The sequence below is a fragment of the Miscanthus floridulus genome, chromosome 11, assembly GCF_019320115.1.
Source record: "Miscanthus floridulus cultivar M001 chromosome 11, ASM1932011v1, whole genome shotgun sequence".
Taxonomy (NCBI): Eukaryota; Viridiplantae; Streptophyta; class Magnoliopsida; order Poales; family Poaceae; genus Miscanthus; species Miscanthus floridulus.
The window spans coordinates 84,046,585-84,116,718 of record NC_089590.1 but is presented as its reverse complement, the minus strand read 5'-3'; the positions used below and the strand labels follow the sequence as shown (position 1 = coordinate 84,116,718).

At 46.1% G+C, this 70,134-nt stretch overlaps 6 protein-coding genes, 1 long non-coding RNA gene and 1 pseudogene across 11 annotated transcripts in view; 3 read left to right on the top strand and 5 right to left on the bottom strand.

The window, feature by feature from the left end:
* Window positions 1-32,053: 32,053 nt before the first annotated feature.
* Window positions 32,054-38,906, top strand: LOC136491419 (zinc transporter 3-like). The gene is made up of 3 exons (XM_066487704.1): window positions 32,054-33,566; window positions 34,048-34,197; window positions 34,763-38,906. Exons 1-3 carry the CDS (start codon window positions 32,913-32,915, stop codon window positions 35,066-35,068), a joined length of 1,110 nt encoding a protein of 369 aa, XP_066343801.1. The 5' UTR covers window positions 32,054-32,912; the 3' UTR covers window positions 35,069-38,906.
* On the bottom strand, window positions 33,477-34,179 carry LOC136491420 (uncharacterized). The gene is made up of 3 exons (XR_010768030.1): window positions 34,041-34,179; window positions 33,905-33,955; window positions 33,477-33,612 (listed from the first exon to the last, which is right to left on the bottom strand). It is a non-coding gene; the product is annotated as an uncharacterized lncRNA (long non-coding RNA).
* Window positions 38,907-39,045: 139 nt separating the features above from the next.
* On the bottom strand, window positions 39,046-40,102 carry LOC136491418 (uncharacterized). The gene is made up of 3 exons (XM_066487701.1): window positions 39,869-40,102; window positions 39,557-39,673; window positions 39,046-39,440 (listed from the first exon to the last, which is right to left on the bottom strand). Exons 2-3 carry the CDS (start codon window positions 39,651-39,653, stop codon window positions 39,214-39,216), a joined length of 324 nt encoding a protein of 107 aa, XP_066343798.1. The 5' UTR covers window positions 39,654-39,673; window positions 39,869-40,102; the 3' UTR covers window positions 39,046-39,213.
* Window positions 40,103-40,172: 70 nt separating this feature from the next.
* LOC136491416 (pentatricopeptide repeat-containing protein At1g79490, mitochondrial-like) lies at window positions 40,173-42,704 on the top strand (annotated as a pseudogene).
* Window positions 42,705-42,844: 140 nt separating this feature from the next.
* On the bottom strand, window positions 42,845-47,514 carry LOC136491417 (probable cinnamyl alcohol dehydrogenase 5). The gene is made up of 5 exons (XM_066487700.1): window positions 47,293-47,514; window positions 44,769-44,882; window positions 43,980-44,493; window positions 43,446-43,599; window positions 42,845-43,225 (listed from the first exon to the last, which is right to left on the bottom strand). The coding sequence occupies exons 1-5, from the start codon at window positions 47,388-47,390 to the stop codon at window positions 42,993-42,995; spliced, it is 1,113 nt and encodes a 370-aa protein (XP_066343797.1). The 5' UTR covers window positions 47,391-47,514; the 3' UTR covers window positions 42,845-42,992.
* A 1,894-nt stretch (window positions 47,515-49,408) lies between these two features.
* On the top strand, window positions 49,409-54,273 carry LOC136493650 (coatomer subunit epsilon-1-like). The gene is made up of 7 exons (XM_066489753.1): window positions 49,409-49,675; window positions 49,764-49,847; window positions 50,994-51,145; window positions 51,951-52,086; window positions 52,184-52,339; window positions 52,468-52,547; window positions 53,855-54,273. The coding sequence occupies exons 1-7, from the start codon at window positions 49,514-49,516 to the stop codon at window positions 53,946-53,948; spliced, it is 864 nt and encodes a 287-aa protein (XP_066345850.1). The 5' UTR covers window positions 49,409-49,513; the 3' UTR covers window positions 53,949-54,273.
* A 905-nt stretch (window positions 54,274-55,178) lies between these two features.
* Window positions 55,179-56,143, bottom strand: LOC136493882 (36.4 kDa proline-rich protein-like). The gene has a single exon (XM_066490006.1). It carries the CDS (start codon window positions 56,046-56,048, stop codon window positions 55,605-55,607), a length of 444 nt encoding a protein of 147 aa, XP_066346103.1. The 5' UTR covers window positions 56,049-56,143; the 3' UTR covers window positions 55,179-55,604.
* Window positions 56,144-68,880: 12,737 nt separating this feature from the next.
* Window positions 68,881-70,134, bottom strand: part of LOC136493648 (ent-kaur-16-ene synthase, chloroplastic-like) — a 4,731-nt gene continuing 3,477 nt past the window's right edge. For all 5 annotated transcript variants that reach the window (XM_066489752.1, XM_066489748.1, XM_066489751.1 and 2 more), the window contains exons 12-15: window positions 70,101-70,134; window positions 69,877-70,018; window positions 69,557-69,802; window positions 68,881-69,424 (exon numbers count right to left, since the gene is read on the bottom strand). The exon at window positions 70,101-70,134 is cut by the window's right edge and continues 182 nt beyond it. In XM_066489752.1, the coding sequence (XP_066345849.1) occupies window positions 69,095-69,424; window positions 69,557-69,802; window positions 69,877-70,018; window positions 70,101-70,134 (752 nt within the window). In that variant the 3' untranslated portion in view covers window positions 68,881-69,094. The remainder of the gene's footprint in view (window positions 69,425-69,556; window positions 69,803-69,876; window positions 70,019-70,100) is intronic.

The window sequence follows — 70,134 nt, the reverse complement described above, 5'->3', positions numbered from 1 at the left end:
AGACAAGAAAAAGAAGCCGGTATGATCATGAGAAAAGGACTGAGCAAGAAGAGACAAAGGAAAACAAGGAATGAGGACAGAAGAAAAGCGAACATCCAAAGAAGGAACAGCAAAAAAACTTACCTGGAGCTTTTCTCCAAAAGAAGTCGCAAGGGACGATAAGCTTCCCCAGGTAGTAGTTAACTCCGATAGCTGATGAGTGGCATCAAACTGCTGCACCACATCATCAGCAAAAGGCGGACCACCGGAGGCAGGAGAAGGAGAAGGAGAAGCCGGCCGAGGCAAAGAAGGCGCAACCAGAGCAATCTCCCGGGAAGCCAAGGCCAATCCCTCAGAAGGACCTGCTGCAATGGCCACGGTCACCTCCGGGGCAACCAAGTCAGTAGTGGCATCGTCGCTAGAAAGCCTTGTCACCCCCACAACCGCTTCACTAATAGTGTGCTGCGAGTCCTGAGGCTCAGTACTCGGTGGCACAACAGAGGGCTAAGAAGAAGTCGATGGGGGGACAAGAGAAGACGAAGGCCTGAAAGTTGATAAAAGAACTCGCCAATGAGAACAAGAGAAAAGGAAAACATAAGCAAAGAGACAAAACCAGAATCCACTCACCTAGCTATCTTCTTCTTCGCAAAACAAAAAGAAGACCTCGCAGGGGAACCACGGTGACAAAAAGAAGAACTCGGTACCGGAGCTATGGAAGAACTCGGTACTAGAGCTACCAAAGAACTCAACACCAGAGCTACAGAAGAAACCGGTGCAGGAGCCTCAAAAGAACCCATACCCGACGTTCGATTACTACAAAAGATCAAGACTAAAGTCAAAACAAAGAGGAGGAATTCAACGGTAGGAAAATATGAAAACAACTCACCGCCGCATGATAAGGGGTGCATCATCATCCTCTTCTCCCTCGGTCTCGACCAAAGCCACCAAGGCACCAGCTGAAAAAAGAACAAAAGTACTCAGTTCAAGATAAAAAAACAAGAAAACAAAGGGACAGAGAGTATTAATATGCTCACCTAAGAGCATGCTAGCTACAACTAAAGTACCTGGACGAGTACTTGGCTTGCGAGACTTCTTGGAAGCAGGCAGACCAGAAGAAGAGCCATCCATTCGCCCCCTCTTCGAGACACTACGAGGACCTCGAGGGACTAGACGAGGAGCATATTCTTCATATATATCAACAAATCCAGAAAAAAAACTCTAGGAAACACTGTGGCGATTGGGAACTTACTGGTTACAGAAGCCCCAGCAAGGTTCTCCCCAGTACTCACCATGGATGGGAGGACATCAAGAGGGATCGGGTCAACAAAGTTGCGCCCAAATTCCTACAAAAAAGAATAAAACAACAAGACAAGGAAAAGTTAAGTAAAAATGGATACAGCAAAAATACAGAAAGTACCCGAACGAAGAGGAAACGACTTACAGCTAGAGGCGGGTTATTGGCAGAGAACTCAGAGACAGTAAGCGAGACAATGCTTGCTCCTTTCAGCATCTTCTAGAGACGCTCGAGTACCTCCTCATTGGTCAACTCAAGGGCTAGGACCATGCATGAAGGATCCTCAGCCCCAGAGTACTCGAAGCCAAGGTGCTCTCACTCCTTTAGAGGCTGAACTCGGTGATGAAGAAAGCTTGAGACAATACCGAAACTGATCAAGCCCTACTATTTCATAATACTAATCCTATCAAGAAATGGTTGGATTGCCTAAACCTCAGCAGTCATCACAGGGTTCTTATCCCATCGGTCATTAACCAAGGGACCAGATCCAGAGTGAACAATAAGAGAAGGAATCAGATTGGCGGCATAAAACCAATCAGCACGCCAATCCCTCATAGAATCGACTAGGTCATAGTCAAAGAACTTGCTCTTAAGACCCTGGCAAAATTGAATCCCACAGCCATGAAGAACACTGGTGTCTTCGCGGCGGTGTTGGGGCTTCAGGCGAAAGAAGTAGCGAAAGAGAGAAAGAGAAGGGGGAATTCCAAGGAAAGTTTCGCAAAGATGAACAAAGATAGAAATGTGAAGAACTACATTGGGAGCAAGATGATTCAGGCAAATCCCAAAATAGTTGAGAAATTGATGAAGAAAGGCGGAGGCAGGAAGGCAAAGTCCAGCATGAATGAAGGAGATGAAAAGAACGATCTCACCAGGACCTAGAGCAGGGACCCGATGCTCGCCTAGAACTCTCCATTCAGCAATGGCCTTGCTCTAGATCAAACCATCGCTGACAAGTTCCTGAAGCTGATCTTCGGCCGTCATCGGAGCCGGCCAAGCCTTCTAGGCAGCCCTCATAGCCACGAACTCTTGGTTCTCAATCACGGAGAGTGATGATTCCTCGTCCACAAAGGTTAACTGGGACTTGCTCGTGGCCTTCTTCTTACCCATGTACTAACGAAGGCAAAAAAAGCAACTAGGGGAAGAGAAAGCTTGGACGGCGGCGCTAAGATGGCAGCGGCAATGGCGACGGTAGATTTCTAAGAGCTAGGGTTTCAAGGCAAGAGAAGGGCAGTAAAGAAAAAGAAGATGAAGGGTCTTTAAATAGATTTTACAGCGATAAAAATAGCCCACCAGGCCCGTTAAAGCACCGTGTGAGAATGCAACGGTCCATTTACTAACACAGCTAAAATGACGGAGGGCACAAATCCACACAACAGTATAATTCAACGGGTAGATTTCAGACTTATCCATCCAGCACTACGACGGAGTTATTAGATTACTGCAAAAAACAACCCGTCAACCATGAAGAAAAGAAGGGCTACCTCACAAGGAACATAAGAACTCGGTTATTATGGAAAGAACTTGGTAATCTCATGAACAACAGGGATTACAACAGAAAAGTAAAGGACAACTCAGAAGACAAGATTCGTTCCATTACAAGCGACTTCAAAAATAGAAGATTACAAATCTTACAAGACCCAACGAACTCGATACCATGAAAAGCAAAGTAGCAAAGAGGAACATGGACACGGCTAGGCTCTAGAACAACTACGTGTCCCAAATTGCTACTCGGAAGGACAAACCACCATTGGCTACACTATTTTCTTCAAAGGACAGACGCAGTGCATCCAAGGTGGAAATCAGCAGGACAACATAGAGCAGAGAAGGCCGGTAGGCATCTATCTACCCAAGACCGATGTGATGCTGGATATGGTGTTGATCTACACCGGACAGTCTTAGGACAGGCGACGAGGATCAACCCAGAACTGCCAGATGAAGGAATGAAGCCCACACCACAAGACTTCCTCCAACTACCACCACGTACATCTAGGTACAATGCTGCTGTGGGATTAGCCTACCTCTAATCCCTATCACAAGACTTCCTCCAGCTATGACAAGACACACAGGAACTACAAAACATGCCCGGGGGCTGCTCTACTTCACAAACTACCATGTTCATGACCACGAAGGTTTCAATAGAATGTTCAATGGATGAAAACAAGTACTCCGGGAGGGTATTTATAGATCAAAGGAACGGTGCACATGGACTAGGAGTACCAACGAAATAAGCCTAACAAAGGACACAGTGAAAAGATAGGACTCAATAATGGAAGACTCAGGCGAGAGGGAAGACGAGCATATTCAGAAGAATATACCAACACAGTACAACCCGTGAACAAAAGGCATTTAAACTCAACACCACCATACAACTACATCTGACAACAGCAGACTATCAGAAAATACACCAAGACCTCGCATCTGAGTTCTTCCTGAACAAAACAACCCGAATATACGCTCGGGGGCTGCAAAAGGGAAGGTATACAGTTCTTTCAAATAACTCAGATTCAAGACCCTCCAACTTTTTGTTCCAAATAGCAAGAGGCTCGGGGGGCTACACTCAGTGAGTGCACTTTTTCAAAAAAGCGCACGTCACTCAAGAGACTTCTTCAAGATAGACGACTTCAAGGCCACAAGATAAAAAGAACCCGGACATAGCTATATCCGAGCTTTTTTCAACAAAAAGAACTCGGACATAGCTAAATCCGAGCTCTTTTCAACAAAAAAGATGGGTATATGCTCGGAAACCTTTCGACGAAGAGTTAGGGGGATTTCAAGAAAAGACCCTCAAAGCTCCTTGTGCCAAACAACAATAGGCTCGAGGGCTACATCCAAATGGGAGTATTTTTTTCTTCAAAAAAGTACACACCACGCAAAGATCTCACGAAGCGCTACACGGTTTCGCTCAAGAAAGCACTCGGACGACGCTTGTTCCTACTCAATGAGACTTGAAGGAACAAGACAAGGCTTCCAGAACTCAACCATGAAGTGCTCGGGGGCTTGTCGGTGCGGGACCCATGGGATACCCCACAAGGAAGAGAGAAGACCTAGTCTAATTAGGATTCTTCTCCTATAATCTTAGTAGCAGTATTACTCTGTAATCCTACTAGGAACTCTCATTGTAAACCAACTAGGACTCTGGCCTCCTGACTATATAAAGGTGGGCAGGGCTCCTTGGATCGGGGGTGAAGACAACAATTATATGACACAACACTTCACAATCAATCCAACGCAAAGGCTAACGCCGACTGGACGTAGGGCTATTACTCGATCGAAGATCAAGGGTCTGAACCAGGATAAATCGACTGTCTCTTGCGTTAACCGTCGAGTTCTGCATATGCTGAAGTCCAAACAAACTGCCCCGGGTACCCCCGTGGCAGGCTATCAGTGGTCAAACATCGACAATCCCCTAGTTTTGAGTGTTTCACATTCGTCCCATAGTCCAGTGTCATATTTTTTTGTCCTAGAACCTTCCGCACCATAGCCTTTGCATATTTCAGTTTCAAAGTCCGTCGTGTTGAGTTTGTGTCCTGGTCGAGGTCTTGTTGCTGGTTAGATCGTGTTAGAGTCCAGTTCGTATGTTTTCCCCCATCGTTTCCATCAAATTCTTGCTGTTGTGATCAATTTTGCGCGCATTGTTCCTGTTTTGTCCTCTAATTCAGAGTCTGTTCTTAAAACTGGTCTAGTTTTCGCATACGAACACCGATTTTGCCGGGGTTAGAAATTTTTATTTTGGTCAAAAACTGGTCACAAGATCCTCTTTTCGTGGTCACAAGCTTTTTGTCATTTTTGAGCACGTCTTCTGAAATTTTCACAGGCCACACCTTTCATTTGTTTAGGCTCATATTTTCTGTGGTTACTTATTTTGTGCTCCTAAGTGAATAAAAAATATAAAAAAATAAAAAGAAAAAAAATCAAAATTTCCCAAAAAAACAACAACAGCCCAAAAAATAGAAAAAAGAGAGGGGCAAAAGAGGAACAATATCTAGAGGAGCACATAGAGAAGGCCAAAGTGAGCTATGTTAGCGTGTGCTGTCTGGTTTCTTGTTTTTGTTGCTCTTGCTATCCGCCATACTGTTTTTCACACCCCTGTCACCTTGCTATCCACCATACTTGTTTGTTACACACCTGGTACTTGAAACATTTTGGACCACCAACGAGAACAAGTACTTTAGACTATAATTCAACATTACTTTCTGTTACTGACTTGTGTGCCAGATATACATATTATTCTTTGTGTACCTTCCAAGCTCCACAAACTCTTTAGATTAGTATAGAAAAAAGGCCTTGCAATCTCGGTACCACTGCCTCATAGGTATCACAAACTAGCCGCCGGTTGTACCGTCCACTACTTGCATTGGTAAGAACTTTTTAAGAGCTTGGTAGGACACTTCCACTTGCTGTGAAAAGTGACACCACTACAACCATGTAGTCATTTGGTAGGGATAACTTTCACCGTTTGTTCCTATTTTTGTGTTTACAATGGCAGGAGGTGATCAGACTAGAGATAACAATCCTAAGGGTTTCAATGAGTGTGTTAGCCAAGAGCAACTACAAGCTGTTGTAGATGATGCCTAAAAAAGGATGAATGAGGCCGTCAGGAAGGCTGTCACTGACGCACTCATTGAACTCAATATTGGCAATAGCATGGAGAGATTGGACAAACGAATTTCCATGCTAACCGATAAGGTTACTGAGCTAGAAACCTTGGTGGTGGTCAACAACAATGATGTCTCCGGCAGCAACACCGATGGTCTCTTGCCAGAAGACACGGTGCATGATGCCACTGGGAACATAGATCGAGCAACCTTTCGACAAGCAAGATCACGACAACATCTTCGCCACAACACGACAGGTATGGGTGGTGTCCACCACCATCATGGTAATAATCACCGTGTGCCCGATGATCCTTATGCTAAGATTAAGTTCACAATACCATCTTTTTTGGGTCATTATGATGCTGAGGGATATCTTGATTGAGAGATGATAGTAGAACAAAAGTTTAGCGCTCACCTTATGCCTGAGCATCATAGAGTTTGACAAGCTACTAGTGAGTTTAAGGATTTTGCCATTATTTGGTGGAATGGGCTAGCTGCACAGGATGCTTTACCTAGTTTGTGGGAAGAACTTAAGATAGCTACGCATGATCGTTTTGTTCCTCCTTATCATAGATACTTGCGTAAGAAATTAATGCGTTTAGAACCAATTCTTGAATATGCCATCACACTCGAATATGACTGAAGTTAATAATCAAATATCATTTTTTGCATCCAGAACCAATTCTACAGCCTATGTAATGTACAATACATTATAGTAGTACATGTCATTTGGATAGGATAAATCTTTCTAGTTGTATCGGTAGTAGCTTCACCATCAAATGGGCATTTGATACAAGGATTCAGAGATCAAAACAACTTGAGGAATACATGCCAGGACAAAAAAATGTAGTTTACGAATATCATCTGGCATGTAAGCTTCCCTCCACTTGAGCCTTTCCTCCAACATTTTTCTTAACTTGGCAACAATTACGGGCCTCTATCTTTTACGGGAGCGAGGTTTGTTTCCTTCCTTTTGAATCGCAAGGGACGGATTTCTTCCTTTTTGAAATCACATAGCGAGGTTTGTTTCCTTCTTTTGAATCGCAAGGGATGAGCGTAGGAGCGAGGGGTGCAGGATCGTAGCAGGCAGAACAATGGACCCAAGTTAGAATGTCGCATGTGGCTGCTAGGCACCTATTACCAAAAAATAGTGAGATCGTTCTGACTCCTTGAAAAATCTCTTGTGGCTGCTAGGCACCTATTGCCATATGCTGTACAGGAAATGTGGCATGAGACAAAGAAGAGAAAAAATGTAGCATTAGTGCATTGTTCGTCAACTCTGAAGTATATATATGTAACTACAACAAAAATGTGGTAGTATCTGAATTATTCATGAGTCGTCACCCAAGAGCCAGCAGAGATAACCGGAAGGTACAGATTAATCGGAACCAACAAGATATCTTTAAGAAATTTTGCAAGCTAAAATGCAAACAAGCACAAATGGACCCACTTTCAATTTATTTGTGCACAATACAGGCAGAAAGTTCAATAAGTGTGAAGTATACCTTGAGTCTTACTTGTACTGACAGTAGGCACTATTTATTGAACCACAAACACATGTCATCAGATAACGGAATATTATCGGGCATATTTGAAACAATAAGTTTACTACTAAGATATCAGATTATGGGTGTGCCAGATCATGAACAATAAGGCATGCTGGATGCTGAATGGTAGGGAACAAAACCTAGATTGCTGCTAGGACGGTCTGTAGCAGTGTGACAGCCACACGATGGACAATCAAAGCTACAGTAGTTATTACCAACAGAGAAGTCAAAGAGTAGGTCCTTGGTATTGAGAAATCAACTGGTGCATGATCTTCTGGATGTCCAGTGCACTCATCTATTTAGCCATAACACACTTTAGGAAGAGGTGAATAGTTTCTTCTTCCCTGTAGCATTTGAAAAGTCAAGTAACGATCTTTGTGAAGACCGACACAGGCTTAAAGAAATATAATAACCCAAGAATTTACCTACCATCTATCTAATAGAAGCATAGGAGGACTTGAGTTGACCCAAGAGAATACAACATCAGCTGCTATTTGGTTCTAGAAATTAAATGGCAAATGAAGTAGACAGTGCAATATCTTGGTAGAATTAAAAATTGACACGACATATCCAACTTGGCATTGCCTAATTTGAGTATGAACACTCATGTGGACCACAATGCATGAAACCAAAAATACAGTATGTATGTATCTATCTGGGATCAGGAACGGACGATAAAATCCAAAAATACTATGTAGTGTCAACAAACTGACTCCAACTTTAACCAAAGGAGAGTCCGTTTCACTTGCTACAAAAGGAGATAGGCAAACTGTTGAATCGACAACTCAAGCAAAGTTTCTAATTCTTCCTCAATAGCTCAAGCAAATATATACTTATTATAAGAATCTAATTATATAGAGATTAATATATGTAACCTCGGTGAAAACAAAAATACAACTTTTGTCTGCTAATTTTAAAACTAGTCAAACTTCCATTCTATGATGACCAAATTATTATCCCTACAGATAATCAGTAAAAACTTACCATAAAAGAACTTGTATAACTATCACAAGAACCATCCCTATGAAACATGATGGGCATGCCCCATTGTACCATCAGCAAGGAGCAAAAATCAACACTCGTTGCGCTGCACCTGCACTGGTCGCTGCCCTCCATAGGCGTGCTCATTGCCACATTGCAGGTTAATACTAAACTGAGTACATTTGATTTTGTTTCGGATGAGAGGGTCGTCAGTTATCAGAATATTGTCGAACAAAGTTCCTAATAGAGAATGAAAATTAGTGAGGCATCAAACAACATAACTAAGAAAGTCATTATGTTCATGGAGTAAATCAATAATGCCGATGTGCTTCAAACTGTCAAAAGCGCAGATGTAAGGACCGTCCTTGAATTCTGCACACATCAATAAACAATGCATATGAACTTTTAAAATAAGCATAAAAGTTGAAATGGATAACAGGGTTAGCCTCAGGTGAAATTGAAAGTAAATATACAAGGGTTGTTAATCAAAGGGGCCTTCCACTTGCCCTTGTAGTCAGGGTTATTGATTTTCTGAACAACACAATGATCAACTCATGTCACTGCAGCTTGTCTAGCATAATTTAGCCACTTCATCATGTTCATACCTTTTTGCTTCCATTGTCCTTTCTACTCTGGGTTAGGAATGGTTGGGTCTATCCATTCACCATCTTCCTCATCATCCCAATCCTCTGGCTGCAACAGTTATTGAAGAATGTGAAATCAAGAATCTGCTAATGATCTGATCACAGGAGATGTGTATTCTATGGAATAAGTGCCATAAAAAATATGGAATAAGCAAAATATGCACCAACAGTGAAAAAGATCATTCTTAAAAGGTTGTTCATAGTACTACAATATAGGCTCATATTGTCATATAAGTAAATGATAGTTTTACTTAAAGCTTTGTGAGTTACATAATATAGTGGAGACAATACGACCCAAACTTCTATGCCCAAAACTAAAACAACAATATACTGATATGAATCATCTAAAGTTGAAGAATTAAAAACAACAATATACTGATATGAAGCATTAGAAAACAATATACTGGGTCGGTGATGGAACTTGGAGCATAGAGATGAAGGCACGTAGGGGGCTCAGCTAAAGGCGCATCATGCCATACAACCAGCTATCAATCCAGAGCTCCTAATCTTGGATGCTGAAGATCATCTACATGGCCGAGGGGCCCTCAGAGAAAGACACATCATGCTATCTCTGTTCAAATAAAATGCATTTGAAATTTCTTTCATGAGATGTAGTTCATTCATCGGCATCCTCTAGCCTAGTGCAAAGGCGCCAGAAAAAAGTGATGCTTGATTAGACTTTCCATCAATTTTGGCACTTCCGAACATGGTCCGAATTTAGTAGCATCTCAATCTTGCAAAACCATGAAATTCAAATTACAAGTTGAAAGGAGAATGCTAGTAAAAAAATAAATTAATTAAATAACTAGGCAATTAAATCAATGGGTCATCACAGTGTGATTTTGAATTGTTTGATTTCACCGGAAAAGGAGGACAACCCTTGCACCTCCCACTCCATTGTCAGAACTGAGATGTTCGATTTAATTGAAGAACTAATCAAACAATGGAACAAGATTCATGAATAAAGCATAACAATAATATATGTAAAAGAATTAACTTATTTTCTTTTCATGAAATAAGAAACCATTTGTAATTAGGAGACTACGACAATTAATATTTAAGTGGAATGTAAAAAAACATAGAGAACAAAATCAGTTTCTGAATCACTCATGCTAACCAACTACTGAAAGAGTGAAAGTAGCTTAATGCGACTTCTCTGCTTACCTAGGTGAAACAACCAAAGCTGTTAGTAGGTCGTGGATTGATTTCAATGAGCATGTGTTTGCTACATCCAACCACTAACTCTGCATCCATGGGGCCAAATGGTAGATAACAACATGGGGGTGACAATAGTACCATATCAGGCAAGAGGAAGGTCTTACCAAGCAAGGTGACGGATCTGGACTCGTCGAGCGCACGTGCGATGGAGCGGCCTGCATTCATCTTGGCTACATGACGAAGGGGCTTGCGTCTGGCCTGGCGGCATCACAGCAGTGGTGCAGGAAGTCGGCGTACGGCATAGCATCGACGCTAGACGCCCAAACCTACGCCAGTGCCGCCTCCATCTACGTGCCAAGCGGCACCTTGCGCGTTGCCTCAACCTCAGGCCAGCCGCGGGCAGAGGCGCGTCTACCTCCTGCTTGGCCGGTGCCACAGGCGACACGAGATCAGGGGGCCGACCGCTGGCATAAGGAAGGTACTAGACCACATGTCAGCCTAGGTTGCCCTAGAGCACAGAGACGAGAGAAGGTTGATCCACCACCGCCGCTCCTTAAGAGCTTGCCCTAGAGCACAGAGATGAGAGAAGGTTGTCTCGCGAGCCCTAAGGTCCCTGAGTACATTGACCTCTGGGCACTGGCGTGGATCAGAGATGGAGTGGGGGTGGAGGTGACAATGGGGCGGCATACGAGTGAGGCTTGAGGGTGATGGTGATGCTCGGACACAGAGACGGGGGCTTCTTTTTGTGGAGTGCTGATTGCGGGGGCAGGGAGAGGATGCGGGGTGCAAAGGGGAAGCGGGGGAGCAAGCGAAAGGCTGGGTGGAACCATGGTATCGCACGCATGAGGATGGACTCACGTTGAATGTCGCACTGAAAAGTGTCCACGCTTTGTTCTTTTTAGTTGTAAGTATGTATAGGATGAGCTCAGTGGTCATGTTGCTACGTCATGGGTGCTACTTGCCCTCCTCACTGGGCTATGTGCAGTGCACAACCACTAGTTGCTAGATATTGTAGTGGATTTGGATAATCAAAGTATAACTTGACTCTATTTGCTTTGGATACATTTGGATGTGATTTATTTGGATTTGGATGCCCATCATCATTGTCATCATTTGATCCAATAAAATCCAAAATCCATTGGAGATTAACTCAAAAAGTCCAATATCTATTAGTTTTGTTTGGACTTAAGAGGTAGACCGGCCTTTAATGTCTAGTTTTGATTTTATGACATGGCGCCATGTATACATCTAGTCACAACAATATACATAAAGTCATCTCTCAGATACTTTAGTCGATTTCACTGATATTTAAAGATGTGCATATGAGATTTTAAATTCTAAGATCCAGCTTTTGACATGGGCTACATATATATGTATATATATATATATATATATATATATATATATATATATATATATATATATATATATATATATATATATATATATATATATATATATATATACTAGAAGCATACCTCGTTCGTTGCCATGGGATTTTCTTAAAAATAAATCTATTATATACATAGCATACTATATGGTATTTTGTATATTGTATATATACAATTTGACTTGCATGTTATTTTATTGTATCAGATCTGCTAAAAATCAGCAAGCTAATAGAAGAAAAACGAATAGATTATTTGATTCATTATAGATGAATAGGTGATGAAACAAAATGTTGATGACTTGTATGTTAATAGATTAAAGATTAAAAGTATTGCACATGATAGCGATGACGTGTACATTTTCTATAATTAATAAGGAATGACATGGACTTAGTGAGGAATGGTGTGGACACCTTGCATGAAGAGATAGAACTTCTAGTGGGATCACTTAGTTGGGAATGATGTGGACACCTTGCATGAAGAAAAAAAATCAAAGATTAAAAGTATTGCACATGATAGTTGTCGGTGCGAAATGTGGCCACAAGTAAATATTTGTAGTTTTGCTGTGTATTGTGATCAGATGTGGCCTAGCACTCAATAATACAGGATTTATACTGGTTTAGGCAACATGCCCTATGTCTAGTTGAGGTCGGTCGGTGACTTTAGTCCTGAGCCTAGGTGCTTGAAGTTTGTTGTGGGGTTACAAACGAGTAAGGAATGAGAAGGGGGTGTTAGAGGCCCGGTTGGACTCTGAGCCGAGTGGAAAAGAGTGACGGATGCTCAAACATGCACTAAGTATCAGAGCGTATGCTCTGTATGTTTGAGCTTATCAGCTGTTGAGAGCATGTAGATTATGTAGCTATCGATCTCTAGAGCCATTGTGATGTTGTCCTTGAGTCCTTGAGTCTTCGAGTCTTTGGGGCTTTGGGGGGTTCGAAGTTTCTGTCCTTCTAGTAGGAGAGAGCACATCCTCTTTTATAGTTGAAGGGGATGGCCTTACAAGTCAGAGAGAAAGAGAGAGCTCATACGGGCGCTGCCTAGTCTTGTTGCCCATGTCATCGGGTACGGGATGGCCGTCGGCGCCCATAATACTGTTTATGTTCAGACGCATCTGGCAGGCTCTACCATGTTCATCTGGTACGGCAAACGACGGTGCCCATAATACTATTTAGGCTTTGACGCATCTGGTAGGTTCTACCATGTTCGCCTGATATGCCCCGATGGCACCGTCCTATAGGTTCGTAGGGCATGGCATGGTACGGTCCTCGGTATTGCGGTTGACTTGAGCGCCTTACCTTATCTGCTCTGCCTACTCCCCAGGCCCATATCGAGCAGGTGTCCCCATTCGGTCACTCCCAGTTGTCCCTAACCGTGTCAGTTAGGAAAGAGTAGCGAGCAGAGGTCCTGCCGTATTCTTGGCCGAAGAAAGGGGGCCGGAGTCGGACTGTAGTCCACCATGGCCAGGCCTTCCGGTGGCACCTCTGATTAGATCTCCTAGTCGGAGGTGCCGGTCGGGGACTAGATCATGGTCTTGACCTATCATTGTGTATCTAGGCTAGCCCAGGCATGTGCTATTACTGCACCGACTGTTGGGCCGAGTTTTGCAGGAAAGTGGATCCATTGGGGACCCTGGGTTTATGAACCCGATAGGAGCCCTTGAGCCCCTTTAGTGCTTCTGTGAAGCCATGAAGGGGCTGTTGAGTTGCCACTTTTGAGGGCGCATGGGAGTATGATGCTAGAAGATCTCTCGTAAGGAGAGAGCGTCGTACTTCTCAAACGGGCCCCTGTCCTAGATTCTAGATCAGAGAACAGAGAAAGGGAGGAGAGCATTGTAGCAAGAGAATAAGGATCTTGCTCCCTTGTTTCGCTTCATGCCCCAAGGTATGGAGCAGTCCTGGGGATGTTCACACACACTTTGTGTGTTACTGTAAAAGCCTAGGGCTCATGTCTTTGGCTTAATGATTGTATTTTCTTTGTAATTTCTATGCCCATTGCACCATGGAGGTGGGCTGAGTGAATATGGGCGCCCAGCCTCCATGGGCAAGACTGGCGAAGGCCATGGAGGTGCGCCGGAGGGATATTGGCGCCCAGCCCCTGAGAAGGAGACTAGCTGGTAATCTATTTTTCACCGGGTGCGCACGAGCACACCCGGTGGGTGTAGCCCCCGAGCCTATGGCCGATTGGGGAGTCGGTTGGAGGCTGAGCATCTTGGTACTATTTTTTAGGGCTATAGACTCTTGTGTCTCTTTCGGTTGGGGTGTTCACCTATGTCCATTCCGACCGCAACCTTTGCGGTCGGTCGCATTCCTGAGTCGGGACTTGGTGGCTCAAGCCCCCGAGCCACTAGGGGTCGGTCGGGGTCGATCGGATGATTTCCTACATCACCCCATCCTTGGTTTCTACAACCAGAGGGGTTGAGCTCACACCACTTGCCTCGATGGCTCGAGTGACGAGCTTCGGCGAGCTTGCTAATGGGTATGTCCGAGTGGAATCCGGATCCATCGTTCGTGACGAGGTCAGTATAGCCCTCCTATGGCAGTCCACTTCTCCTTAACCCGCCTCCCAACAGATGCCCAAGTCGTTTTGGAGAGCGACTCAGGTGGCCCGATGGCCTCCCCTCGATGGAGATTCTATAGGAACGACTTAAGGTTAGGATTGAATAAGAAGGTTGAGATGACCCTGTCTACTCTTGAGTAGGTTGGGCGAGGGCCACTAGGCTTCATCTTTGTTTTCTCCCCTAGCTCTGTTTGATGTGAGGTGGTCTTGAGCCCTTCGTGGGCTAGCCTTTAAACCCTAGTCAGTCGCCGCTCATATCGAATGAGATGACTCCCGCTTCGTGATGCGACGTGAAGCGTTGTGATGCATCAATTACATATGCAATGTTTGGATGTACGGGATGAATATATGACTGAATGTATGAATGCATGCATGAGAATGGATGAATGTACGCTCATGCTCTAGAAAAGTAAAACGGGGGTCGATAAAGTTACCTCGATGGCTAGAGTGACGGGTTTAGGGAGCTTCTATCGGATATGTTCGAGTGGAATCTAGGTCCGTTGTTCCTCACAGAGTTAGCATAACCCACATGGGGCATCCCACTGCTCCTTACTTGCCTCCTAGCAATCGCATGAGCTGTCTGATCGACCTAGGTGACCCACTGGCCTCTCCTTGATGGAGATTCCATCGGTGGGCCCCTATAAACCCTACTTGGGAAGGCAAAGGGTCGTTTGTATGTGGTTGCGCCACATTTCCCATGCCCGGGTTGCGATAGTGGTGGGCCCTGCCTAGGCCATGTCCCGTTAGCCAAGCAACATTCCATCGGGCAGGCCACATCCCACCAGCCAGGGTCATGTCCCGCTACACGCCTTTTTGCATTAAATAGGGGGAAGGGGGGGGGTTTCCTCCTGTTCTTTCGCCTTTCATCAACCGTTGCCATTTCTTCTTCCTCCTTTTCACCAAGCCTATTCGTGTGCCACGATGATTTCTAGGAGAGAGAAGAGCAAAGCGAGGGAGAGGAAAAACTCATAGATTCATTCGTAAATCCGAGGTGCGATGTCGGACTAGAGGCCTTCCAACGTGGATGAGGCCGTGCTGGCCGACTTCACCGTGAAGGGGCTGCTTCTATCGAAGGAGGTGGTGCATTGGAGGGCTCCCGCGCTGGGGGAGGTTATTCCATGGCCCTGGGCCGACAAGGTCGTCTCCTTCCTCGCCTTCCACGAGCGTAGGCTTGGGTACCCCACGCATAGGTTTTTGCGCAGTCTCTTCAACTAGTGGGGCCTAGAGTTGTAGCACCTCAACCCAACTGGGGTGCTGCACATCACTGACTTTGTCACCGTCTATGAGGCCTTCCTCGGGATGGAGCCGCATGTTGATCTATTCCGGTGAGTCTTCATCGGGCGAGCCCTGTCTGAGGGGAAACCAACCAAAACTGCACTAGTTGGGGGGTTTGCCCTATAGAAGAGGCCTAAGTCATCGGTCCCCTACCCCACGTACTCCCCAGTGACTCCAACCGGGGGTGGCATGGCAAGTGGTTCTATATCAGGAACCCAGTGGAGGCGTCGTTCCCGACGTTTATCGGAGGGAGGCCGGAGAAGAGGGAAAGTTGGATGTGGGGTCCTTCCTATCAATAGAAAAAGTTGGCGATCATTGAGCCGGAGCTTTAGAAGCTCGTACGAAACGGACTCGATGGGTTGCGGGTCTTCCACACCTTCTTCCGCTGTCGGATTGCCCCACTGGGGGGAAGGATGTGGGAATACTCTGGCTCGATGGATCCTGACTGTGCATCACCGGAGGAGTTATCGAAAGATGAAATCTAGGGTTACCTTGGTCGGGCACTGTAGTTGAGGGATGAAGACTCCCTCGAAGGGATGCCTGGACCCCTTCATGCCGTGAAGCTATCCAATTTGGTATGTTTTTTCCTGTGACCTTTTACTTCTTGTTTTGATGTTTTGATTGATTTTGAGTTGCCCATTTTGAAGGGACTCGTGGGCTATAAATCCCGTCCGCATCTTCCAAGAGGGCCGGAAGGCGCGGTTTAGCAAGCTTGCGCTTGCCAAAAAGAAGAAGAAAGCTAAGAAGGTTAGGAGGAGGTTTGATAAGGAGAAGGAGATCAACCGGGGGTCCAGGGTGGTGAGAGCTAGAGCGACGTGGAGGCAGAGCTCAAGTCAGAGGAGCCCATGGAGATGGGTGATGACGTGAGTGCCTCGGAGGACGAGGGAGACAGGGGCACTGTCATGACCTTGGTGGAGCACCGTGAGCCCACGACTACGCTCATCAGAGGCAGGCATGGTACGGAGACACACGACGATGTTCCTAAGTTGAGGAAGCGTGCCATGAGTGAAGACGCCACCCACGAATGAGAGGTGAAGCGGGCACGGTCGCCATGCCCTTTAGAGGCATCATTGGCTTCTCAGACCCCTGCTACGAGTGTGATGGAACACGCCAGTTGGTCGGGGGAGCGTGATCGTCTGCCCGTTCCCTCGGAGTTGCTGCGCATGCATGGCCCTCAATGGGGAGATGCCCCACCGATTGCTCTAGTGGTCTCGCCGCGAGCTGGTGGCCATGACCATTCGCGAGACGAACGGGGACCGACCATGTCATCCCTACTCTTGGTCGGTCTGAGGGGACACGAACTGTGACACCTGAGCGATCTTCATCCTATCGGGTTGTCGTCAGCCGATCGGGGTTTCAAGGTTATGCCGCTTTCATGTGGGTATGTATTCATGCTTCCCTTTGCCCTCATAGTTGAGTTTTTAGGTGTGACTAACCTACGCTTGTCTCCTTTTTGCAGCGGCTAGGAGCCGGCAGGACTAGGGATCTTTCCACCTCCCATGTGAGAAGAGTAGAGAACCCAACCTGTGGTGGGTTGTGACGAGCAAAGGGGGAAGCAGGCTAGTGGCGGTGCAACCTTCCTTAATGGGGGTTGCGTCTTCCCGACCGGTGGTGAGCATGACGGCGGCCATGATGGCGGAGATCCCCATGGTGACAGCGGAGGCTGGGTCAGAGGTGACTCTTGTAGTCCCTCCCCGCCAGTCGCAAAGGCTGAGAGGAGGGAAACTGGGCTCCCTGTCTTGCCCGATGGAGGAGCCATAGCTAGGCCAGAGGTAGAGCAGCCGCTAATGAGTCATAGAGTCCTGGCGGTGGACATCCCCTTTAATGGTGAGGAAGACACTAGGGTGGAGCCGCCAGCCATCCCACCATCCTAGGAGTTGGTGATGATCCGGTCATCGCTTGATACTATGATGGCTGGATCTTGCATCATGTCAGGGGTGACCTACGAGCTGGTGTGGCCTTGCCCCGATGAGCTGGGAAAGGCCTAGTTTGTCCTTCACGATGAGGAGGTAAAGTTTTGGCACCTACTTAGGGAGAGAGGAGTGTCGATGGAGTCCAATCTTGCCCTTACGAAGGTGAGGCTCAAAAAGGCCTTAGAGAGGGTTGAGCGTGTCCATCAAGCCATGACTATGGACCTACCATGCATTACAGAGGTAAGTTTTGTGCATTCCTGGTGTTGTTTTTGATTCCTTGGCATTTAAACGGTTGTCTCAGCACGCCCGCTTCTAGTCTCGAAGGACTTGGAGATGATGTCAATCCACAAGTCTCGGTTTCTCTGAGAGGAGCACGATCGGATGGAGCAAGTTGTGGTGTCATCGTGGTGGGTCAACAAGCTCAGGCACCAACTAGAGTCTGCCTGCTGTGAGTCCTAAGACTAGGCGGCCGAGGCAATAGGAGCACGTGCGGTGGAGATGCGTGCGGTCAAGTAGGCGACTGCTGCCGAGCAGAAACTCAATGTGGCAAAGGCCCACTTGGTGGAGACTGAGGCAGCACTCAGGAAGTCCCTAGAGGCTCTAGAAGTAGAGCGGAAGGCCCGGTTGGACACCGAATGAGAGGTCATCGCGCTCTAAAGGCATATGCTTGGGGCAGAGGAATCGAACACTCAGCTGCTCGAGAGGGTGACCCGGCAAGAGGAAGGGCTCTCCATTCTTAAAAGCACCCACCTTGGTACATACCTATTCTGCCCTCAGTCAATGCCTTAAATTTTTCTTTTCCTTGCTCTTGAATTTGTCGTCTATTTCTAGAACTGGGTGGAAAGATCGGCTCTCTGGTGCAAGAGCTAGAGACGGTCAAAGTAGTGGTTAGTTGGGGTGTGGAGGCGCTAGCCTAGTCCCTTGAGGAGCGATGCGCTCTCAAGGGAGAGCTTGACTAGATTCGCAACATTGCACAGGTGGTGGTCTTTGAGGTGTTCGAGTCGGGACCGAGCACCAGTACGCCTACCGTCCAGCTGGTGGAGGTCTCAAATTAAGTTTGGGCACTCATCTCTGATGGCATATTCTACGGGATGTCGGGGGTGCTAACCTCAGTGGTGACCCACTACCCTGATCTGGACTTTGCGGCCATCTATAGAGGATATGCCGATGGGTGGAGCGCAGATGAGATCCATGCACTAGGGGAAAGTCTGGTGCCGCACGCATAGATGGTCGCTGAACAGGTCACCGCACAGTGGGTGATGGAGGCTCACCGTTCGACCATGGCCACAGATGTGCACTGGGAAGACATCATCCAGCGAGCGTTGTCCTATCCCCTATTGAGCCAAACGTCATCCCGACCACAGCTGAGTTGAGCATCATCGTCCTGACCACAACCGAGTTGCCTTCGTCCTCGCCAATCGCACCATCAACCAACGCTGCCGGGGACCACAATAGAGTTTAGAGTAGAAATAGTCAGTTTATGTAAAAGATGAATTCATAGGGGAGCCCCCATGGGAACAATTTTACTTTCGTGAATATTTTTAGTTCATTTTTGTGACAAAATCACTTGTGAGGGGAAGCTTGTCCCGTCCGCCCTTGTTTTTATCCTTGCGTAATTTTGTATTTTGTCATTTCTTTTTCACACCCACCCATTGACCCATAGGCTACAATCTTAAGAACCTAGGCATGGCCCGCGAGGCTCAGCTGCTCATAACCATAGGTCGTGGCGGGGTGTGATCGGTCGGGAGGTTAAAGCGCAAGTTACGTAGGGTAATCAAAGGAATGGAATGCCCTTTCATTAGAGCGATGCCCTTTTGTTTGGGTGAAAAGTGTTTACTATATGATAGTAAAAAGAAGAATAAGGGTGGTATCACACCCCGGTGGAGCCCCTAAGCGACCTAGACTGAGTGTGCTCGGGCTAGGGTGCTGCAGGAGCAAGCATTGAATGGAAATGTTGCCATTGTCGTCCTTCAGCCAATAGGTGCCCGGTCGGATCACCTCGGCCACCGCATACGGTCCTTCCCATGGTGGTGAGAGCTTATGTTTGTCCTTGGTTGACTGGGTCCTCTAGAGTACCAGCGACCTTGGGGCCATGTGATGTCCACAGATTCTAGCATGGATTTAGAGGAGAAGTTGTTTCCCCTAGTCGGTCGGGTTGGGTGCCATCACAGCGATGTTACCGGGCGACGTTGCCATGGAGGCGCCAAGGTCGAAACCCTCGAGCGCTCAGTCAGGGTTAGGGCACGTTGGGAGGTCAGAGCCCCCGAGTGCTAGATTGGTGTTGGAGCACGTCTGGGTCTGATCCTCTCAGATGCGGGCAGACGGCTCGTGGAGGTCGTTTACAAAGACCCCATCGGCGGGTGGTTCCTGTCTAGCCACCAATTTTGTGAGGAAGTCAGTGGCGGCATTGTCCTTTCGAGGGACATGATGCAGTTCAATCCCTCAGAACTTGGCCTCAAGCTTGTGCACTTCCTGGTAGTACGCTGCCATGAGAGGGCTCTTGCAGGAGGAGTCCTTCAAGACTTGGTCAATGACCAACTCTGAGTCACCACGGACATACAGCCGCATGACGCTGAGCTCGATGGTGATGCACAATCCGTTGATGAGGGCCTTGTACTCCATGGCATTGTTCAAGGCTGAAAAATGGAGATGGATCACATAGCGAAGTCTGTTCCCATCCAGGGAGATCAGAACCACTCTAGCCCCTAAGCTGGGCGCCATGACCGACCCATCGAAGTACATCGTCCAGTACTTGTGGGTGACATCCGGGGTCAGGAGCTGGACTTCCATCCATTTGGCGATGAAGTCGGCAAGAGCCTGAGACTTAATAGCGGTGTGGGGGACGTACCTAATGTCGTGGCCCATGAGCTCGAGAGCCTACTTGGAGATTCGGTCGATGGCATCGCGGTTATGGACGACCTCCCTGAGTGGGTACGAGGTGACAACCATAACCTCATGGTCGGTGAAGTAGTGCAGGAGCTTTCGGGTCGCCATCAACATGGCGTATAGAAGCTTCTAAACCTAGGGGTAGCGAATTTTAGCGTTAGTGAGTACCTCACCGACGAAGTACACCGGTCGGTGGAACTTTAGGGGGTGTCCCAGCTCCTCCCTCTCGACAACGAGAGCGGCGCTCACAACATGGTTGCTTACCATGATGTAGAGGATGAGGGATTCTCCCTGTTTGGGAGCGACGAGGATTAGGGCCGACGTCAGTGACATTTTGAGGCTTTCCAAATCCTGTTGTGCCTCCTTTGTCCAGACGAATGCGTCTGTCTTCTTGAGAAGTTTGTAGAGAGGCATCCCCCATTCGCCTAGTCGGGAGATGAACCAGCTCAAGGTGGCCAAACATGCGGTGAACCTCTTTACACCCTTGACATTGTGTATAGGGCCCATGTTGAAGATGGCCATGATTTTTTTGGGTTGGCTTTGATGCCGCGCTCGGACACGATGTATCCGAGCAACTTCCCCTTTGGGACCCCAAAAATACATTTTTTGGGATTTAATTTGACGCTGAATCTTCAGAGGTTCACGAATGTTGTGGCCAAGTTTGCGATCAGGTCGCTAGCTTGAGCCATTTTCACCACTATGTCATCTACATAGACGACGATTGTTGGTTTTGGCCGCTCGACTTGGTCAGGTTAGTCGGGCAGGTCAATTTGGTCAACAAAGCATCGCTGCATGCACTGTTGATACATGGCGCCAGCGTTCTTCATACTGAAAGGCATGGTTACATAACAGTATGAACCATATGGGGTGATGAATGAAGTTGTGACTTGGTCGGACTCTTTCATCGCGATCTGGTGGTAGCCTGAGTAGGCATCCAAGGAGAGGATTTCGCACCCTGAGGTGGAGTCGACTATCTGATCTATGCATGGTAAAGGGAAGTGATCCTTTGGGCATGCCTTGTTGAGGCCAGTATAGACAACACACATTCTCCACTTCCCATTCTTCTTTTTCACAAGAATAGGATTAGCTAGCTAGTCAGAGTGGTACACCTCTTTGACAAATCTGGCTGCTAGAAGTTTGGCGATCTCCTCACCTATGGCCTTGTGCCTCTTGTCGTCAAAGTGACATAGGCATTGCTTGGTGGGATTTGAGCCTAGAACAATGTGTAGTGCGTGCTCAGTGACCTTCCTCGGTATGCTCGGCATGTCAGAAGGCTCCCACATGAAGACATCATGATTTACGCGTAGGAAGTCAGCGAGCTCGCTTTCCTATTTGACCAGGAGCTAAGTCCTGACCCAAACTGTCTTGGTCAGGTTAGTGGGGTCGATCCCCATCACCTTGGTTTCCTCAGTCGGATGGAAGGCACTCGAGGAGGTCAGCCCGTTGTAGTCGAGGACTGCTGGAGTTGCTGAATTCCCGAGCTCCGGGAGCTCAGCAGAGTTGATGACGATAGTGGCGAGCTTGTAATGCTCACGGTTGCACATGTAGGCTTGCGAGAAGGTGCTACCTATGGTGATGATGCCGTTCGGCCTTGGCATCTTCAGCTTGAGGTAGGTGTAGTTGGGAATTGCCATGAACTTGGTGTAGCATGGCTGCCCTAAGATGGCATGGTAGGACCCCAGAAAGTCCACTACCTCGAGGGTTAGAACCTCCAAGCGAAAGTTGGCATGGTTGCCAAACGTGACGGGTAGGTCGATCTGCCCGAGTGGATATGCCTGCATCCCTGGGATCACGCCGTGGAAGAGAGAGCTCACTGGGTGGAGCTCCAATCGGGGGATGCGCATGGCATCGAGGGTGTCGACGTAGAGAATGTTGAGGCCGCTGCCTTTGTCCATCAGCACCTTGGTGAGGTGCTTCTTGCAGATGATGGGGTCGACGACGAGTGGGTAGCGACCCGATCGAGCAACGTGGGAAGGATGGTCTCTTTGACCAAAAGTGATTGGGGAGTCCGACCAGCTAAGGAAAGAGTGGATGGCCAACTCAGCGGCGCATGTCTCTCTATAGCGTACCTTGTGCTGGCGCTTGGAGTGGATAGCGTTGGATCCCCCAAAGATCATGATGCATTCCTTAGGGTCAGGGAAGTCGTCTTCGTCCTTGCCCACCGCACCTCCTTTCTTGGCCTCCACCTCCTTGCCTTTCCCTTTCTTTGGCTTGGCAGCTTGCCGCAGGAAGCGCTTGAGGAGCTCGTAGTCCTTGTAGAGATGTTTGACAGGATAGGCATGGTTGGTGCATGGACTCTCTATGAGCTTGTTGAAGTGGTTGGGCTAGCCCTACTGGGGCTGCTTGCTCGCTTGGTCGGCCACAGCGACCAAAGCTGGGTTGGCCGATCGGTGCCGATCCTTCTTGTTCTTCTTGCCCTTTTGTGTGGAGGGGCACTCACTTTGGTCCTCGCGCTTGGCCTTGCCCCTATCCCGACCGCCGCTGAAGACCACCCCTACCGCCTCCTCGCTAGAGGCATGGTTCGTGGCGATGTCGAGCAGGTCACGGGTGGTACGGGGCTTCACACAGCCGAGATTATGGATCAAGAACTTGCAGGTTGTCCCAAAGAGGAACGCGCTAATGACATCTGAGTGGATGACATCAGGAAGGGAGTTGCACTGCTTTGAGAACCTACGGATGTAATCCCATAGGGACTCGTTGGGGTCCTACTGGCAGCTCTTGAGGTCTTAGGAATTCCTAGGACGGACATACGTCCCCTGGAAATTTCTGACGACGACTCTCTTGAGATCTACCTATTTGTGGATGCTGTAGGGCGGAGGAAATTCGAGCCATGTTCAAACATGCTCCCCCACACAGATGGGGAGGTACTGGATGATGAAGTAGTCATCATCCACTCCCCTAGATCGGTAGGTGAGCCAGAAGTCTTCGAGCCATATACCGGGGTTCGTCTCCCCAGTGTACTTGGCGATGTTGGTGGGTGGTCGGAAGCGCTGTGGGAACGACGCTTTCTAGATGCGAGGTCCAAAGGGCAGTGGCCTTGGGCCGTTCGGGCTAGGGCTCCGGTCATTTGGTCGGCCACCATACCTAGGGTGCGTGTCCTTGCACTCCTTGATGGTCATGCCGGGGCCCGTGCCACCTGCTCTCACCGCCATTCGATGGGTGTTATCATCGTGCCGGGTGTGGCGTCGATTATTGATGATGTTGCGAGCATCATGGTTCGGCCCGAGCCATTCACGCACCTGTGGTTGGTGTGGTGCGAGCACTGGGTCGGGCTGGGGTGCAGCCATGGCTTCCTGCTCCACACCCAGCAACTACTGTGGTGAGTGGATGGAGCGATTCGACTAGTGCAGCCCTAGTCCCTCAGTTGGGCAAGAGGTCATGAGCCGGTGTCATGACGTGGAGCTCTCCACCTGCTGAATGGCAGAGGTCTCCACCAGCGCTCGAAGGTTCTGGTGGATTGCCTGTTCCTAGGGGTCGGCAGGCTCGGCGAGGCCACACAGAAGCATTATTGCAGCAGCGATGTTCTGGCCAGCCCGAGCAAACTGAGGGGGGGTCATCCCCTCCTTCCAGTATGTTATGCTAGACCTGACGAGCATGACCCCAAGCGCCGCTCGCTGGGTTACATGCATGTGGCGCAGCGTGATGGGCCAGGCGCTCTGGCACAGGCGGCGGTTGGCTCTGCCCCCTTTGCCATAACTCCTCGCTGTGGTGCTGCGCACACGCTAGGGCCTGCGCACCGAGGTCCGGATGGGTGTGAGTCTATAGAGACTCCCCTACCTCCAGTGGCTATCCTGGGGCATCCGCCATAGCGCACTCCTTGGACAAAGGGTGGCCAGGTGCCATGACATCATCGATGCTAGAGCCATCGCTTTCGACCTTATCATCGATGAGGTCATGAAAGGAGGTGGGAGCATAGCCCACCATCCCCACGAACTCAGACTTGAGAGGGGGCGGCATCAGCATCCTTCAGAGTCCCCGCGCGCACGCGTCCATGGGGGACGTTAAGCCGTAGGGGAACCGGTCGCACGGCGGTCGTGGTGGGGACAACGGGGTCCCTCCGGATAGTTGGCGGAAGGTGTTAAATAGTGAGTAAAGAACAAAATGTACAACACTCACCATGGGGTTTGAGCCCAGCATGGGCTCGAGGAGAAGCATGGGTTCTTGACGTTGAGGTCGTTGAGTGGCCCAGGGCCGGTGGAGGGCGCTCCTCCTCCAGTGGGCGCCGGGACAAGCGCTTCCTCACGGAGGCGGAGTACACCGAGCTGGTCGGCGACAAAGTCTAGACTTCCAAAGAGGAAGGTCTAGAGTGGCACGAAGAAGGGAGGAGCCCACATCCCAGCAAGTGGGAGTGTGGGAAACTCTAGCGAGCCAAAGCGAATCGTATCGCTCGAGCCCACCATGCCGAAGATGGTGGAAAGGTGGGCCATCAGATGTCCAAAAGCGTGAACGCACAGCGTCCTCCCCACGAATGGCGCCAACTGTCGGTGCAAAATGTGGCCAACAAGTAAATATTTATAGTTTTACCATACGTTGTGATCGGATGTGGCCTAGCACTCAATGACATATGATTTATACTGGTTCAGGCAACAGGCCCTACGTCTAGTTGAGGTCGATCGGTGACTTTATTCCTGAGCCCAGGTGCTTGAAGTTTGCTATGCGGTTACAAACGAGTAAGGAATGAGAAGGGGGTGTTAGAGGCCCGGTCGGACTCTGAGCCAAGTGGAAAAGAGTAACGGATGCTCAAACGTGCGCTAAGTATCAGAGCGTATGCTCTGTATGTCCGAGCTTATTAGTTGTTGAGAGCGTTAGACTATGTAGCTGTCAAGCTCTAGAGCCATTGTGCTATTGTCCTCGAGTCCTTGAGTCTTCGAGTCTTTAGGGCTTTGGGGGTTCGAAGCTTCTATCCTTCTGGTAGGAGAGAGCGCATTCCCTTTTATAGTTGAAGGGGGTGGCCTTACAAGTCAGAGAGAAAGAGAGAGTTCATACGGGCGCTGCCTAGTCTTGTTGCCCACGTCATCGGGTACAGGATGGTCGTCGGCGTCTATAATATTGTTTATGTTCAGACGCATCTGGTAGGCTCTACCATGTTCGTCTGGTACTACAAACGACGATGCCCACAATACTGTTTATGCTCTGATGCGTCTGGCAAGCTCTAACGTGTTCGCCTGACATGCCCCGATGGCACCATCCTGTAGGTGCGTAGGGCATGGCAGGGTACGGTCCTCGGTATTGTGGTTGACTTGAGCACCTTACCTTATCTGCTTCGCCTGCTCCCTGGGCCCATATCGAACGGGCGTCCCTGGTTGGTCACTCCCAGTCGTCCCCGACCGTGTCAGTCGGGAAAGAGCAGCGAGCAGAGGTCCTATCGTATTCTCGGTCGGAGAAAGAGGATTGAAGTCGGACTGCAGTCCCACCACGGCCAGGCCTTCCGGTCGCACCTCCGATCAGATCTCCTGGCCGAAGGTGCCGGTCGGGGACCGGATCGTGGTCTTAACCTGTCATTGTGTATCTGGGCCAGCCCAGGCATGTGTTGTCGCTGTGTCACCTATTGGGCCGAGTTTTGCAGGGAAGCGGGTCCATTGGGGACCCCGAGTTTATGAACCCGACAATAGTGATGACGTGGACATTTTTTAATCAATAAGGGATGACATGGACTTAGTGGAGAATGATGTGGACATCTTGCATGAAGAGATAGAATATCTAGTGAGATCACTTAGTGGGGAATGATGTGGATACCTTGCATGAAGAGAGAAATCATCTAGTGGGGTAGAAGACTTGGACTTTTTTTGTAATTAATAAGGGATGGCATGGACTTAGTGTGGAATGATGTGGATACCTTACATGAAGAGATAGAACATCTAGTGGGATCACTTAGTGGGGAATGATGTTGACACCTTGTAGGAAGAGGAAAACCATCTAGTGGCGTTTAGCTTTATAAGAGTAATAAGGGATGACATGGACTTAGTGGGGAATGATGTGAACACCTTGTATGAAGAGATAAAACATCTAGTGGGATCATTTAGTGAGAAATGATGTGGATATCTTGCTTGAAGAGGGAAATCATCTAGTGAGGTTTAGCTTTATAAGAGTACTAGGAAAATACCCCGCATGTTGATGTAGGGATTCCAGATAATTTAAAAAGAAATTAGACTATTTATAGTTATATGAATGAAATTATCTTAAATTAATTTTGGTGAATGGTTTGACACATCTATGTGGACAGCTAAATGCATGTTAGTGGATGAAAAGATAATTATCATAATTATATGTGCTAGTTGGCTATAATTGTAAGTTTTAGTGAATTGTTGATGTTGATAATTTATATGTCAAGAGAAATTTCTAGTGGGGTTTAGTTTTATAAGAGTATAGGATATGATATGATATGATATATGGATATCTAGTCACAGAGATTCGATTTACGGTGTACGCGAGCTTTTTCTATGATTCCATTTTTTACATAGGATCAAGACATGATTATGATAATTTTGTTATTATTGGACCATGCTGGATAGATTTGGACTTAACACCAATTGGATTAAACATGAGTCATTAAGTATTAGAGTAGGGCTGGACTTGGAATTTAGTTAGATTTGTTCATATGGATTTGGATCCCAGTCCATTACCATGTCTCGTTGCAGATATGCTTTGACTTGTAGCACGGGCCGGCACAAGTGCAGAAATGCAGATGCAGCACTCGAAGCACGCTCTCCATAGTACATTAGACACTAGACACACTCACACACACAACTCGCACAGGTCCCAGAGATTGGTTGATCTACTGCCACCTTGTAAAAGTCACCAGGGCCCTTTCAGTTAACTAAGCTGCAGAAGTATATATAGCGACACAATGATCCGCTCCAGAAACTAGCAAAGCGCACGGCAAATAAGAAAGCAGATTAAACTAACGGTAAGGTTGGTTTGATTGATGTTGATGCTGCCGCTGCTTTATGCTGTCCATGTACAAGAAATCAAGAATCACGTTGTCCTAAATATCTAGTAGTAAGTATGTGTGCTTTATCGTTCTGCTCTTGCTTGTCACGTCGCCTCTTCAGCTTTACTTCTTTACGCCAAACTGCGATCGCAAAGTTAGGAATCGTGATAGCTGATGATGACCTGCATTGCCATTGCATTGCATGCCCAGGTGAGCGGCGTGACTGAATGCCCATCCTCTGAGCCTGAGGTCTGTCTGTCTCCCATCACATATGCATGCGTGCGTGTCAGCGTCGTGTGTGTATTGGTATTGCCGATTTAGTGCAGTAAATTATTTGATCAAACGATTAAGTTTGCTCCAAAGACTTTGGCACACGTCTGTCTGATATTGATACTCACTTTAAGAATTACTCTATATTAATACTCCCTCCATCTGAAATATAAGGGATAAAAGTTTGTTCTAAGTCAAACTCAATTTTATAAGAAGGGTACTAATATCTACCATGTCAAAAAGTTATATTATATTGCCCACAAAAAGTCTAAAAATATAGAAAAATTAACGGAAATGTTTGGCCACGGGCCTCAGTCCCATCCGGATGCCACGCCTCACTCTGCTCGTTGTTGCATCCTTCTCCCACCGCGCGCCCCACCCTGCGCTGCTCGCTCGCTTGCTCCTTGCTCCCACCCTCAGTGCGCCCCACCTGCGCCGCTCGCTCCTCGCTCCTCTCTCACATCCGTCGCGCGCCCCACCTGCACCTCGCTCCTCGCTTCGGCCGTGCGTCGTGCCGCCCACTCCCTCCCGTAGCGCGACGCCCGCTCGGCTGAGCCAAGGCCGGTGCTGCTGGTACGGGTGGTGGTGGTGCTTGTGCGCCGTCGATGGTGATGGTGCTTGTGGTGCTCGCGCGCCACCGCTCGCCGCCGGATCCCACCCGAACGACCATAATCGACCCGTCCCCGGCCTTTCCCTCCCTTATGTTGCAAATGCATGTTTCCGAGGTATGTTGCAATAGTTACATATGGATGTTGCAAAAATAGACCAGGATGTTGCACACATTGCATATTTTGCAAGTGTTTTAAGAAGTATGTTGCAAGCGTTTGTTCAAAATGTTTCATATGTTTCTGGCATATGCTGCAGCAAGTGTTTTATTTGGATGTTGCATATATTTCACACACATGTTGCAAGTGTTTTATCTGAATGTTACATATGTTTCACACACATGTTATAAGTGTTTTATCTTCATGTTGCATATATTTCACACATATGTTGCAACAATATGTTTCAAATATTTCATCTGTGTCAGATGGATGTTGTATCCAAGTGTTTCATGTTGCAAGTGTTTCACTGGGGCACAATGAGTGATGGGCGCATGACCCGGGCGCCAGGGGATGGGGCGCGACGAGCTAGGGGCCGGCGGACGGGGCCACAACGAACTGGGGGCTGTCTCCCGGATCCAGGAGCGGGGCGCAGCGACGGGGCAGGAAGGGGGCATTGCCGAAGTGCCGTATGAGATGGCAAGGGCGAAGTAGAGGGCGGGCTGCACAGCCGTCCAGGCGCGATGCGGGCACAATGTCGAGGTGGGGTGCGCGTGCGAGTCGAAGAGAGGCGAATGGAGCCAGGCTGTGCGGGCATCCAGATGTTCATGCGCTAGCCACGTCCAAAAATTAAATCTAAATCCATGGTTCAGGAAGTATCATTTTTCATGTAATTTACCAACATATGTACTCAAATGAAATTCAATGTTTCTTAACAAAATGGCACGTGCTCAAAATTAAGTTTAAATTTAATGTTAAAATTTTAAAAATCATTGAAAAGAGCTCATTATTTATACGACAACTGAAATCGTCATTGGCTTTGGTCTTTATCAGCCTGTTCGGGAGGCCGTAAACGATCTTGGATTATTTACTGCTGGCTGGTTTGGTGTGAGAGAAAAACACTGTTTCCGGCTGGAAATTTACGATCGTTTACGAGCAAGCGAACAGGCTGTATATGGCAAGGTCACCGTGTAGACGTTTTGCATGCTTTTAAATTTAATTTTGAACTAAAACTTAATTTTGGGCATAAATTTGGATTTCACTTGAGCACACATGTTGAGAAATTACATGAAAAAAAGATATTACTTTCCGAGCCATGCATTTAGATGTTTTTTTCTCGGATTTTTGGATACTATTTGGAGGCTAAACAATTTACTGAAAATTTAAATAAAGCATTACAGGAAGATTTTTAATTTTATAAAACTACAAAAATCTAAGATGCCAAATTAAAGCAAAATGCCTAGTTCTTGACTATTTTCATGTACTTGAAAAGTTACAAAATTTTTGGAGGTCTTTAGGTCCTTCATTTTGGGTTGACAAGAAAAAAAACTATGAAATAAAAAATCACTTAACCGTAGCAGCGGTAAATATCCGAGAACCGATTGTCCTATCAGCTTTCCATTTGCCGACACACTTACAGATAAGTTTTTTTGACACGGACTTACAGATAAGTTAACCAGCCGTCTGGTGGTAGCCGATAAGTGTATGGGAAATAATTAGGCTACGTGGACTACACTAGGCTGGCTTCCGGAGCCGATTACTGTACTATCGGCATTCAGCTAGCTTGACAGGTTTCTATTCTTACAAATCTTCTATCACAGCATTTATTTCTGAAATTCTCTATCAAATCAGTATTGTTGTTAAAAAGTTCTCCCCTAGTGCCATAGTGCTTCCTGCGGTGGTTACATAATCTATCTCGTCTCCCTTGTTCCTTGCATCTGTAAATGAAGAAACGTAACTCCAGCAGTTAGCCAGTTGCACGCAAAAAGGGGAGCAAGCAAGCGAGCACGCATTGCCAGAAAGTTGACTAGCTTGTGGCCACCCAAAATGCATCGCTTGTTTTACCGTCTTTTCTCCTCTCAGCAGGCACGAACACAGAACACGTACAAAAACGCAGCGCACGAAGTGATCAGGCCACGCACTGACTCTGCAAGCAAGCATCAAGCATGGCACCATCACCTACTGTTCGCCATTCCAGTGCACGTCCAGATTCCAGAACAGCAGCAGCAGCAGCAAACACAGTGCCGACGAGCTCAGCACGCGAGATCAACGGCCGGCCTCCCGGCATCAAGTCAAGCGCGGCATCATCGTGCAACACGCATCTCACCGGGCATTATTTGCTCCCCCACGAACCGAGGCTTTTTTTCCCCCGGTGGTGCGGCTGCTGTTTCCACAGGAGTCACGCTGTCCCGTCCAATATCTATCCCGCTGTCGTCCTTGCTTCTCTGCGCGTGGAAGTGGCAGTGGCATCGCCTTCGTCTCCGGCCGGCCCCTCTTTTCCCCGCTAGTGCACCGGCCATGACTAGCAAACTGCTCAGTAGACCATGTGGTTGGATCGACCGATGATGGCCGATGAGTGAGGGGCATTTCCATGTTCATTATGCAAACCGTGCTGTGTCAGCTGTCAAGCGTGTGTAATCTGCTGCCTCTTTTCATCTTTAGGCCAACTTCCGTTGCTTGCTATTGGCTCATCTGTTCGGCAGCCACTTCACTGATCTGTCATTCTCCGGACATTATTGGAACGTGTTAATTAGCAAATCGTGCAGGACGGGTAACTTGGACGCTGCTCAGTAGACCAGACCATTGGGGCATGCACTGCTCAGTAGACCATTTGGACACTGCTCAGTAGACCATGTGAACTTGCACGACCTGATGACCGGTGACCATTGTCGTGTCTATGAAAAGCAACCATGTAGTGTGAACTGTCAGGCTGCCCATCATTTGGCCGACTGCCACTGCAATGCTCACAGGTAGGCATGACACAGAGGCTGATATGTTTGGGTCATTGGGTGAGCCACTTCACCGAAATATCCTTCTCTAGGGATTGGAATGGTTCAATCCTAGGATGATACGGAGAAGGAATAATCCGGCATAGATCCTTATCAACAGTCGAAGCCACGGGCCCGGAAGAGTTTTTGGAAGGTCCACACACCACAGCCCCACACGGACGGCCAACTTTCCCAGTCTTCTCCATTGCATGAATACATCAATCGTTGTGCCTCCAATGACGCGGCAAGTTCGTGCCATGGAAAGGTGAAGTGAAGGGACCAATTGGGATAGCCATTCTGATAAAGATGCAGACGACATCCATTCCAACATTGAACCCATTGAGCAGCTGAGTAGAGAGGGGTCTTCAACAATGGCAGCACCTTTGCATCCTGTACAAAACCAGTAATCCATGGAGCATCCCAACCCATTGCAAAATCATGGAGATCTTTATCTATATTGGGGCCAGAATTATGCAATGTCATTCAGCTTTCTTTTAAGCTGAGCTTTCACCATCAGCTGCCCACTCCAGACAAAGGGGCCTGCCTCTTTATTTGATGCATACTATTTGTTGTATGCACAAATATTCCTCGACACTGATACTGGACAAGGAGACCTCTGCAGTGCCAAGGTTAGTGGAACTACGAACTATCCAAAGGTGTAATCATGCAATACAAGCCACTGGGTAGTTAAAGTGACCAAGCGCCGTACATTGCGTAAATTTGGGCCAGTCGTACAGAGAACATGCACAACGGAGTCGCCCCCGAATGGACGGTCCTCTATATCCTTGAGAGTCCAACTGATAGATGAGCTTATTATTTGGAGGTGATGGATATAGGGCAATCACCTCTGCATTGTGTGATCTTCTAGTTCAGTTCCAATCTGATGATCTGGTGTAATCACTTTTGTAGGTTTGTTATTTCTAACAAAAGCAACCTCTTTATCTTCCCCACATGTTAGGATTGAATAGATAGCCCCCAAACAACACATTAAGATGCATTTCTTGGTCGAGAGAGAGGCTCCAGGTTCTTAGCAAAAGGAGAGCTGCAGCTTCCAGGAAAACAGTGCGATACCTGCCGAAGTCATGAAAATCACTCGGTCAGTTTGGTTCAGGAGCACTCTCATAAAGCAGCAAGGTGGAGCAACGTCTTCCAGGTGCAATAAAAGATACGTGAACTAACAACCACCAAAAAGGAGCAATATCCTCAAAGAAAAGGTCAATTTTAATCTCAGGGATGAATCTACCAGTCAGTTCATGAACAGGTTTTAGTCTCATCTCTCATCGCAGATGATTAGGCATGAGTGGAACATCATATTCAGCCACCACCAAAAAGAACTCACCAGCAAAGTGCAGGCCCAAAAGAATTTAATCTAATTAAATAACTAATGACAACATAGTGTCAACATTACAAGATGCTTTGACCTTACAAGAAAGCATCATTCACCCATTCACGTCACCAGCCGCCAGTACATTCCACACCCTTGCTTCCGATATTTTCCTTGCTTGAATAGGTGAATGGCATCCGGTGCCCTATGCTTTTGTCATCAACGATCCAGCAGTTATGAACAGTGACAAGCAGGAGATATGGTAGCTGACTCATGATGATCAAGATTCAGATAACTGAGCTTCAGGCTGGGGATCTGGGCTGGATCTCTTCCTTTTCATGTTCGATGATTCAACGGTCATTAAGCATAATCATAAAGTGGCAACTAACAGCAGCACTATGTTGTGGGAGTTCAGTCCTTGATGCTGATGACTGGTATAAGCTCCAGATAGCAACACTTTGTACTGCAGTTTTTGACACAAGAATGTGGAAACTGAAAGTAACAGACCCCACCCGGCCCACGAGATGCCAATCTGGCAACCATCCCAATCAACACATTCCTCCTATATAAAGCACAAACCATATGCCTCTCCTCGCAGCTCATACTAGAACATACAGCATATCACAAGACACAACATAACCAATGGCCATGGGGGCTGTGAAGCATACCTTGAAAGTGTTTCCATGGCTCCTACTCTTCGCACAATTGGCTGTGGCCACCACCTCCAAGTGCACAAATACCACAAATGGGACTGAGACTGACAGCCTGGGTGCAATGAAGCTGAAGCTGATTGCCATTGCATCCATCCTCACAGCTGGAGCAGCTGGAGTGCTGGTACCAGTACTTGGCCGCTCCATGGCCGCGCTACATCCTGATGGTGACATCTTTTTCGCTGTCAAGGCATTTGCAGCTGGTGTCATCCTGGCCACAGGCATGGTCCACATTCTGCCAGCAGCATTTGATGGGCTGACATCCCCATGCCTCTACAAAGGTGGCAGTGGTGGGAACATTTTCCCCTTTGCAGGCCTCATTGCAATGTCTGCTGCAATGGCCACAATGGTGATAGACTCACTAGCTGCCGGATACTACCGCCGGTCTCACTTCAAGAAGGCACGGCCAATCGACAACCTAGAGATCCATGAACAACCGGGAGATGAGGAGAGGACTGGGCATGCACAACATGTGCATGTGCACACCCATGCAACACATGGGCATTCGCACGGAGAGGCGGATGTCATCAGTTCACCAGAGGAGGCTTCAATAGCTGACACAATCCGGCACAGGGTGGTATCTCAGGCAAGTGCAGTCCCTTGATGTCCATAAACCTCCCTTGCAAATAGTACTGATAAAAGTTGAAGTCAGTGCAGCAAAGAAAATCATAAAAAAAGCATGGCATTACTTTAAATAGAATCAAGAATACATCATTTTTCCATGAGTAGTGCATAACAATCAAGATATCACAGCAGTTTGCTGAATTAGCTTCAAATGTCTCATTATGATCAATCATATATTTACATTGTAAGATACATATAATTGTCATTCATAGTCCCAGAGAACAAAAGGCATAATAATATCTTTACAGTTCCCAAAACACATTAATGAAGAAATATAGATTGGGACAAGGAGATAAATACCTAAACAGTGGGTGTTAACTTGTGCTTCAGAGCATAACGTTCCTCTCCAGCCTGAGAGAGAGTGAGCGCACTGTTCATCAGCTAGGTAGAATTTTCAGGACAAAAATATATTGAAATAACAAAGTAAATCTCTCACCATGCAGGTCCTTGAGCTCGGAATCTTGGTGCATTCAGTGATAATTGGGGTGTCCTTAGGTGCATCTGTGAGGCCATCCACCATCAGGCCTCTTGTTGGTGCCCTTAGCTTTCATCAATTCTTTGAAGGCATTGGCTTGGGTGGTTGCATTGTGCAGGTATATACTTGGACCATAACCTACAATACCTGAATATATCTCGCTGAAAAAAACTAACCATTCTCTATGCTTTGACCCTTTGACTAAAATAACGGGAAGCTACAGCTTTTATGAAAAAGGCACTTTTATATAACTCAGCGTGTCAGAAAATTTATACTAAGTGCCCCTTTGGCAGAATGGGGGGATAAACAAGAGGAAGGAAAAAAAAGGAGATGTACAAAGTTAAAATGGAACATTCTTCAACAGCAACATGGCATATTATACAAGTACAAACTATTGCAAATCAATTTTTATAGTAATAACAGAAGGCACATAATATAACACTGATCAACAATCAATTGTTGAACAGACATGTTTCGAAAGCTAAATCAAATAAATCTCAAACTTTTTCGAGAGAGAAAAACAACTTTTACCAATTACTCCATGCAAATAGACCCTAGCAATGATATGTTAACATTTATTCAATAAATAAAATAAATGAACACAAAGAAGAAAGAATTAACCTCATATTGCGCTTCACAACAAAAAAAAACTAACATTCTCTGGCTCCCATTTCTCGCTGCAGGCAAATTTCAAGTTGAGGGCTACCATCATGATGGCAATTTTTTTCTCCCTGACTGCACCCATTGGCATTGCATTAGGGATTGCAATTTCATCTAGCTACAATGGCCATAGCACTACAGCCTTCATTGTTGAAGGAGTGTTCAACTCAGCCTCAGCAGGAATTTTGATCTACATGTCATTAGTCGATCTTCTGGCCACAGATTTCAATAAACCCAAACTACAGACGAATACAAAGCTTCAGCTGATGACATACCTTGCACTTTTCTTAGGTGCAGGGATGATGTCCATGCTTGCTATATGGGCATAGATCTTCAAACCACCAGAGGATGGCTAGAGTTGAAGACATAATTTTATTTGTCCAAGAGTTCTCCATTTTCTCAAATAAGACACCCTTGTTGAAGGGTTCATCATATTAATCCACGAGTTCTCCATTTTCCATACATATAGCCTCAGATGGTCCTTTGTATGTACTTCATAATGTGAGATTGCATGATCCATTATTCGTTAGCATAATCCTATATCCTAAAGTTATGTTAGTCATTAGCTGTAGGTCCAGTCCAGAGCTGTCAGTCGTAAAGAGAGACTTGAGCCCATTTTATCATACAATCAACCAATCTGTATCTTTTAGCTTATCGCAATAACCAGAAGAAACATGTGAAATTCATAGTTAAACATATGACCTGAGAGGTACAAACTACAAAGGTCATGGATATATGCAGGAAAATCAACAGTAGTACACTCTTCTGAGAAAAACATGTTTTAACAAATACTGATCGAAGTGATATTAGAAGGAATCCACCTTGGTCCTATGTTGAGAGAAATCTTCATAGAAGATTGACATCCTTTAGAAAGAATGCCAAATTAACAAAAAAAAGGCTATAAGAGTTTAGAAGCCCTTTGTAAATTCTTAGGGATGTATACATTACTTTGTGATTAGCCTCTTGTACAGGAGGTTCTTTGCTTATGCGCATTTAGGCTATTGAACAGAATCGTGCAGCATTTTTCAACAAAATCCCATTGATCCTATAATAAAGTTTACATGTTGGATAAAGGTTGCTATAGGTCAAAAGATATAAAAAAGGTGCAGCAATTAACGACCATACCAACTTTCACGTGTACTTCAAGGTAATTATTTTTTCCTCCTTATGGAATAATAACATTATAACAATCATCAATAACAAGTTGGACCAGAGCTAATAAAGGTTACCAGTGTGCATAGAAAAATATCCACATTGAAGCAGATATTACAAGTATCACCAAGTAACTATGTTGATAGATTTTGTCTCACAAAAAACCAAAATGACACCACATATCAGCTGTGTTCAAGGCACATGCGACATGGTTAAATAGAATCAAACCAAATAACCAAAAAGGACCTAAATACAACCAACAATAGTTTCAATGAGCATTCTAACTCAAATAACATTGAACAACAACAACATAGCCTTTCAGTCCCAAGCAAGTTGGGGTAGGCTAGAGTTGAAACCCACCAAGAGCCCCAAGTCACGGTTCAGGCACTTCAATAGCTGATTTCCAAGCACTCATATTCAAACATAGTTCTCTAGGTATATCCCAAGCTTTCAAATCTCTTTTTATTGCCTCCTCCCATATCAATTTCGGTCTTTCTCTACCTCTCCTCATATTATTAGCTTGGCTTAGGACTCCACAATACACTGGTGCATCTGGAAGTCTCCTTTGGACATGGCCAAACCACCTCAACCAATGTTGGACATACTTTTCTTCAATTGGTGCTACCCCTCGGCGATCACGTATATCATCGTTCCGAACTCGGTCCATTCTTGTGTGACTACAAATCCATCGCAACATACGCATTTCTGCAACACTCAGTTGTTGAACATGTCGAATCTTTGTAGGCCAACATTCTGCTCCATACAACATAGCCGGTCTAATCGCCGTTATATAAAACTTGCCTTTTAACTTTTGTGGTACCCTCTTATCATAGAAAATGCTAGAAACTTGTCACCACTTGATCCACCCTGCTTTGATTCTATGGCTAACGTCCACATCAATATCTCCATCCCTCTGTAGTATCGATCCCAGATACCGAAAGGTATCCTTCTTAGGCACTACTTGACATTCCAAACTCACATCTCCCTCCTCCTGTGCAGTTCCGCCAAAGTCGCATCTCATGTATTCAGTTTTAGTTCTGCTCAATCTAAAACATTTACACTCAAGGGTCTGCCGCCATAACTCTTGTTTCCTATTTACTCCCGTCTGGCTTTCGTCCACTAACACTACATCATTAGCGAACAACATACACTAAGGGATATCCCCTTGTATGTTTCTGGTAACCTCATCCATTACCAAGGCAAAGAGATATGGGTTTAAGGCTGACCCTTGATGAAGTCCAATTTTAATCGGGAAGTAATTTGTATTACCATCGTTTGTTCGAACACTAGTCACAACATTGTTGTACATGTCCTTGATGAGGGTCACGTACTTTTATGGGACTTTATGTTTGTCCAAAGCCCACCATATAACATTCTTGGTATCTTGTCATAAACCTTCTCCAAGTCAATGAAAATCATGTGGAGGTCCTTTTTTCTGCTCTCTAAACCGCTCCATAACTTGTCTTATTAAGAAGATTGCTTCTGTGGTTGACCTTCTGGGCATGAAACCAAATTGGTTTGTTGATATCTACGTCGTTCCTCGCAGGAGCTGCTCGATGACTCTCTCCCATAGCTTCATAGTGTGGCTCATCAACTTAATTCCCCGATAATTAGTATAATTTTGGATATCTCCCTTGTTCTTGTATATTGGTACCAATATGCTTCTTCTCCATTCCTTAGGCATCTTGTTCGTTCGAAAGATATTGTTGAACATCTTGGTTAGCTATACTATAGCTATATCTCCGAGATATCTCCACACCTTGATTAGGATACCATCAGGGCCTATCGCTTTGCCCCTTTTCATCCTTTTCAAGACTTCTCTGACCTTCGATTCTTGAATCCTCCGCACAAAGCGCCTATTAATGTCATCAAATGAGTCGTCCAGCTGAACGGTGGTGTTCTCGTTCTCACCATTGAATAATTTATCAAAATACTCTTGCCATCTGTCTGATCTCATCCTCCACTAAGAGTTGCTCCTTCTCATCTTTTATGCACTTGACTTGGTTGAAGTCCCTTGTCTTCCCATCGCGATCCCTAGCCATTCTATAAATGTCCTTCTCTCCTTCCTTTATATTCAAACGTTGGTAAAGGTCCTCATAGGCCCGCCCCTTTGCCTCACTCACTGCTCGTTTTGCAGTCTTCTTTGCCACCTTGTATTTCTCTATGTTGTCTGCGCACCTGTCATGATACAAGCGCTTATAACACTCCTTCTTTTCCTTAATAGCCTTTTGCACATCTTCATTCCACCACCAAGTGTCTTTCGAGTCACATCCGCTCCCTTTGATCACTCCAAGCACCTCTGAAGCAACCTTCCGAACGCATGTTGCCATCTTCTCCCACATGTTGTTTGCATCACCTTCATCCTTCCAAGGGCCCTCTTCAATGACCTTATCCTTAAAGACCTTTGATGTCTCCCCTTCTAATTTCCACCACTTCGTTCTAGCAACCCTAGCTTGTTTGTTCTCACGAGCTTGCACCAAAAAGCAGAAGTCAGCCACCACCAGCTTGTGTTGAGTGACCACACATTCTCCAGGTATCACCTTACAGTCCACGCATGTTCGTTTATCCCTCCTTCTTGTAAGGACAAAGTCGATTTGACTAGAGTACTGGCCGCTACTAAAGGTCACTAAATGGGACTGTCTCTTATGAAAGAAAGTGTTAGCTATTATCAGATCAAAAGCTATAGCGAAGTCTAAGACTTCCTCTCCCCCCTAGTTCCTCCTACCATATCTGAAACCCCCATAAACCGCCTCAAAACCTGCACTTGATGTACCTACATGGCCATTAAGATCACCTCCTATAAAGAGCTTCTCGCTACTAGGGACAGCTCTAACCAAGTGATCTAAGTCTTTCTAGAAAAGCCGCTTAGCACTCTCATCATGGCCTACTTGGGGGGCATACGCACTAATTACGTTTAAGATCATATCACTAATGACAAGTTTAACTAAGATGATCATATCCCCTTGTCTTCTCACCTCCACCACACCATTCTTGAGGCTCTTATCAATCAAAACTCCTACTCCATTTTTATTTGAAGTTGTCCCTGTGTACCAGAGCTTGAAGCCGGTATTGTCCACCTCCTCCATCTTTTGCCTCCTCCATTTAGTCTCTTCGACGCATAAAATAACATTGAACACAGTTTCCAAATTGAATAGGTACAAGAGGTTCAACTTCATATTGCTCCATAACCATAACTGATAAGATTTACAGCAAAATCATGAGCTTTAAAAGGTTGCGGTGTAGTGTGATGGCGTAGCACAACTATTCCTCCTAAATAGCATGCACTTAACATACACAAGACCAAAGCCAACATGCTACAAGCTTAATCGACCTTTCCCTTCCCCTTGGAATCATCACTCACTTGAGAGGATGTTTGCTGGTTGATACTAGCTTTGGCGTTCGCCAGGAAGGTGGGATCTGGCTGTGGCTCTTGGTGTGGAGTCTCCTTCATCGCCATGAATATGTAAAAGCCGATCACCAGATTAACTGATATGACGGCCAGGAACCCGCTGGCGAGTGTCTGTGCCGAGGATGACATCTGACTCACACCTGAAATTAAGAAAAAACTGCCATTACCAAATAAAATTTATGTGCTGCATGTCTGCATCTGAACATAGTAGATGGAGTACACCATGCAGCAATGAAAACAGGAACAGAAGCCGAACCTGGAAACAACTCGTAGTAGAACCCACACATGATCGCAACCGGGGCCATCCACATCACCATGGATGTAACCGCAAACTTTGTGATCACTCCTGACATTGCTTCTCCGGATGGGGACGCTGAAATCAACGTACAGATATCCGCACTTCAGCTAGAGCCCAAAAAATAGAGACTAAACTGCTTTTAGCGCACGCGCGCACACATAAAGCAAGCAACTCCACACTGGATTGGAGCGTACATCAGAGACAGAAAGATTTGGACTAGATCATTGGCAGCAAGAAGGGATCCGCGAAACAGGCTAGAGGATTTCTTACCAACAAAGGACGAAGTCAGTTCGATTTCCGATTGGGTCTCCGCTCGACGCCGCCCCAGCAGAGGTGAGGGCAGCAACGGCTCCAATCCAGGAAGAACTCCTTCCGAGCGGCTAGTAGAGTGTGCTCGGTGGCCGGAGGAGATTCGACGCCGAGAGATGGTGGAAGAAGCGACGAGAGGAGAGGGCTGCGGTCCGGAGGCTGCGGAGCCGTCGATTGGATCGAACCTGCCTGTCACGAGGGGGAAGGAGAAGGAGAAGGAGACGGAGACGGAGACTGGACCACAAACACAGCAGGCCGATTTGGAATGGGCCAAAAGTTCCTTTGGGCTAGCCCGCTCATTCGTGGGATGGACGGTCCGTTGCAATCTGGGCCGTCGGATCGGTTTGCCGTTGGCGACTTTGTCCACCGGCGGCGACCAAACCACCGAGCCAAACAGCAGAAGAGATGCTGCTCCGCGTCGGCCTCGCGCGCAGCGCCCGCCTTCGCGGCGGCGGTGGCAGCGTCTCCTTCTCCTTACCCCTAGCGCGGCGTCTCTCGTTCGAGCCGCCGCCCCCGCCCGATACTGAGTGGACGGACACGGTGGAGTACCTGGACGAGTCGGGCGCGCTGCTCTCCTCGGCGCGCGGGGCGCGGCCGGCCGTGCCGGGCGCCGACCCCACCATCCTCTCCGGCGCCTCCGCGCACCCGCTCCCGCGGCCCGCGGCGGCGGCCCGCCTCGCGGCGCTCGCGCTCCGCCACCGCTCGGGCGCGCCCCTCTCCGCCGCGCTCTCCGCGCTGCCCTCCGCGCCCGACCCAGCGTTGCTCCTCCTCGCAGCCTCCTCGCTCCCGGCCTCCGACCCCGTCCCGCTCATCTCCCTAGTCGCATGGGCGCGCCTCCAGCCGTGGTTCGTCCCCTCCGACGACCTCTCCTCGCTCCTCGCCGCGCGTCTCCCGCCGGCCACTCACTCCTCCGAACTCCTCGCGCTCTTCGACGACACCCTCGGGCTCCCCGACCTCGCTGCCTTCCCCAAGACTCTCAACGCCGTCGTCTCCGCGCTCGCCACCCACGGCCTCCTCGAGCCGGCCTTCTACTGCTTCAAGCGCCTCCGCGATGCCAGCTTCGGGGGCCTCGAGACGCCCGCATACAACGCCCTCCTCTCTCTGTTGCTCACCAGGGGCCTCGCCTTCAAGGCCTTCGAGGTGCTCGACCAAATGGCGACCTCGGGCTGCGCCCTCGACGAGGGCACGTACGAGCTCGCGGTGCCTGCACTGGCGCGGGCCGGGAGGATCGACGCCGCCCGCAAGATGTTCGATGAAATGAAGCAAAGGGAGGGAATTGGGCGGGCGCCGGTGGGCGTGTATTCGGTGATGGTGGACGTGCTGGCCAAGGCAGGGAGGCTTGATGCGGCCATGGGGATGTACAGAGAGATGGTGGCGGTCGGGCATCGGGTGAGCACAGCAGTGAGCACCGCCATGGTGGAGGCGCTGGTGAGATCTGGGAAGCTGGATGCTGGGATGGAGCTTTGGGAGGAGATGAGGAGGGGAGGGCTCCGACCAAGCTTTGGCTTGTACACTATGGTGGTCGAGGCCAATGCACGGTCTGGAAGGTTGGACATGGCTGCCAAGTTGTTTAGTGACATGGAGAAGTCTGGTTTCTTCCCTACGCCGGCCACATATGCTTGTCTAGTGGAAATGCATGCCTCGGCAGGGCAGGTGGATGCAGCAATGCGGTTGTATCACTCCATGGTGAATTCAGGGACAAGGCCAGGGCTTAGCACGTTTACGGCGTTGCTCACGATGTTCGCGAATAAGAGTCTGCTGGATTTGGCTGCAAAGGTGCTGTTGGAGATGAAGGCATCAGGTTTCCCAATAGAGGTGACCGCAAGTGACCTGCTGATGATCTACATCAAGGATGGGTCGACTGACCTTGCACTCCGGTGGCTACAGTTCATGGGTTCGGCTGGCATAAGGACCAACAACTTCATCATAAGGCAGCTGTTCGAGTCTTGCATGAAGACGGGGCTGTATGACTCAGCGCGGCCGTTGCTTGAGGCATATGTCGCTGGGGCAGCGAAGGTGGACTTGATTCTCTACACATCCATCCTTGCTCACTTGGTGCGGTGCCAGGACGAGAGCAGCGAGCGTGCAATCATGGACATCCTGAGTGCCAGCAAGCACAAGGCGCATGACTTCATGTGTGGGCTGTTCACTGGTCCAGAGCAGCGGAAGCAGCCTGTGCTCTCGTTCGTGCGCGAGTTCTTCCAGGGCATCGACTACGACAATGAGGAGAGCGCAGCCAGGTACTTCGTGAACGTCCTGCTCAACTACCTGGTGCTCATGGGGCAGATGAACCGTGGCCGCTGTGTGTGGAAGGTCGCCTATGAGAATAAGCTGTTCGCCAAGGCGATCGTCTTTGACCAGCACATCGCCTGGTCCCTGGATGTCCGGAGCTTATCTGTGGGCGCAGCTCTCGTGGCGACTGTGCACACACTGCATCGGTTCAGGAAGCGGATGCTCTACTATGGGGTTGTGCCACGGCGCATCAAGCTGGTGACAGGGCCGACACTGAAGATGGTGGTGGCACAGGTGCTGGCGTCACTGGAGTCGCCGTTTGAGGTGAGCAAAGTCGTCTTGCGGGCACCTGGCGACTCTGTACTGGAGTGGTTCAAGAAGCCAATCGTTCAGCAGTTCCTCCTGAACGAGATACCATCCAAGGCCGACGTCCTGATGCACAGGCTCAACGTGATGTTTCCAAGTTCGGCGCCGGAGATCCGGTCCCTGTCCATTCCAAGATCCCTTGGCATGTCTAGGTGATGACACGACATGCCTTGTTGCTTGAACACTGCAAGCTGAAATGTATTTGTATACTAAAGCTTCGTGAATGTGGAATTCGAAGTTTCTAAATGTGGGAAAAGAGAGAATGCAAATTGAGTATAAGGTTCTGTTCTGCTGCTTAAGAGCGTCATCGTATATGTATAAGTGGCATGGACATGATGCTTAAGACAAATAGTATTACTTGCGTTTAAATTGCTATATAGAACTTCCTTTTTATTCAAAATATACTTCACTTAGGCACCATATATCGACACACAACAATATGTTTAGGTGACCATTTGTTGATCCGAGCAGGAATCAGGTGTCGTAACTACAGAGCTGGGACCGGTGAGCTCGCTAGTGACGCCGCGCTGAGGGTGTTGCCGACGTCGATGACGAAGCGGTACCTGACCTCGCCCTTGGCGAGGCGCTCCATGGCCTCATTCACTTCTTCAGTGCCGATCAGCTCGATGTCCGCTGTCAGCCCGTGTTTGGCTGCGAAGTCCATCATCTCCTGCGTGTCCCTGATGCTCCCCATGCAGCTCCCGGCCAGAGTCTTGCCGCCTGTGTGCACAGATTGTCGCAACATTTCTCATCATCATCCACCATGGAAGATCATCAGAGTACCATTGTGCAAGATGTATGGGTATTGTCATCTCTTTTTTTTCTTGAAAATGGGTATTGTCATATTATCATCAACGTATGGAAGATGACGAAATGGTGTCAATTGTTGAAGTGACCTCTGCAACGGTATCGGAATTTAGAAACAGTCAAACAGACTTACCAGCAACCAAAGAGAAGGCAGAGATCTGCAGAGGCTTCTCAGGCAGGCCAAGCAAGATCATCTTGCCGTGGGGCTTGAGGAGAGCAAGGTAAGAGTACATGGACATGCTTGCAGAGGCCGTGTTTAGAATGCCATGCATTGTGCCCTTCACAGCCTGTCAAAATGCAGATCAAGATACGTAAGTGAATACTTGGTTAAAGAAGATGACATGATGGTATAAAATGGCGTGTTCTCAAGTTAGGTTCCATAGTTTCATAAAAAAAAAGTTAGGTTCCATAAAGCTTTGGACGTTTTTGTAATGAAGCAGCAGAACTTCACCAAGGATTCTACCATTGATAGAGATCTGAAGTTGCACCCTAACTACAAAACAGTGAAACAGATAGATTGGTCCTGCAATGATAAATAGTTCATTACTCATAATGCAATGCGAAGTGGTCCTTATCAACTAGTACATGAGTATTTTTGTTCATCCAAGTTATCCCTTAATTGGACTACTTGAAGTCCCATGAAGCCAAGCCAACCAACATTTATTACCTTCATCTGATTAGCATCACTGCTAACAACAAAGGCGTCTGCACCAAGCGTCTCCATAGCCTCCTCCCTCTTCTCCGGGGACGTGCTGATCACGGTCACCCTCATCCCGAATGCCTTTGCAAACTTCACAGCGACATGCCCAAGCCCCCCAAGTCCAACCACGCCAATGTGCTTGCCTGGCTCGTTTAGCCCATGGTACTTCATGGGGTTGTACACGGTTATCCCAGCACAGAGAAGTGGCGCACCTTTGTCAAGGGGCATGCCATCAGGGAATTGGATGACAAAGCGCTCATTCACAACGACCATGTCAGAGTAGCCACCGTAGGTGACAGTGCCGTCCCTGTCATGGGAGTTGTAGGTGAAGATGATCTTGGAGCAATAGTTCTCGTGTCCTTCCTCACAGCTCTCGCAGGACTGGCAAGTGTTGACCATGCACCCGACGCCAACCTTGTCTCCAACGTTGAACTTCTTCACATTCTTGCCAACCTCAGTGATCAGTCCGGCGATCTCGTGCCTGCATCCATCCGTCAGCATTATTTGTGCTCAGAGCAACCAATCAGAGTTACCTCTGTTGAAGGTGAGACCGTGAGAGCACTAAATAATTTGAGATGGTCTCGTGTTAGGTGTAGTATGATCTCACATTCAGAGAGCATATTATTTTCTCTCCTCCTGAACGAAGATTCAGAGCGGGCATCATGCAAGTATGCAGTGGGCAGCTAGAATTGATGAAGTCTCAAAAAAAAAAGAATTATGAAGTAGTAACTCTTTTCAAGACATGAGAACCCTTACCCAGGGACAACAGGGTAGTTGGCGTTCTTCCACTCATTCTTGATGGTGTGCAGGTCAGAGTGGCATATCCCGCAGTACAGTATCTGTATGGCAACATCGTCATCTCCAGTGTCCCTGCATAATGGCAAGGTGCCAAGGTATAAAACATCTTCTCATGGAACAAGCCCATTCTGCTTATCTGTCTGATCTATTTGAAGGTTTAAGTTACGAAAGAACTATTTATCAGGTGCTGGGATGACAATAATTCAGTCATCAGAGTTCAAATTTCTTCACATTATACGGCTGCGAAAAAAAATTCCGCACACCAAAAGAGACTACTTAATCCTTGTTCATCAGGAAAAAAAAATGGTTATGTTTGTGGACCAAAATGGGCAGTGAAGTGCCCAACTCAACTTTATAACCAAGATTTTCATTAGCCCATTTTTTTTTCTCAAACAGGCAGGAGAGCTGTTCAGCTTTGTATTAAGAAGAAAAAGAGGCAAGATCCCTTACAGCACACACCCAGGAATATAGAAAAAGCATTCATGCCTTATGCTTGCAACAAAAAACAGCCTCGACCAAGAAACCAGTCACCTAGTCACCTACTGGTTGCCTGCAGGCTCCAAGGAAAGAAGAAAATCTCAAAAGAAATGCCCTGAGCCCCAGCCACACACTATTCCAAATCTAGACAGCCAACACCTCTTATTAGAATTTAACAGTCCATTCGAATCAATCAAACTGTTGCTCTGTAAGGATGAACGAAGACCTTCCATATATTTTTTTGAACCCGAACCATTCCATATATCATTGCATTGTTTCTAGTTGAAACAGAATGCATAGTTTCACCAACAAACAGTGATAGTACTCGAGAAATAAAACACACTGTTATAGTAATTGCAGAAGATGAGCTAGCGCAGAGGGAAGCAGGCAGCCATATCACCAACAAACAGATTGTTGGCTGGTTGTGAAAATTTGAAAAGGCCTGCACTGCTGCACAGACAAAATCTGGTAATGACTTCAACACCCATGGCACAGATGCAAGTATGCAACCACCTCATGGACCCGTTTTCAATACATCATCTTCAGCCCTGTTCGCTTGGCTTATAAGCCGTACTTTTTCAGCCAACGAACAGTATTTTTCTCTCACAACAAATCAACCAACAGTACTTTCAGCCATGACTTATTAGCCAAGCGAACAGGGCTTGGTGGTCTTATTGTAATGTTTGTCACAGAGGGGAAGATAGAAAAAATATATATTAGCATACATGAATTATGAATATGAACAGGACGCAGCTCACTGCTCACATAGATTTGCTGGTCTTATTGAAACGTTTGTCACAGAGGGGAAGATAGAAAAAAAAATATATATTAGCATACATGAATTATGAATATGAACAGGACGCAGCTCACTGCTCACATAGATTCTCCATGTGCTGTCATGCCCTACAGGTTGAAACGCATGATCCATCCATGCACGGACCAACGCTCGTGATGGGCATTTATTTATTTACTAGGAGGTGGAGGCTCCACAACGGAAGGAAATGGTGACTGCGACGGTAGCAACCAGAAACCAGAAAGGGCTGCGTACAATGAAGAGAGAAGACGGGCGATGGTAACTGCGAGGAGTGGTGGGCTCAATAAATTCCTGCAGGAGGAGGAATGGCGTTGTCACCTTGTATTGATGCACCAGCAAAGGATTTTTAAGAAGGGTACATGCCGTTGAGATCTGATCAGATCTGGCACGCGCCAACAGCTGAGCTGTCACCAATTTACCACTACCCACAATCCATTCCCTGGCAAGTCAGGGGTGATTGCTAATGTATGGAACCTTCCTCAACGACTTCAGCATTTTTATTACTGGAATCATTCTGTACTAGAGGTGTTTACAGTGGTTTATTTGCAGTGGAAGGGCTGAACAGAAATACTGGAACCGTGAGAAAGTACAGCAGACGGCACATAAGCCATCCGGCTGGCGATTGCTATCAAATTTTGTTTGTTTTGCACATAAGCTCGTACAGTATGTTTTTATGATGCATTCAGTCGTAACACTGCATATACTGATGCTCAACTCAACTAGAAACTGAGAGATAAAAAAAAAGAAATGTGAGGTTTTAGCTCTAAACATCCCATGAAATACGCTTCAAATGTAGGTGCAGATCGACGCTAACAAGAATTCAGAATCTCAATTTCGCAGTGGAACTGGAAGAGAAACCCGCATCTCACGCGCAACAACTAGGCAAAGATCCTACTCGCCCCCATAGCTCTGCTAATCCTACATTGCACCTCAACTCCGAACCAAGCCAAATTAAACGCACTTTCTCAGACGGGAGGCAAAACATCCAGCAGCCCGCGAGATTTCACGCGCGTCGGTTTACTAATCCTGCATTGCACTAGCACGCACTCGATTCCATGCCGAGGCACGCCGCACGCTACCACACTATCAACCGCAATTGGGTGAGGCCACCGCTAGGAACAGATCGAGCAGGCGGCGTCTGGCTACGGCCACCTGCCAGCGCCGCCCGCGAGAGCGCGTGCGTAGGCGTACCTTCGCGAGATGCGGATGGGGGAGAGGCGGCCGCAGGCGTCGTGCGCCGCGAGCGCCAGCGCGCTCCGCGGGTGCCGCTCCGCCTCCACCGGTGCCATAATCGTTGCGCCGCGGTGGCTTGATTCGCAGTCAGCAGCGGAGGTGGCAGCCGGTGAGCTGGACTGGAGAAGCGGAGGAGAGTGGTAGCGGTGCTGCGATTGGCGGTGAAGACGGCGCACCGACTCCGGGTTGCCGCTCTCTTTATAGCGCGAGCCAAATGAATTCTCTTGATCCGTTTTAAAAAAGGCAATTGCTATCTGTCAACCGGTTAATTTATCTCTATCTGTCAACCGAATTTTCCTGCCACCGCAAACCGCATTGCCTTCCTTCGTTGTAACGGCCAGCAGCGTGCAGCTGCGTTGCCGGTGGGCTGACGGGGAAGTGGGCTGCGGCGTACCCGGCTAGCAGCGTGTTCGTCGGCGTCGTGGCCTCGCCGGACGCAGACAAGGACGCCTGCATATTCTAGAAGGACTTCTAATAATTTGTAATTTGTTCTGAGATTTGTGAATAATTTATGAACAATTTGATATATATTTCTCTTATATCTGCAATCCCTAAAAATAATTTGTAATTTTTTTTTGCAAAATTTGGCATATATTTCTCTGAGATCTGCAATCCATAGAAATAAAAGTCCCTAAATTACATCACTCTATCCAATAAATTATACCGAAGAAATCATTGTAAATATAGTAATAAGATAGTATAAATATAGTTACAAGACGGTATAAGTGTATGGGAAAAATTCGGTTGACAAGAAGAGCCAAAACAACTGAATGTGTACTAGACAGATCTTTAAAAAATGATTACCCTAATAAAATACTTAGAAAATTCCTATATCGCTAAATAGAACAGTGAGATTTAAATTCCGTGAATTCAATTGGTGAAAGTCCTTTACCACCACGTCAATAAGCAAAAACTCTTTGTATTTAAAAATCACAACTTTCTCATTTGAAATCCGATCAAAGTAATGTTATATAAATTATAGAGCTAAGATGAAATCTTCAACTTTATATTTCACAAATATTTTGTGTTTTGAAACCATATGATGCTAAAATAATGCATACAATGTTCACACTTACATCTACATATCTGAATTATTGTATCAATTATTTTGGCATGAGCTACATATCTCCTTGAGCATTATAATTTTCATGTGTTTTATTTTTCATATGCAATCATATAAAAGAGCTATGATTTCGTTAGCATAGTGAAGGAGAGTGAATGAATTACCACATTTTTATTCCACTCACCGGTGTATCGTATCTTAAAATAATTGCAACTTTTTTATATGACCTTATATGAAGATAAAATTTACATGAAAATTATAGAGCTAGACAAGATGGCTTAGAACGATTTTTGTACGAACTGCAAAGTTGCAGATCTATCAAGCTCTACCATTATCATACTAGTTTTATCTCCATTCGAGAGCTCATATTGATAAATTATGATTTTTTTTAACCACAGGTGAAGGGAATTTCCGCCATTTGATTTGACGGAAAGGGAAATTCTGCCTATTAAGCTAGTGATTTTTTCATCTCAGCATCTCAATTGGCGATAGAAGTTTATTTCTGAAAAATAGTGCGATAGTTTTTTTAAACGAATTTACAATATACTCCATCTGTCATAAAATAAGTGCACATCTCACACTTGGAGGAATCAACAAATTCTATGTTTGACCAAGTATAAACAAAAAAAAATATTAATGTTTATGATCTCAGACAAACATCATTGGATGAATCACTTTTATATATATTCATAGTAAACATATATAAAATAGAAAGGGTAATATTATTTTTTTAAATCTATTAATGTTTGATTTCTCGAAGTGCTAGATGTGCATTAATTGGGAAGGAGGGAGAATAAAAATCCGAGCGAAGACCTTCTTTGTGTTAGTTGGGGCCGCCGCCATCGCATTCACGCGCGGTCGGGGAAGCACGATATCAGGCTTTGGGCCCGCATAGTAAAAAAAAAAGGCTTTGGCCCGCATAGGACGTACTCAAGGCTCAACTGTATCCATCTATGGCCCAACTAGAGCCCAATTATAAGTATAACTCCATTCTCCTCCGTCCTCCCGCAGCAACTCGAATCACCAAACCGAAGAGACCACAGGGCGGAGTCGAGAGCAGACCTCCCGGATCTCTCTGCCACCCGCACCTCGTCGCCGCCGTCGACTGCCGCTGCAATGGCCTCCCCCGACCTGCTCTTCAATCTGCGGAACCTCTTCTACCTGGGCGCCTACCAGGCGGCCATCAACAACAGCGACGTCCCGGGCCTCGACGCCGACGCCGCCGCCGAGCGCGACGCCATCGTCTTCCGCTCCTACATCGCCCTCGGCTCCTACCAGGTTGGAATTCATCCGGCGTCAGGCGCCTCAGCGCTAGCTCGCCGCACTTGGTTCCGGCTCTGATAGCTGCCTCTCTGTGTTTGTGCAGCTGGTGATCAGCGAGATCGACTCGTCGGCCGCGACCTCGCTGCAGGCTGTGAAGCTGCTCGCGCTGTATCTCACCGGAGACAAGGTTAGCGCGCTGGATCTGAACTATGTCGCCTCTGATCTGGTCCTGATCGTGCTCTGCTTGTCTGGATCTGGGTCGTTGGTTTGGGAGTCGTTGTGATAGTAGGGTTAGATCTGTCACTGCTAAACTAAGTAGTGTGGTCTGGGTTAGATCCTGTGCATCACGTGCATTGCTAGAGGTTAGGGAGTGACATGTTGATGATCCCGCTACGGCCATTTTAGTTGAAAGCGTGAGCTCGTTTGCGCCATGGGTACTATGATCCTGTATTCCTGTTTTTGCTTGTGTTTTGAATAGGTTTCTGTAAGAGCAACAATCGTACAACAATGCATATCATCATTTCTACACTGCTGTTAGAAACCAACCTCTCCTCTCCTCCCTCCCCTTCCCACTAAGGCATAGGGTTGACGATGTGATCACTACAATATAGCATTGGAAATACGATTCAGTCAACACAATCAGCTTATCAGGTTTGTTGGTGGACATGTGTTGGACCTTTTCAAATCATTGTCGCAACCTGTGTGTGCCTAGGCATGTGACCTCTCCTCCAATGATACGTGCTGCTTATAAGTTTAGGCAGTGTGAAGTCCACTTATCTAAATCTCAGGGTGACCCTGTGTGCCTGGGTGGGTGGGAATCTAACTGGACAAAGTTACAAATTGCATACCTGTTTTTTCATATAATAAAGGCACATATTTACTTATTTAGCTTGTGATCTTTATAACAATTTATAAAGGTGATAAAATGCTACCAAAAAGAAGCATCTGGAAGTATCACTCTTTGTGAAACGCGTACTGCTTGTATATCAGCTAAAATTATAGATTTGATCGTATGATGTTCCTTGAGGGAGTTAGTACCATAGACTAATTACTTTACCCATACCGGAAGCAAGGACCTGTGGTAAATTTTCATCTGGTGATTACTCATCTGAGACACAGGAGTACCAATATTATGTGCAATGATTTATCTTTCTTATAATTTGGTTATAGTAATGAGATAGCAGTTCAGGTGGTACAGATACCTAATTTCTGTGCATGTATGTGTCTGTTTTGCAATTTAAAGGCGCTTTTGTTGTTCAAACCTTTAGTATTTTTCATTTCCATCCAGATAGTCTGAAATGACTTTTATGTTATTTTTCATTCAATCCTGAAGGAAGGTGCTATCTCCAGTCTCAAGGAATGGTTGAGCGATTCAGCAATTGGAAGCAATCCTGTTTTGCGATTGATTGCTGGAATTATATTTATGCATGAGCAGGACTACAATGAGGCTCTCAAGCACACACACTCTGGAGGAACTCTGGATTTGTATGTTACTATGTTTACCTTTATCCTCGATCTTTTGATGGTGTAGAATTTCAGTATTGAACCATATGGATGAGATTGGACAGCTGCAAATGTTCTATGAATTTTGATGGCCAGACAGCAAGTGTACAAGTTTATTTCTTGTGTGGTATAGCAACTGAAATCTTACTAATGAAAAAGTAACTTCAAATACTACAGTTTCCTTTACACTGTTCATTACCTACTTGATGTGGTTGTAAGCTTTTCCTTTGCTAAAGTGCTAGAGCTTCAAACCTTCCATGACTATAGATGTTATTATGTTCATGTTGTTGAAATTGTGATGCTTTAGAGTTGGGCTATTTAGATGTTCATTTTTGTAGGATCAATGACAGATATTCAGTTTTTTAAGTGTTCTGTGATTTGAAGTTATGATATTGCTTACTCACTCCATGTTCCTAAAGAAAGTCGCTTTGAGGTTGTCTTAAGTCAAACATTTTAAACTTTGACTACCAATAAATTCTTTTGAGTTGAGTTTGAAAATATGAAAGTGATGTAAGTGTATTCATCACGAAATGTAGTTTAATAAAAGTATATATTGACTATATTTTATAGGAAAAAATAGCGGTCAAAGTTGTTTTTGGAGACCGTGTCAATGTCCAAAACGACTTTCTTTTGGGACATGGAGGGAGTATTGGTTTCAATTCTGAGTTTCTGACATTGCTGATTTGTAAATTCACTGTGAAGCTTGGTGTTTTGAACAACATCTTTAATACATCCAGCGTCCTTCAAACTTAAGCTGTTTGTTGATGGGACTTGCACTTGGTTACAGGCATGCATTGAATGTCCAGATCTTCATCAAGATGCATCGTTCAGACTATGCTGAGAAGCAGTTGAAGATCATGCAACAAATTGATGAAGACCATACACTGACACAACTTGCAAACGCATGGCTTGGCATTGCTGTTGTAAGTAATTTCACAGTCCAATGTTATGACATGCTGAAGTTTCATCTCTGCATTGGTCCAGAAACATGTGCTTTGACATCATCTTTAATGGTTGCAGGGTGGCTCTAAGATCCGTGAAGCTTATCTCATATTCCAAGACTTCGCTGAAAAGTACCCAATGACAGGGATGGTTCTAAATGGGAAGGCAGTCTGCTGTATGCACATGGGAAGCTTTGAGGAGGCCGAGACTCTATTGCTTGAAGCGCTGAACAAGGTTTGCACTGATTACACACATTTGCAGCAATGGGAGCTCTAAATCTTGTGAAATTTGTTTTTTATTTTCATTTGCTTTGGTGTTGCATAATGTTGTAACCGTGTAACTCTAATTTTCTATTATTGTAGGATGCAAAGGATCCTGAAACTCTTGCCAATCTAATTGTATGCAATCTCCACCTTGGCAAACCATCATCACGATTCATCAGGTACAAAGTGTAACTGAAAAACATCTATACAGTTTCTACTGCTATTCTGCTACTCATTATGTGATTGTGTATGTCTTCTCTTGTGAATTTGAATAATCCAGTAAATGCATGGTAAATTGATTTAGTGGTCTTAGAAATACTCTCTCCATCCCAAACTAAATCAATTTCTAGAATTATCTAAGTCAAACAATCTAAAGTTTGATGGAATTTATAGATACAAGCACATATATTTATGAGATCAAATTAATTAATATCATTAGATGCACTGTGAAATATAATTTCATGGTGTATTTATTTAGGATCATAGATGTTGGTACTCTCTTCTATGAAGTTGGTAAAACTTAAAATAGTTTGACTTAGGACAACTCTAGAAGTTGATTTATTTTGGGACGGAGGGAGTAACCCAGTTGATGAATGTACATGGATGGACAACTAGCAGACATTGTTCTAAATATAAACAACTAGGAAGATTGCAGGACAAATGTAGATTGTACCATTACTGTTTTTGGCAACTTGTATTAAACTTCGTGTTTAGGGTCTTAAACATTTAAGATTAACAGTTAAATTGAGAAATGAGAATATAATTATGCATCAGAGACAAGCATTCTAGTGCAATTAGCTTCTTTTATAGAAACTAGAAAGAGCTGTGACCTTGGAGTCTGGGCTCAGGTGTTGTGACGTGCTGGGATTAGGACCACAGGGACATTGTTGTGACTTGTGAGATATTTTTCCGATTCAATGAATTCGTCTGCTCTAGTCTCTTGCGGCCTAGCTGTGGTTTTTGGCCTCTGATCCTGATTTTGCAAATCTGGGATTAACAGTTTACAGCCACTTCTTCGTGATCTCAGATATCCTGACAGAGCCTTCATAACAACTTGAAACTGACCTATGTTGGCTGTGTTTACCAGTCCAACTTTGGGTCCACACGCATTCAAGAATATTGTTGTACTTGCTTTATATACCACCACTAATATAGTACGAAAAATAAGTGGCAGAGTCCTATGAACTTTTGATTTTGGAGGGATGTTATAAATCACTTAGGGATACCCTAAGCTTCATTTAATTAACTCAATTAGTGGATTGTGACATATACAAGACACAGGAGATTGATACGTTGAAAAGCTGAGGGCAACATCAAGACCGTAATTATATTATGGATAGATTCGAAACCGTTTGCTGGCGCACCCCGGATGTTATAATTAGAACTTTCCCTGCTTTGTTTTTGTGTTTTTACTTGGTCAGTGGCTAATACGATGCTTTCCTTTGGATTTGTCCAAAAAAAAGTGTAACCCTCTTTCCATTTGCAGCCAGCTGAAGCTATCGCATCCTGATCATGTGCTCGTTAAGAATGCAGCATCATCAGAAGCGACCTTCGAGAGGGCCCTCCAAGCCGTCGCTTGAGCTCGACAAACCCCAGCCAGATTACAGAAAGCAGCACATCGATCTCTTTTTTCCCATTTTGAGTGTGTTAACCCAGTAAAGTATGGTGGTTTTGGTTGTCTATCGTCGCTGTTAATGCGACTCGGCCAGTCTTGTACTACAACTGCTGTATAAGCGGATATGTAGAATATTGAATCGTTACATCTATTGCCAACATCAGTATTTTGTTTTGTTATAGTAGATATATGCAATACTGTCAAGTGTCAACCCTTGTGGGCGACGATCTGAGAACCATACGTATAAAGAACGTGACCGTGTCTTTCTGGACCTCACAATAATTTCCTCATGTGCTTTAGGAAACGGAATTTTTACGTTTTTCGTGGTGGCAGTGTGCTTATGCTGATATTCGTGTCCAAGCAACGCTTGTTGCTGAAGAAACAGTCTGTACTTTGTATGCTGAGATTGGGTGGGAAAAGTTGGGCAAATGCTCGTCCGCCTTTGGTTTAAAGAAACAAATCGATGATTCGCTGCTGCTGCTGCCTCGTTCAAATGCATGGAAGTCTTGCCGTTGCTTTTACAGTCGTACTCGTACTCGCAGCGCCTTTCTTTGGTATGCCTATATTAATGAGACTTCTGTTAAATGTCCGGTCATTTGCTCTTGAAAGTTTCATGCTTCATTTGTTTCTGGGACATTATTGGGTATTTTTCTTGATCGTAGTCTCTGCTCATTCCGCTGTGTTTATCGGTGATTTTTCGCCGCATGGAAAGAATTTCTGAAACAATGGAGATTTTATTCGACAGCAAAAGACAATAGTTTTCAGTTTTGGCACAGCTGAAATGTCACCCGGTAAATGCTACTCTCCCACCGCCCACACATAACCCTGGAACCTGCTGGATTTTTTCCAAGGTCGAAAATGGGATATCACTAGTAACATGCATTTGCGCAGTTGTGCCAGTGCGCCACAACACACTTTCAGGTCAGGTCTATACAAACGGCGTGTTCGCTCGCTGGTTGGTTTTTAGGTTGGCTGGTGCTGATTTGTTGTGAGAGAAAAACACTGTTGGCTGGTTGAATAAGCCCGGATGAAACAACCAAGCGAACAGGTGAAAAGTTGAAATAACTTTGCTCCAAGGAAAATTGGGTGGAGTCCGAATTTTGTGTATGAAAATAAAATAATTGTGTGCGGAGTCTGAACTTTGTGTATGAAACTAAATAAATGGTGAAGACAACCAGTTCGTTAGTAGTACTATACTAGGACTATGAATAGTTGACAGATTTTGTCAACATTACACCAGAAGCATCATATATATTACACACGCACTTTATTCATAAATTTTCTTAACGACTACAAGCGGCCTCAGCAAGGCCACAACTCTCACACTGGTTTATGATACAATAATATTGGTACATGATTACAAAATAAATGCACAACCCACAGCTCCATGTATATCACAAGCCGAGCTCATGTAAATGAAGCTACATATGCTTAATAAGCTATATATGTATATTTGTGTTATATGCATGTATAACTTGAGTGATTTATCATATATATATGTATACTATATATATAAATCCTTAATAACCCAATGCATTGATGCATGCATGCGGATATTATAGTATAATGATGATACATCATATAGTGGTACATATATATGCAGATGATCAGTGGGCTTAATTTACGGGCAAGTGAAGCTGGAGGGCACGTGCTTGCCGCACTCATTGACGAGCACGGAGATGGCGACGGGGAGCACGACGCTGATGCTGAGCGCCTTGGCCTTGATGGTGGTGCAGAGGCAGAGCGCGGCGTCGAGGTCGGCCACGCCGGAGAGCAGCGGGCAGCAGGTGTCGCTGGCCTTGGTCCCGACGACGGCGTGCACGAGGCCGTTGAGCGCGTCCACGCACGCCAGCAGCTTCAGCGTGTCCACGGGGCACTTGCCCGTCGGCGTGGACGGCGTCGGCGTCGGCGAGTAGGGCGGCGGAGGGCACGGCGTGGACGACGGCGGCGGCGGCGGCGGCGGCTTCGGCGTCGGGCAGTAGGTGCAGGCCGCGGCCTGCGCGAGCAGCGTGGCCGCGACTAGCAGGAGGGCCACAATGCGGCGGCGGTTCGTGGTCGTGGCCATGGCGCGCGGCGCGGCGCGGCTTGTAGCTAACTTGCTTCTCAGGTTGAGTACTGGTGCGAGCGAGTGGTGATGAAGCACAGGGCGGGCTGGGGCGCGGTTTATATAGGCGCGCGTGCGTGAGGCCGTGGAGTGGCATCGGCAATGGCCGAGCTACTGCCATGTCTCACTGTCTGTCTGGCGTCCATCGACCGAGTTTGATGGATGGGATCATCGTCGTTGCTTCGATGCCCAAGGTAGTCATGGCAACTTGGTGGGCGATCCATCATCCAACGAGTTGTCCTCTCCTCGTCTCAGCTCGTTCTTGGAAACGCGCGCATGTGAGTGTTGTGAGGACGTGCAGTGGGGTCCGCGGCATGTCGCGATTGAATCGACAGCCCACTGGCAGACAGCCGGCTTTTAACTGTCGCTCGACGGCCCACACTGCACGGTTGTTTTGTTGTATATGGACAGAACAAACTTTTAGTTTTCCAGCCCTAGGCCGGTCGGCCGATTCGGCGCCGATGAAATCACTGTAGCTATACGTAGCTACAGTGATTTTTGCTTTTATTTGTTAATAATTATCCCATCCTCAATCAATTAGGCTCAAAACGTTCGTATCGTAAAGTACAACCAAACTGTGCAGTTAGTTTTTGATTTCGTCAACATTTAGTACTCTATATATGTACCGTAAATTTAATGTAATGGAGAATTTTTTTTTACATAGTGTCAAAGTTTAAAATTTGGTGGAACTAGACCTGGCCAGCTTGACGCGGTAACCTCGTTCGCGTAGTAGGCACGACGACAGGACGAGCCGGACCCGTGCATAAGGCTGGGTGAAAGAAACCTTACCCTGATGACGTCTAGCCAGCTAACGTCACTACTCAAAACCGGCACTCTGCTGAGTGTCAGAAGCTTTACCAAATGTATTTTATCGGACACTCAGTAAAGACGGCTTTGCCGAGTGTTTTTTTTTTCACTCGGTAAAGATGGCTTTGCCGAGTGTTTTTTTCGGCACTCGGCAAAGATTTATTTTGCAAGTGCCATTTTTCGGCACTCAACAAAATACGTCTTAGCTGAGTTCCTTTTTTCTGGCACTCGACAAAGATGTATTTTGCCGAGTGCCATTTTTTGGCACTCAGCAAAATGCGTCTTTGCCGAGTGCCTTTTTGGCACTCGGCAAACAGGCATTTTGCCGTGTGTATTTTTTTTTTTTTTTGCCCTCGGCAAATCATTTTTTCAAAGCAATTTTTGAGGCCCTAAATGAATTCAAATGAAAAACTTTTCAACTATAAAGTTGTATAACTTCTCAAGATCTATAAAGTTTATTTTGGTCATTTCTTCATTTGACAAAGCAACAATAACGTTGTTCATAAAATCTACATCCCTCTCATATTAGTTTCATGAAAGTAGAAGAGAGATATATAAGATTTGTGAACAATGTTACTACCACTATGTCGGATGAATAAATGACCAAAATAAACTTTGTAGATCTTGAGAAGTTATAAAATTTTGTAGTTGGCAACATTTTGATTTAAAATCATCTTGTCATGCAAAAACGATGTTTGAATTTAAAAATTTAAAAATTTGAATTTTTCAAAAGACCTTGGATGGAAAAACTTCCTAAATGAAAATTGTAGATCTCCAAAAGTTATGAAACTATGTAGTTGACAACTTTTTGATTTGAAATCATCTTATCATGCAAAAATACGTTTGAATCTCTCAAATTTGAAATTCGAATTTTTCAAACGACCCCGGATGGGAAAGCTTCCTAAATGAAAAATTGTAGATCTCGAAAAGTTATGAAACTTTGTAGTTGACCACTTTTTGATTTGAATTCGTTTAGGGCCTCAAATAAGCAATTTACTCTCGATTTAGTATAATATATGAGGATAGATAACAGAATCTAGACACAAGTGACAGTGTAGTACAGTGGTAGAGCCCTGACATGCAAGGGAGAGGTCGTGAGTTCGCATCCCGCCGGCCTCATTAGTCGTGAATTTTGCTGCAAAAAAAATGCAGCGACTTCGATGGCCGGTGGCGGCCTCCCCCGAAAAAACAAATTTGCTATTATTTTTGGGTTTTTTCGCATTTTTATTTTGCCGAGTGTAAATCTTTGCCGAGTGCTTTTCCAGCACTCGGCAAAAGCTTTGCCGAGTGCCCTTTGCCGAGTGCCCTTTGCCGAGTGCGGCACTCGGCAAAATCTTTATCGAGTATATTTCGAGCTTTGCCGAGTGTATTTCGGACTTTGCCGAGTGCCGGCAAAGTGCCGATTTCTAGTAGTGCGTGCATACAATACATCCTACTACCAGTTACAATATCAAAGTCTCAAGTAAAAAACAAATGAACTGTGCAAGAACTTGAGTAGCTAGCTGGCGTGATTTTTGTCTTTGTTCTTCTCTGCAACACGCACGCACTATGTGTATGCTTGCAATCCGTTTGCGATTTTGCATGGGCCCTTACACTCCGATCCTCCATTGGCAGTTTGGCACTATCTTCAGATATTTCTTCTTTAAAACTAAAGGCTAGATTGCATTTATATATTTTTGTATTGATATTTCAGCCGTCGACAATCATCGTATATATTCTCTTCATCATTAAGACCGAATAAATGAGAGCTTAGCTAACTCCACGTAACACTATACCACAACACTCATCTATAGCGATTCCTTTTGTATCAGTATCAGTGTTCCTCTACACGACCGTTTAGCCTGTTTACACGCCGTGCAAATGCTACACGACGGTTTGCCGCGCGTCTGTTTAATCAGTCATTTATCTTGTTTCATCACTGTTTACTCCGTTTAATTGGCCACTCAACCCGAATAGATAGTTAGATGATAGGTGACCGTTTAGTCTATTTAAATGTTTAGGCTAACATTGGTCGATATAAGCCGTTATACCGACCGACTGTTAGATGTTATTGTGTAGATATATCGATTGATAGTTTGACATCTATTGTAAACTTATACTGACCAATGGTCAGATGATATATATTTATAACGACCAACTATCCAACACCAGGCATAATATGGACTAATTAGTCTTACAGTAACCATATAACATCATCCATTTAAACATTGACCATCCAAGCTGATGCTAAACATCAAATACAGAAATGGCTAAACCATGCTCACAATTTTCATTGAAGCCATCAGCATTTGTACTTGCACAATGTTTTATTAAAATACCCACAACCAAGCTAGATCACTTAAGTATCTACACAACTAAGATGTTTGTCATGTATAGCCCATAACTCACAGGTATTGTTTGCACAATCATAAAGTTCTTTTAAAAACCGTTTCACCTCTAGGAAGTCATGGAACAAAACAACCACTATAAGCACTTTGATCATATTGCTCAACAAACTATATATATCTAGTAATTTGTACCTGAAAATCAAAACAGCCATTCAATTCATCAATAACATTACCTAAAACTTAATATACAATTTCTATAGAAAATATCTTATATCATCAAGAACACAACATTTCATGTCACTGGAGATGGAAAAATATGGTATGCATTGATCAAATCACCTTTTGCTACAACTTGTTAACTAGCCAGAAGTAGGTGTTTTCTGACCTTGTACTAAACCACCGATGGTCTTTTTTAGGGCAGATACAATCACACTGACATTTGCAAAGTTGGACTACATACAATTTTTTGTAGGAACATGCTAGGGTTTGGTTTGTCATCGTGTGGGTCATCTAAAAATAAGGCACAAATTGGGGCAACCGAGCGCACGCGAGCCCAATTCATATGTGCCGACGGATATATCCTTGGATGCAAATATCACCATTTACCGACCGACTGTGTACATCGATATTCTAGTACTTTTATTTATCAACTATGTCCGGCGTTATTAATTTTGGTTGTGGTATACTCCGTAGTACTCTGCTTAGTCTACACCGTGTGCCGAGGGGCGCATAACATCTGTGTAGCTAGCACCAGTGGACTTCCGGACGACGATCCGGCCACCGGCCGTCCGGGCCACATTTTTTTGGACCTGCTGAGCTGCAAGTGGACGATCCATGGATCGACGATGGACGGATACCTTCTACCATCATGCATCCGTCCGAGCAGGGGCACATCGATCATACGCTGCTGCTGCTGCTACTACGTATACGCGAACAAACGTGAAGTCCCGTAAGAAAACAGTGCAGGGTATTAGAGGGGGCCCGGGTGCCGGACGGACTGATGATATGATAGGGAGGCGACGGTGTACGTCTCCCGTCCAAAGGATCAAGACGGGCGACATGCCTCTTGGAAGGGCGTGGCGCCAACGCGCCAACGGCTTTGGCGCCTTCCCGTGCCGACTTCCACGTACCTGTCATCCAGCCATGCATTTCTAGCTTGGTCTCTTCACGGGACTGCGGTTTTTGCCGCTACCTAGCTAGCGAGACCCCTGTGTCCTGTTGTGTGTGTAGTACTACTCAAGTCTGAACGCGGTGCATGAATGTATGATATGATACTGCTGTACGCTTGGACCGGATTCGTGATCTCCTGGATCTTCCTGTCCTCCCATTGCTGAACTGCATATGGAGAGAATTGAACTGTGTCGACGTTGGGCCCTGCTTGTTCAACACAAGCAAATCAAGTCACGGTCCCTCAAATATAAGGTATCTAAGCATTCAAATTTATTCAAAATTATAAGTGATTCTAGCTAGGTGAACAGACCCTCTAAAAAGCAACATTAACATACAGACCTACCATTAATAATATCTATCAGCAACTCAAATATAGTAATCAGGAAAAAAGCTTATATGTGCCATATGTTGTACAACATAATATGTCCTAAAATTACTTAGATATCTTATATTTCAGGATGGATGGAGTGCTTGTTACCAGTGTAATTCTGTAATTATCTGCCTACACTTGAAAGAGTTGGTTATTAGAGTCTATTTGACAGAGCTCCACGTCCTGATTCATAAGTCCAGGTCCTTGAAAGACCTAGTGATTAGGTCTCTAGCTGAGAATTGATTCTGGTGTAGATTGAATAGGGAGTGGTGAGAAGCGAGTTTCTTTTAACTCCTAGATTGTAATGGACAAGAGATTCTTATATGCTCTCCACCAAAATTTCTGCAGATTTTTACTGTTTGGCTTAGGAGAAGTGATTCTCATAGAGAAACTAATTCAAGGAACGATACCATGTGGCCCCTTAATAATACATATCCAATCTATATATTAGAGCTAGCTAATAACTATTAGCGAGCTACTCCCTCCATCCTGAAATATAGTATATGTTATGTCTTTAAAATTTGTCCTGAAATATAATGCATTGTATGTTGTGTCCATGCTCATATTTGGCAAGATTTATTAAAAACAAACCATAATCTGAGGAGAAACTCTTTAATTGGGTTTAATCCATCGTCATGTGTGTCATCATTTGAGTGTTCCCTTAAGTTGTTTTAAAATTTCTAAAAACACATTATATTACAGGTCTGAGGCTGGGTTTTGTTTGGATCCACTGCTAAAATTGGGAGGTACTGTAGTAGTATATTTAAGGGAGTTGCTATATTTCAGACGTTTGATTTTGAGAATTTTTCATGCAACAACTCACAAAAAAAAAACTAGTACAGTTAAAAGGACAACTCGTAAGAGACAACAAACAGGAAAATTGCATGTTGTCAGAACAACAACAAAAGTTAGGCATCTAAGATATAAGGGAAGTTTATTTTTAAACTGGAACGTACTATAGTAGTATATTTAAATTTACTAACTCCATGAATGAAATATATATCAAATAGGTGAAGACAAATATGTAGTACCTTCAACTTAAAATACAAATAAATTTAATTTGTTCTAAGCCAAATAGTTTAAAAAATATAAGATCAATATTACTAGACTGATAGAAAACATATACTTTTATTTTATATTGAGAATTCCTACATTTTAGGTGCCTCAGTTTTCAAGCAACAATCTTAGACAACAAGGTAGTCTTCTGATTAAAGGGACAACTTACAAGGTACAGACGTACAATTCATGATTTTTAATTGAAGTTTGGTGGCAAGATTCACTTAGACATGGCAAACTCAAAGTGTGGGTCTAAATTTTATAGCCATATACTTTTGTAGCTTATTGACACACTTGCCTAAAGTTAGTTATGATAATTATAGACGGGGACGGAACCAAACAACCTCTTATTCATCCTTTCAATTCTAGCTCGCCACACAGATATATGAGGAAATATATAGTTTGACTTTGCTTGGTTGGATGAGATTACACAACCAACGATGATGTACTACTGAAGTTGATGGGAACGAGAACAATGCACGAAGAAGATATATACAGACAAATTTATTATTTACACATCGAGTCCAAGTTAGTGGGCAGAATGTAGTAGATGCATGCTTGCGAGCCTCTCGGGGGCTCGTTCGTTTGAGTCGTCCCCCCGGAGCGAGTCTGCTACGTATAAATTAAATGAACATTTCTAGCCAGAACGGTTCCAGGACATCATTCCTCGGGAACCAAACAGGACCCGGGGGTATTGGCTATCAGGTTAATAGGCTATGAACGAGATTGGTGTATGCAAGATGTACCACTGATCAGAATATATATATATATATATATATATATATATATATATATATATATATATATATATATAGCCGATGTAATACAATATACAGTGGTGAATCTTATGCCAGGATGAATATATACCACATGTGGCGATGGCCCGTTCGTTTGAACTTATCAGCTAAAATCTACCGTATTTTTCTCTCACAGCAAATCAGCTAAGACCAGCTTATCAGCCAGCTTTAATACCAGCCGAACAGACCTACGTGAGTAGGGGGTGCAAAGGCACCCTCCAAAATTTCAAAAATTAGTTATAGTCACAATTCACCATATATGCACCCCGTGGCATAATTCTATGCATCTACAAGACAAGTGCACCCTCCTTGAATTTTCTCTAGCTTCGCCACGGCTTCATATGAAAGAATTCTCCTGTTCCGTTTCAAAAAAAAAACTCCTGTGTCCAGTAAAAAGCAGTACACCTATGAACGGAGCATGCATATATTGGCATACTAGCGATTTTTATTAGTCGGCGAAACGCACGTTCCAGCAGTTTGTCATGTCTGCTCTGTTTGTGCTGTAGGCTTTTGGTGGCTTGGCATTGGCATGTACTGTAGGCTTGGCTTGGTGGCTTGGCATGCTGCATGCATGCCCCGGGCTCTCCGTCAGGACTCAGGACCCAGGATGGATGTGATGTGATGTGATGCCTCACCTGATATATCGATCTGACGCTAATCAATTTTGTCCGAATCACTATAGAGGTATTCCGAAGGTGTAGCACAGACACTACGAAAATGTATTTTTTTAATTTATCTAATGATACTACTACGCGTGTTGTAGGCGTCAGACCTACGCCATTTTTATTCTTCATTCATTTCCTAAATATCTTTTTTTAGACGATTTCCTAAATATCTAGAAATGGGTAGTCGCAGGTTGTTCGCAGGCGACTTGTCTTGATCTCCCGTTGTGGCGTGCAGCAGTAGCCTAGTGCTTTGCCTGGCAGCCCGGCATGCATGCCCGCTTTGCCCTTGGGACGAGGGAATGAACACCAGCAGGAACGTACACACTACCAGTAGTGGTGTACTAGTATCTGCTGAGAGATCTAAGTGCATGTTTAGTTCACGAATTTTGAGAATTTAGCTACTGTATTATTTTTATTTTTATTTGATAATTAGTATTTAATCATGGACTAATTAGCTCAAAACATTCGTTTCGTAATTTTTAACCAAACTGTACAATTAGTTTTTTTTTTCATCTACATTTAATGTTTCATGCACATATCGTAAGATTCGATATAGCTACTGTAGCACTTTTTGGAAAACCTTTTGGGAACTAAACAAGCACTCACGTGCTGAAGTGCTGATCGCTCATCGAAATCAATACAGGCTGTGTTTAGTTCAAAAAGTTTCTCAAAAAGTGCTACAGTAGCCATCACATCGAATCTTGCGATACGTGCATGGAGCATTAAATGTAGACGAAAAAAAACTAATTGCACAGTTTGGTTGGAAATCGCGAGACGAACATTTTGGGCCTAATTAATCCATGATTGAACACTAATTACTAAATAAAAACGAAAGTGCTACTGTAGCCAAATTTCCAAATTTCCGGAACTAAACACAGCCACAATATAATCGGCCGCCGTACATAGCATATGGGTACCGGCGCGCCGTCGTCGTCCGGCCACACAGCAGCAGCTAGCCTAGGTTACTAGCTAGATTGATTGACCGACAAGCGAGACGACCTCTCGGTCTATCTCGGGCCGGGGCGCCGGCCGGCACTGGCAGAGAGCGGCCGTGATCTCGATCGTCGTCGTTGTCACCAGGCACACACGTCGTCGTTGTCCGTGCAGTCCATGGTACGCGCGTCTCGTCCTAACTCGCTGGGTGACGTACGGTGAGGGGCTGAGGGCGTCGGTCGGCGTGGGCGACGTCGGTGCTGCTGCGGCTGCGCGTGTATTACTGACTCGGCCGACCGACGACATACAGACAGGCCGACGCGGCGGCGGCGGCGGCGGCCAGTGCGTGCGTGCGTGCGTGCGTGCGTGCGTGCATGCATGCAGTGGCATCGATCGGTCGATCCCATCCACCCATGCAAGGAGCCGAGGAGCCGTTGTGTGTGTACGTGAGGAGCCGAGGGGAGAGCCGACGACGCGCCTCGTGTGCTGGCCCGGTCCGTTCGCTGGTATGAATCTTGACTAAAACTGGCTAAAAAATATTGTTCTCGCTGAATTGTTGTGAGAGAAAAATACTGTTTTTGCTGAAAAAACAAGCCGAATAAACCAAATATGGGGTAAGCCGAACAGGGTACAACCGGTGACACGCGACAGGCATCAGCCAAGGGGCCGCAATCGCTCACCCAATATTCTTCCCTTTTGTCAACGCGATTTGGCATCCAATGCTGGCAATGGGGGCAGTGCCCACGGACCAGGGGCGTCTACAGTAGCCACTAGCTACCGGCCCGCCGCGACGGCGACGGCATGTAACAAACCTGGCGCATGGGATGAAAACATACATATAGGAGCGGAGATGTCTCTTCCATATTTTAATTTAATTTTTTTTTGTCGGATTTAGATCGGAGCGATAATACATGGATGTAGATGTGGATGCATATTGTTTGGACGTCGGAACTGGTACATAGATGGAGCGAAATTGAATCGGAGACGGATTTTGCATCGCATTCCATGTTGTGGCTATAATACCGATATCTTCACTCATAAATAATAAATTATTAACCAATAAGTAATACTTGCTAGCAAATTCTTAATTCAAAATTTAGAACATCAAACAACCACAGCACAAAATAAGGGTTCTCAACTAATACTTTCTAAAAAGTTTCTAAATTCCTCTTGGTTTTAGTCTAGGAGAAAAACTATCGGATATCCTATTTTAAACATCGAATAATCTGCATATAATTTACGGATAATCTATATCTACATGATTTTTCCTATTCTATATCATGTCCCACATTTCCATACAATTAGATTTGGATTATCCTTATCTGTATCGATATTAAAAATTCTTATTTATACAAAAAAAATTCTTCTCTACACATAAAAAAAATCGAATTCAGGTTGAATCGAATAAAAGAATTATCTACGTCACTTTCACACCTACATCGACCGTCCATGGATGTCTAGCTCCGTCGCCTCGCGCGAGGTGCAGCCCAGCAGAATTGATAGGCGTGGACGTGGGGCCCTCACCGGGATGCCGGGCCTTCCCCTTGTCTTCCGCGTCCGCGTCGTACGCGGGCCGAAACAACCGGGGGAGGGCGGTCCCGGGCCCAGGACTCGATGCTGTGTGTGGGCTGCGTCCAGGCCCAAAACTACCTAAAAGGCTACAAGACGCAAGCCCGTTTTCCTCTTTTCGCCTGCTCCGATTCAGAAAGATTTCCGGCCCCGTCAAGAAAGGCATAACAGCCTTCTCTTCCTCTCCCCGACCTCGGTCAACCTAAGCTCATCAGCTGACGAACACACAAAAGCTTCTCGATGCAAGAAGCCCGGCCAGAACACAGCAGCCACTAGTGACAGGTCACACTCCACAGCAGTAGGAGTAGGAGCATCTCTTCCCTTGAGCACAAAGCAACCTGAAGATGCAGACACGTCGCACGTTGCCCGTGCCGCGACGGCCCGGCCGGCCGTACTAGCATTTTCCCTAGCGGCAAGCAAGCATAGATGCCAAGATTAAAGAACAAGCTAATTAACAAAGGCGACACAGCCACCTCGTCCCATCCTCACTCCCTCCCTCCATCCATGGCCACTGCCCACTGCCACTGCGTGCAGCAGTCGTCGCAACAACTAACCCCGACGTGCCTTCTCTAAGTTTTCTTGGGAAAGCATACATGGCATGAGCATCATCCACCACCGCCACCGCGGCCGATCCATCCCTTTTGCCTCTTTCCGCTGCGCCGCCCGGCTTTTAGAGTTTCCCAGACGCTTTGGAGATCCACGCATGGCCGATCCACACCGCTGTTCCCCCAGCTGCTCCTTTAGCCTCGCGAAAGCCACACATATAACGGCCCCCACTGCTGCCTGCTGCTGCACAGGGAGTCAGGGACAGGGCAGCGCCGGCGGTAGCCATGGCGCGCAAGGACAGAGTACCGCTCGTCAGTACTGCCGGGTTCGCGGTGGCGTCGCTGCTGCTCCTGCTCTGCTGCGCCACTCGGTGTGGTAAGTACGTGCTGCACTTCACTCACAGTCTCACACGCACGACCAACAGCGAGGGCCATGGCGATCCTCCTCATCACAATGCTGGGTCACTAGCTAGGAGTAATAACTAAGCGAGAGGGTTTTTGACTTTTTTTCCGTGCATGCATGGAGCAGAAGCGAGGGCCATGGCGGCGAGGCGACTGCAGAGCAGGAGCAGCAGCCCGCTGCTGAACGCGCTGTTCAAGCTCAACTTCATCCGGACGGTGGAGCCACCGCGCCGGCTGCCCACTCCGACCGCCGACGCGGACGACGCTGCGAGCCTCGCCGCGGGCGACACCACCAACTCGCCGTTCTGCGTCAACCCACCGGACGCGCCGTCGTCCACGACACCGCCGTCCACGTCGTCCACGCCCTTCACGCCTTCGTTCCCAGGCCAGGCGCCGCCGCTGCCGCCGATCACCCCCGTGCCGCCGTCCTTCGAGCCCAGCCCGCCGGAGAACGGCGCCCCGGGTGGAGGCCAGGGACAGGGCGGTGGTCAAGGCCAGGGCGGAGACCAAGGCCAGGGAGGTGATCAAGGCCAGGGAGGCGGTGATCAAGGCCAGGGAGGCGGAGGTCAAGGCCAGGAAGGCCCACCGGCATCCACAACGCCGAACTCGCCGCCGCAGGTCGGTCCGGGCACGCCATTCGGATCGGTGCCGCCGAGCCCCATCGTCGTGGTGCCGAGCCCGCCGGGATTCGGCCCTGGTCCCGGCTCCGGCTCCGGCTCCGGCGGCGGCGGCGGCGGCGGTGGCAGCATCCCGTTCCAGCCGCCGATCGTGTACCCACCTCCGCTGGCGCCGCCGATGCCGCCGGGCGCCGGGCAGACGCTGTGGTGCGTGGCCAAGCCCACGGTGCCGGACCCCATCATCCAGGAGGCCATGGACTACGCGTGCGGCTCCGGCGCCGAGTGCGACTCCATCCTGCCCAGCGGCGCGTGCTACCGCCCCAACACCGTGCTCGCGCACGCCTCCTTCGCGTTCAACAGCTACTGGCAGCAGACCAAGGCGAACGGCGGCACCTGCGACTTCGGCGGCACAGCCACCATTGTCACCAGAGACCCAAGTAAGCATCATCATCAGCTCCCTCACCTTCAATGCGTTCATGCCGTGGTGGATTTGCCTGCTCTGACTTTTGCTTCATGTCAATCTTGCATTCTTGCTCGAACTCGAAGATGTTGTTTGGCCTTTACTGATCACTGTCAATCTTGTTCAGTGATGCTGTAGTCTGTAGATTGTAGACTACTCTGCTTCTGACTGAACTAGTGTATTGCTCTGAGGCTCTGACTGAACTGAACTTAGATACTTGCCTTCCAGGACTTGTTTATCCTTATTAAGCACATATTCCAGGTTTTTAAGGAATCGAATTGTTTCCTTTGAAATGCCTTTGTTCAAACCGGCATCTCACCTGCTGCAGTTCCCCTGAAAAATGCCTTCAATATTCTTGTTAACTATGGTGTAACTTGCGTGTTAAACCGAACCCAACTACATTTCCCTCCTAACTTACTTAACCGACTAACCCTACTGCATTATTTTGTCTCTGCAGGCTACGAGAAGTGCAAATTTGACCTTCTGTGAGGAGGGAGGGTACGTAGATATGCAGGAGAACAGACTGCAGGTGTGCAAATTTTTCCCAAAATCATTTGGGCTTATCATTCCTTTTGCTTCTAGGCCACACCACTCCAGATTTTGTAACTAGCTCTTCTTCACTAGTATGGTTTTGAATTTTGTAAGACCAATACTGTGCAAAGGTGAAACTAAGTTGATTCCTTTACATATTGATATACAAGCTCTTACTCAGACTGCTGCTTGCCATCTTTTCACATTCAGCTTTTCGCCCAATTATTTTAAGTCAAATATGCTAACTTGATGCTTACGCGTACTCTGGGAATCTTTACTCTCTGATGTTAAGCTGTAGTAGGATTTTGTTCTCTATGATCAAGCTGACTTCTTTCGACACTAAGCGCGTGTTTGATTTGGAGGCAAGTTGAGAAGAACTAATAAAGCATCTGAAGTGCCGAAGTGTGACTAGCAGGATACAGATGACAAGAAAACCTCAGTTGTGACGCACAGCATAATCCTTATCATAAATTCGTAATAGGGTAAATAAGAGCCCAATAAGACAGATTAATATTTATTTATGGGTAAAAGAAAGAAAGACTATGGATAGGGAGCGGATTTTGGTCAGGATATTGCAAATTCTCGACAAAATCTTGCGAAAGAGAGCGAATAACTCTCACTAATACCTTGATCCACATACAACAAAACTGTACCTTCACCGATCTACATCAGCCCAGTTACAAACTCACAAATATCTTAAGCTTGCTGCTGTTGTATCTGATCCATATGAAATGGATAAAATACATGAGATCCTCTCTTCATGAACTAGACAAAAACGAACTAGTACTATTTTGGACTCTGAGTGGCTCGTTGATAACAGCATTCACTGCACTTACCATTTCCTTTGGGGAACTAAATCCATCAGTCTGAGAGTAGAACAAGTGAACTATCTTACACATCTTCCAGAAGAGCTCCTTGCATGGCCTAGGAACAGGGCTTTCTTTCCTGAGAACCAATCTTAGCAACTCTCTCCTAGAGACGTCTATGGACTTCTGCATTGCCTTTTTAGCGGCTTCTATGGACATAGAACCACCACTGTGGAGGACAAGTAGAGAAACACTATTCAGCTTCCCCTGGTTTCCTTCCCTCTGCAGACATGGACGAACAATTTTGTAAGAATCATCCAGTTGCAAACTTAATGAGAAAATGAGGAAAATTTTAAGAAGATATGCTTATCTAGTAGAAAATCATGACTTTTATGTGTAAAGGGGTTCTAATACCTCGAAACTTTGGCAGTCATTGAGGAGCCTCCCAGAAGTGCTCATTAGCCTAAATAATTTATCGTACTCTTCATCTTTGACAGCTTGCTCTAATACCTCTTGCCCTACAAAATACAATGCTGGGAGCACAATTGGGCCCAGTGCAAACGAGACAACAGCATTTGTCATGTATTCTTCAACTGTTGGCACATATTGGCTTCTCTGCCATTCTGTCTCGACCATCATAGACCTCAACAAATCCAGCCACTGCAAATGTGCTCCAAGTTGTCAGTACTGAACATAACCAAATGCAAGATTATTGGGACACACATCAGACTTACTATTTCTACTAGGTGGTTTGTAACATCACGGCCTTGTGCTGCAGAAGCCATTGCTCCAAGATGATTCACTGTTGTATAAATAGCAGAAAATACTATTTTCACTTGCTCTGAGTAGAACTCAACTGCATGGTGCGCATGCCATCTATGAAAACCATCAGCCAAAAATGGGAGATTAATTAGGCATGCATAAGCGATCAGCGTTACTTCATAAAGAGTAGACATACTTCTCAACTAGTGCTATCAGGCTTTCTAATTCTT

What these genes read in the sequence shown, in the direction of transcription:
- LOC136491419 (XM_066487704.1), top strand. Translation starts at nt 32,913, where the DNA reads ATGGCCATGGGGGCTGTGAAGCATACCTTGAAAGTGTTTCCATGGCTC. An exon ending in GGCACAGGGTGGTATCTCAG is followed by an intron (nt 33,567 to 34,047) that starts GCAAGTGCAGTC and finishes CTCACCATGCAG; the next exon opens with GTCCTTGAGCTCGGAATCTT. An exon ending in TGGGTGGTTGCATTGTGCAG is followed by an intron (nt 34,198 to 34,762) that starts GTATATACTTGG and finishes TTCTCGCTGCAG; the next exon opens with GCAAATTTCAAGTTGAGGGC.
- LOC136491418 (XM_066487701.1), bottom strand. Translation starts at nt 39,653, where the DNA reads ATGTCAGGAGTGATCACAAAGTTTGCGGTTACATCCATGGTGATGTGG. An exon ending in CTACTACGAGTTGTTTCCAG is followed by an intron (nt 39,441 to 39,556) that starts GTTCGGCTTCTG and finishes TCTTAATTTCAG; the next exon opens with GTGTGAGTCAGATGTCATCC.
- LOC136491417 (XM_066487700.1), bottom strand. Translation starts at nt 47,390, where the DNA reads ATGGCACCGGTGGAGGCGGAGCGGCACCCGCGGAGCGCGCTGGCGCTC. An exon ending in CCCATCCGCATCTCGCGAAG is followed by an intron (nt 44,883 to 47,292) that starts GTACGCCTACGC and finishes GCCATTATGCAG; the next exon opens with GGACACTGGAGATGACGATG. An exon ending in GTGATGCTAATCAGATGAAG is followed by an intron (nt 43,600 to 43,979) that starts GTAATAAATGTT and finishes GCATTTTGACAG; the next exon opens with GCTGTGAAGGGCACAATGCA.
- LOC136493650 (XM_066489753.1), top strand. Translation starts at nt 49,514, where the DNA reads ATGGCCTCCCCCGACCTGCTCTTCAATCTGCGGAACCTCTTCTACCTG. An exon ending in TCGCCCTCGGCTCCTACCAG is followed by an intron (nt 49,676 to 49,763) that starts GTTGGAATTCAT and finishes GTGTTTGTGCAG; the next exon opens with CTGGTGATCAGCGAGATCGA. An exon ending in TGTATCTCACCGGAGACAAG is followed by an intron (nt 49,848 to 50,993) that starts GTTAGCGCGCTG and finishes TCAATCCTGAAG; the next exon opens with GAAGGTGCTATCTCCAGTCT.
- LOC136493882 (XM_066490006.1), bottom strand. Translation starts at nt 56,048, where the DNA reads ATGGCCACGACCACGAACCGCCGCCGCATTGTGGCCCTCCTGCTAGTC.